The 72,089-nt window shown below is 36.2% G+C and overlaps 3 protein-coding genes across 4 annotated transcripts; 2 read left to right on the forward strand and 1 right to left on the reverse strand.

Annotated features, from left to right (window-relative positions):
• Positions 1-5,437: 5,437 nt before the first annotated feature.
• LOC133819004 (uncharacterized) lies at positions 5,438-17,070 on the forward strand. 2 transcript variants are annotated; one of them, XR_009886225.1, is made up of 5 exons: positions 5,438-5,769; positions 5,978-6,034; positions 6,281-6,357; positions 8,534-8,607; positions 8,747-8,763. XR_009886225.1 is itself a non-coding variant. In XM_062252143.1 (5 exons), the coding sequence occupies exons 4-5, from the start codon at positions 16,432-16,434 to the stop codon at positions 16,963-16,965; spliced, it is 471 nt and encodes a 156-aa protein (XP_062108127.1). In that variant the 5' UTR covers positions 9,710-9,779; positions 9,876-9,947; positions 10,390-10,487; positions 16,336-16,431; the 3' UTR covers positions 16,966-17,070. The 2 variants fall into 2 exon arrangements, 1 of the variants encoding a protein (XP_062108127.1); XM_062252143.1 differs by lacking the exons at positions 5,438-5,769; positions 5,978-6,034; positions 6,281-6,357; positions 8,534-8,607; positions 8,747-8,763 and adding exons at positions 9,710-9,779; positions 9,876-9,947; positions 10,390-10,487; positions 16,336-16,530; positions 16,594-17,070.
• Positions 17,071-30,885: 13,815 nt separating this feature from the next.
• LOC133819005 (pentatricopeptide repeat-containing protein At5g66520-like) lies at positions 30,886-33,139 on the forward strand. Its single transcript, XM_062252144.1, has one exon. The coding sequence runs from the start codon at positions 31,166-31,168 to the stop codon at positions 33,038-33,040; it is 1,875 nt and encodes a 624-aa protein (XP_062108128.1). The 5' UTR covers positions 30,886-31,165; the 3' UTR covers positions 33,041-33,139.
• A 103-nt stretch (positions 33,140-33,242) lies between these two features.
• On the reverse strand, positions 33,243-35,035 carry LOC133819006 (oil body-associated protein 1A-like). The gene is made up of 3 exons (XM_062252145.1): positions 34,676-35,035; positions 34,048-34,451; positions 33,243-33,694 (listed from the first exon to the last, which is right to left on the reverse strand). Exons 1-3 carry the CDS (start codon positions 34,798-34,800, stop codon positions 33,498-33,500), a joined length of 726 nt encoding a protein of 241 aa, XP_062108129.1. The 5' UTR covers positions 34,801-35,035; the 3' UTR covers positions 33,243-33,497.
• Positions 35,036-72,089: the final 37,054 nt, after the last annotated feature.

The following is a 72,089-nucleotide window of genomic DNA, read 5'->3' on the forward strand; positions in this document are numbered from 1 at the left end:
CATACAAAAGTTATTTTTTTATTATTTTTTATTATCCAAATTATGTACTACAAGAAATTTGTCATTAAAAAAATGATATATGGTTGATCATTAATTATCAACTACTCAATTATAATAATTAGTAGTAATATAATAAATAAAAAATTAGTATTTATTGATGTGCCAAATTTGGCACAACTTTTAACATGTGCCAAATTTGGCACACTTTTTGGAACACTTGGAATTATATTTTTTGTATGATATGCTAAATATAGCATTGCACCTACTTTTTGGCACTCCATTGAAGATGCTCTAACTCTCTTGCTTATTCAATTGGTAAATTATGCTCTCTCTTTGAACATAGATAAATGCGGTGGCCTGATGTGCATAGCCATTTAGCATCGTTCTTACACTATTTTATACTATCTTTTGGCTTTCTAGCCTTCTAATATATGATCTTCAATTCACAAAAAAAAGAAAAAAAAAAAAGCAATTGGAACACCAATCTCATTTCTCTATTAAAAAGGCGACATCATTTATTGTTATTTATTTTTAAACTGAAATTCTATAATTCATGATTATCAACTTTTTATTTAATTAACCAAATTAATTCAATGCGGAACATACAAATTGGTACAGCAAACGAGTATTCTGTAGCTACAGATCAAGCTTTTGTCACTACAAAATATCAAACTAGTGTGATAAAATAGAATTAATTGAATAATAAAATGACACACAGAGTTTTTTTATGTGGTGTCAATATCCTTTCTAATATTACTAGTCCACGGGGTCAGGCCCAAAGATAAGATTCATTAGTCAAATTTTACAAGTACAAAGTAGTTGACTTAAACAAAACTTAGACTCCCTCTAATGGTTTTGTCGCAAGCTTGATGTACTATCTCTTTCCTGAATGAACCTCCTTAAAACACCAAGGTTTGAACTCCCTTCAAATTCCTTGATGAATGCTTGTTTCCTCCCGATGCAAGACTTTGATGATCTTTCTCCCGAAGGTTGTTCTTCACATTCTTCTCTTTGAGATTTTGCTTAATACATAAGCAATTACAAGGACACACAAAATAACCAAGGAATAGCAGAAAACCTATCATTTACAAAAGAAAGACAATCTTCTAAAAATATAAGAAGTTAAGGCAAATAAGAGGTGACCTAGGGTTGATGTTTTGGTTCGTATTTATACACAAAATACTTACCCAAAGTTAGCTTTACACAATTCTAGACGCACAACACACACAAGGAAAGTTTCCAAATATAAACTTTCAATCACAATCAATCCAGCGAAAATTTTGGGAACAAACTAATTCTTTAGCTGCAAAACGGCTCGAATCTAGACTTGATCATTGTCAGATTCTCTCTTTGACTAACTTTTAGAAGTTACCCATTCTTGGTTGATTGTGAGTTGTCCAGAGATATATTCGGTTAACAATAAAACAGAGAAACAATTAGTTAAATTTGGAAAGAAAATAAGTCTAAAAAATATGTAAACAAGAAGACTTTATTTGTATAAACTTACCAAAAATACAATAACCAATAAAGGAGAATTATGAGAATTTAAAAGCAATAAAATCAAAGATAATTTCCTCAACATAGTCAACCGAAAATAAACACAATAAATAAAAAATATTTGTTAAAATTCAAATTGTCAAATGTGGATTTTACAATCTCCCCATTTGGCACTTCGAAAGAAAAAAGATATTTTTTATTTTTAAAAAATAAACAATCCTGCAAAGAGATTAAATATTAGGAAAAAACAATAGAGTATTTGAATACTCCCCCTGCAAGTAAGATCACTAACACATAAATAAACAAACATGTTAAATTTCCAATATAACCCACAACTCCCCCTGAAAATAGGGTTTAGAGTTGTAACCACACAACCAAACAAAAATAAGACTACTCCCCATTTTCATCTATCAAAGGAGCCAAGGTTTAACAAGGACCAAAATTAAAACCAAACACAAAGTTCAACCATACATAAAGTTAAACAAAAAGAAAATAAAACACTAATCACTCAGCAATGAACTTCTGGATAGAACTGATTTTATGGAGAATAGAAGCTTGGCCCTCTTCAAATTTTCCCAACCGAGTGTTAATCATGGAAACTTCTATGTGAACAAATTGGAAGGCTGGAGCTACAGAAGGTGAACCTAAATCTCCAAGAGAAGCAGAACGCACAGGTGGCAAAGATACTCCTTTAGGGCTACTTAGAAGGATCAAACTTCTCAGAAGGTTTGAAAGTCATCCCAGTCAGAGGAGGCTCTTCAGATTCAGTGTCCAAAATCAGCTCTTTCTGTGAAGACAATACCTTATAAATCAAGTTAGGAAAGAGAAAATTTAATTTCCTTCAATTCCCTTGCGCAAAGCCACAATCTGGTATAAATTCATGTCAGCCAGATCAATTGGTGCATTAGTTATTAACTTAAATTGTAAGAAAGCTAAGTCTTGTGAAACTACAACCATGTTGGAAGATGGCAACCAATTAGAAAGAGCAAACCTCATTAAAGCATCATGTTGATAGTGAGATGAGCAATATGGACGAAATCATAGGTACTCCAAGTAAATTTTTGTCAAATGATATCGGACAAAAACCACATATTTGTCAAAAGGCACTTTGGTGGATTCAACATCTACAGGATGATTAAGTGTAGCAACAATATAGTGAAAAAAATACCAATGACCTCTAACATAGACTTTCCCAAACATGCAAGAATTCTTTTCAAGAAACTCATCATTCAGATTAGCATAAAATTCTTTGATAATCCTATCAACATACCAAGTAAATCCATCTATAGTATTCATTCAACCCCTCTCTTGAATAAGATTAAGAACCTTATGAGCATCAATGTCAAAATTCTTCTCAACAATGAATTTTCGAGTAGCATAAATGTGCATGTTCCTTTCATTGTCATTAAAGCAGAAAAAATGAGAATGGGGAGAAAAATCATCGAGATTACCTGACTTTCTGACCTTTTTAGGGATAGGACTAGAGGGAGGAATTTCCATAAGTCGCTTGCCTTTAGATTTTGACTTGTCTTGAACCATGGGTTCTGGAGACACATCTTTAGGTTTTGAAGCTACAGAACGATCTTCTGAAGTATCACTTTCAACAAGGGATTCTTCTTCCTCAGAATAATTTTGAACATTCAAATCCTCACTTGGTTCAGATTCAGTTCTCGTTTTATGAGAAATTGCATCATCTTTTTCCCTCACCCTCTGATTCGGTAGATGAAACAGAAGGTGGATGCTCTTTGAGATGAACAGCCAGTGGAGTGGAGGCATCCAAACGACATTTAGAGTGTCGTTCATATTGAAGAGAAAAATGCTTCTTTAAAGTAGATGGAGGTGGAGAAGAAACTGGTGAAGAAATGGCAATTCTAGTTTTTGCTCCTTCAGAATCAGCAAAGCGAGATGAAGAAGCATCCTTAGAAGATGAAGCCTTGAGACTCGAATGCTCAGACGAAGAAGAATCAAGATGAGCACCACCACTCAGACCAGGAGTAGAAGAAGAACTAAGAGAGGCTTCACGAGATGGTCTCTCATTCAGATTGAATACATTCTTCTGTGCTTGAGCCTTTATTTTTCCTCAAAGTTTTGAAGGAGCAGGTTTCTCAATTGCAGCTTTGACAATGGGTTTAGCACGAGTAGGATGCCTGGAACCTCTAGCTTTTTTTGTCTTAGCCATTGTTTTCTTTGAGTTGAGAAACTTAAGGAACCAACAAAAAAAAATGCAAACATAGAAAGAAGAGAAACAAGAGAATCGAAAACAAATGAAAGAATGAGAGTGAAAATGGTGATTCACTACAAGAAATCTGATCTTTACCTACCAATTTATATTGGTAGGGAAAGTAATGTTTTGCCTACCAATATTTATTGGTAGATAATATTAGTAGGTAAATGCTAGTCCATTATATTATATTTTTTAACAGAGCTTTACCTACCAATAATATCAGTAGGTAATGATCTTTACCTATGTATATTATGGAGGGAAATTTTTTAACCATTCCCACTCAATTTTCCCCCCGTATTTTATTTTCATTATATTATTTTGTTATTATAAATGCTTATTTGGAAGCTTATGTGGAGTAAATAAGGTGACATTTACCTACCAATTTCTTACCTACATATATATATTGGTAGGTAAAAATATCTTTTGCCCACTAATATTTATTGGTAGCGAATATTGGTAAGTAATTATTTTTCATTAGTATATTAATTCAGAAATGTTATTTCCTACCAATATTACCTACTAATATGGAGACTTTGCCTACATTTATTTTTGAGGGAAAAATTTTACAATTCCCGCTCAATTTTTCCTCCCATTTTTGCTTACTTTTTATTTTATATTTTTATTATGTGTAAGCTGATGTGTTATAATATTGATGATGTGTTAAATTTGTTGTAATATGTGTCTGCCATCTAGCCTATTTTTGTTTTGTATCAAATTAACAAATATATTATATGTTATATATTATATTTTATAACCCTTTCACGCACCCTTTCCTGTTTCCATTCCCTGTTCTCTCACAGCATTGTTCTATCTTTGCCGTTCTGTTCCGTTCTCACAGCCGTTCCATTGGAGTCCCTGATGTTTTGATCTTCAACAACAATCGCCTCTTCCAGTTCTTCCTCAAGACCGATTCATCTGCAAGTGTTGGGTTTACCCAGCTACCGATTAATACAAGGTATCACCCACGACTATAATTAGTTTTTTCTTATTTCAAATCAAAGAAAATAGTTTAGAATTTAAAAGCAAGAACAACTTCTTGTCTGGATCTTGAATCGACAACGATCCAGCCAACAATTTCATCTGAAATCTTGCGAAATGAAAATCGCTAGTATCACTCACCTGAATTTGATTTCTCACTACTGATTCTTTAGGCCCTTGTACTACTGGCAAATCTCAACAACTCGATATCATTTTTCTTATTTTAGTTGATATTTTTTCAATGTTTTCAAATTCAATGCTTAGAAAAAAGAAAGAAAGAAAAGCAAACGCACTCTGTCCCAAAACCGTGTAATGTTGTTTTGTAGATAGTCTTACGTAAGGTTGTTTTTTGTTTTGTAGTATTTCTGTTTGAGTTCTCAGCTATAGTGCTGATGTCTCTCCATGTCGTTGTAGTGTGTTGGCCAGTTGCTTTTGTAGTTTGGTGCTCTCTAATTTTGGGGCACTTTCCATAATAAAATAACAGAAGGTCATCTTGCCACCAACTTTTTTTAATCTGATACATAACTATTTAATTGAACCAGGAACCTCCATGAACACATCCAACCTCCATGAACCCCTATATAAGAACACATCCAACCATAAATGTAATGGAAAATTGTTCCAATTAACTAACCAAACAGGCAGCCTCACCATTAAACTTTACCATTAAACTACATACACTCGGTTTGTTGCTTCTTCTATTTGCAGGTTCAACAAGCTTTTTCAAACCTGGAGAGGTCATTTCAGTGCTTTTTTGGGTACAGGAATCTTGTAAACATGCTAGTGTTATTCTTTAATGGGTGTTTAAGTTAGTTCAAACCTTCGCAGTGGAAATTACCAACATATGTAATATCTAACTAAGTTCTATATTGTATTAGTTTATAATAAAAATGGCTGCTTTAAGAAGTCATTGGCAGCCAACATATTTGATTATGCATGTATTTGTTTGCTCTTAAATTGTAGCAGTGGCATCCTTTGGCTAAAAAGTTGTTTTCTCAAACTCTTGATTCTTTGCTGCTGTTGTTGTTTACAGGGAGCGTGGTTATCTTGTTACTGATGAAGTGTTTGAGGTAACTTTTAACTTAGTTGCTTTCGATGAAAGCCAAGTTGTAATTGTATGTTGCTAGTGATTGGTGGTGGCACTTATTTGTCCAGTACTTGTAGCTACTGGTATGAAAGTTATTATTAGCTCGTGTTCTCTCTCTCACTCTCTCTTTCTCTCTCGATTTTCGTGTTGTTAATTTCCTATTCTTAATTGCTGCTAAATATTGGTCGCAGGCATTGGTAAAAATTGGATTCTCGCTGGACTCTCCTGCTTTTTACACTGTCTGTGAGGTAAATCATTTACTTGCACTTCATGGATGGATTCTAAATTTTCTTAAGAAGCAGTTGAAATGATCTATTTTTCACTTGTGGTACATGGCAAAAAGTTGATGCATGTGCAAGAATTTGGATGATTTTTTAGTGCGGATTTTCTTAAAGAGATCAGTAGATGCTATAGATTTACTTGGGATTTTCTAATGATGTTTATACATAATAAGTTTATGGCTGTCATAGCTCATTCTTTTATAATTTGTGCAGAGTTTTGATCAAAAGAAGAATGGAAGATTCAGATTAGATGATTTCATATCTCTTTGTATATTTTTGCAGTCAGCTCGGTAATTTTCTCTCGATAGAAATACACGTTTTTTCTCAGAATAAAGAACAAAAGTTTTCTGTGCTTAGAATGAATTTTATACACACAATCGATATGTCTCTCAGCATTGTATACATATTTTTTTCCACACTCTTAATCATATAAATGTAATGACCCACTAATCTAGACTAATTGGACCATTATCGAAACTATACATAAAACTTACATTTTTACGAAAATACCATAATTTATTGAGTAACTTGAAAATAAGAGTTATTTACAAATAAACAGAATACTAAGAAGGATTTTGGGATCCCATTGTCTTTAAAACAAAACAAGATTTAAAATAAAAGACATTACATAATAATGCGGAAAATACACATAAAAACCATAAAAACATAAAAGGAGACTATATCCTCGAATCGAATAACGCTCGGCCCCTTGACTCCATTCATCATCGATACACATCCTCCAAGCGTCACGAATCTTTCCACCTCTAAGCTTATTTTCCTGCACATAAACAGAAAGGAGTGAGCCTAATGCCCAGTAAGGAAAATCTAACACAAAGTCACATACATAATTTCATAAGAAAACATAAAGACTTAACATAATACATATAACATACACTTATTATAATGGCCATTATTACTTGGGGTCCCATAGACTAAACAAGCTTATGCCCATGAGATTAGTGGGGTCCTACCAGCTAAATAGGCTTATGCCCACAATCTTTTTGGGGTCTTGTTAGTCAAATAGGGCATATGCCCAAGCCTACAACATACACATCAATAACATATTCATAACATATGAAAACATAACACATAAAATAGCATAAATATAAACATATAGATTCTAGCCTATTTTCCTTACCAAAGTTACCGAGATTATGGACTGAGTTGGGATTGTTGGAACACTCCTAAAACCATAAGAAAGAGTAAGTCTAAAGAAAGGAGATGAAATGAAAGAGATGGAAAGACTAAACCATAGAAAACATACTTACCGACTTATATGCTTAAAAGCTTGGATTCCCTAACCAAAATAACAATAAGGTTAGGGGACTGAGTAGAAGGTTTTGAGAAAGGAAATAACATAAAAATACAGAAAAGAACTATAGTTTTGGGTTTACCTCAAAGATTGCAAGATCAATCTAACCTCCACCGAAATACTATAGAACTCACTTCCCAAAGTGTTTGATAAGCTTATGATGTTTAAGCTTATAGTTTTTCCCCAAACCAAGTGTTTACACTCTCACACTCACTTAACACTAGCAGCTTCTGAACTTAGAGAAAATGGTGAATAATGGCTGGGTACTAGGTCCTATTTATAGAGTTTGGGAATGAAAATATCTTGATTTTACTTGAATAAAAATAATGGCTTTTTAGGTGAAAATCATTTGAATAATCGTTCAGCAGAGGCTGAAGACTCGTTCAGAAGATGCTGGACTGTTGAAGGAGTTTGAATGGCTGAAGGGAAAAGAATTCAAATGTATTTGAAAACATGCTGGTGGAGGCGATATATCGCCCCCTATAGGCGATATATCACCTGGACCTTTGTTCCCGAGGCGACCGTGCATCGATTCGTGTTTTCCGTATCTACGTGCTACGATATATCGCCCCCTATAGCTGCGATATATCGGCATACGCTGAATATTTAAACACGAATTTACACATTTTTAGCTGAGTTTGAATGGAGTAAACAGCCTTGACTAAGCCCTCAACGTGCTCAAAGCTGCTGACTGACCCTATACATTCAAACTTTTACCCTTATTTAATTTAATCCTCAAAAATACTTAATCCTTAATTACCATTCAAAACATGTGCTTAAAATCCTATTGGTTGATGTCTAAACCTTATAATATAATAATATAATCCTTAATATCAGACACATTAATCAAACCTTAGGTTATACTTAATATTCTTAAACTATAGGTTAAACTTAGAAAATCTATAAGTACTACTATGAGTGTCCAAATAACTCCCGGTCTGAACCAAAAATCCAAAGTAACAATGATAACACTAAACATACTATAATACTACTAAACAATTAGCTAAGTAAAGTTCTTGGACTCTACAATAAAGGCGTTTGGCTTCAAGTGAAACTCTTGAACATGTATAATTTATCATCTACACAAGTTCAAAATGGTCATAAGCTCATAACGGAGGCTTACTCATTTTCTGGTGTTGTTTTGCTCGTTGCAGTAATATGTTTGATTCATTTGATACTGCTAAGCAGGGCCGGGTGACTCTTGATCTCAACCAATTTGTATATTGCAGTGAGTATTTTTTTTTTTAATCTTTTTTAACAGTATAGTCCAAATAACACATGGGATTTTATTGCTTATTTATGTTATGTGAAGAAAAAAAACGAATTGAAGATAAATCATCGTGTTGATAGCATTCTTTTCTGTTCAGCTGCCAATTGTAGGATAAAATATATTGAAAGCAAAAGATAAGGCCAAAAATAATATCATTATTTGACTTTAGGCTTTAATTAACATGTTAATGTGACTCTTGATTTAGTTATTCACTTCCCCTGTTGTCCCACATATGGAGAGCATAATTTGTTTTGGTCTGAACTCGTATCATCAAATTAATTGAATTGTATTTGCATCAACTTCTCATTAGCTAGTTTTTCTTTCTAGGTTATTAATATTTCAATGCTCAATTGCTTAGTTAGATAGTTTTAGCCGATCAAATATTCAAAATATTTCATGTTTTTTTCTGCTTGCGTGACCTCCTAAAAGTATTTTCTTTTCATCTGTGCTTTCGGTTAGTTTCTTTAATAAGTGGTTTATGTTTTCAATGATATTCTAGAAACAAAACTGAATCATCATTATTATTGCTATTACTGTATTTCAATTGTAGATATTTTTACATTTTCTTTTCTCTATTATCTTTGTCCCACTCATGAAATTAATATCTTTGCTGAATTTTCATTCATTTTTTTTTAAAATATCAAGCTAGTAATCATGCACTTTTGCTAATTGATTTTTTAATTATTAAATTATATATATTTTAAAACAGTTATTTTGTTACTTGAAAATGCTGTTTGTTGTAAATCATACTATGTATAGTGCTTTGATTCCATGATATAGTATGATGTTAGACCCCCAATCCGTTTTACCTTCTCTAGGAGGAGGACCACTTAATTTGCCCAGAAATAAATCAATAATTTTGCATAAACATTTGCGGTAGCTGTTTATTTCTCTATCGATTCCTCAAATTATGTATGTGGGACACACAATATCTCTTTTTCTAAATTTGTAAGTAAAGACATATTCTAGTTTCGTTCATAATAAGTAAATTTTCTTCTGATTTCTGTTTTTTCATTCTTAACTTTTTTTGCTTTGTTCATTTTGAAATCAAATCGCCTTCTACGCCTTTCCAGTTCTTAGAACCAAATCGGCTTTGTCTTCTTCTCTCCTGTGACTCACTCTTTTGATCTGTAAGTTACTAAGTAGAGGGCTTAATTACGCAATACATAACTTATCTCTGTAAAGGCCTTAGTTCTCCATATTTATGAGTTTTTCCTTTTGGACAGTAAGGGAACGCAAAAAAAGAAAAGAAAGAAAAACGACTCCAGCTCTTCCTTGGTGACACAATCTTGATTAAGGTTTGGTTTATTCCTTTTTCTTTTCTCTCAATGTTTTTGAATTTCTTTTTAGCTAGAATTACATTTTTTATGCTTTATGGGTTGAAAGGATTTTGGGGTTTTTGAGTTGGTTAGCCAAGCTCGACAGTGATCTTTTTCTAGAAAGATTTTGGTAAATTGCTTATAAGCTGCTTGTAGAAATATCTTGTAGAAATTATTTTGAGGTTATTTTTGGTTATATATGATTTGTCTTTTTATTTTTGCATTTTTTTATTTGATTTGATTCTTTATATTTGTTTGCAAGTTATGTTTTCTAAAAATTTTGTATAACTTTCAGATCTGATTTTATTTTAGTTTTGATTGATTTTGAATGTGTAAATATGAGCATGATTGAATTCTTGTTGTTTTTATTGTTGATCAATATTTTCAATCAGAATTTAATTTTAATATGAATTTCTTGTAGTGCATTGAGGTTTTGGGCTTGGTCTGGGTGGCTCTGTGATTTTTGAATTAGGCTTGGCGGCTTTAACACTTTTGGAATTTAGCCTTGGAAGCCTTGAGGTAACATTTTTATGATTTATAGTGATATCAAATCCTTACTAATCTGAAAGTTTGATGATGAATCATTGTCCTGTGGCACTTTTTGGTGCTTTGTTTATAGTTTTTGTGATTGGTTGTTTATGCATTTGAATTTGTCTATGCTATTTCTTTTGTATTTTGTCTTTGGTACTTTGTTTATGAGTTGTTGTTAGCGGCTTTCCCTCTGTTGTTTATGTACGAAGATTGATTAAAAGTCTAGTTTCTTTGGAAGAGACTACAAAATAATAAAATAAAAAATCAGTAAATTAACACTATTTAATAATAAGCTTACTGCCATTTTCTATTGGTACTTAGTTTAGAGTTCAGAGACAAACTATTATGGTTTATTTGCTTTGTGAAATATTAATAATTCATGTGGAAGAAGAAAAATTAAAGCCCCTTGTTTACTGGGGTGGAAAGAATCTTTAAAGCCTCCTCCTGGGCAGTAGTAGTAACCTTTGAATATGTACAAAAATATGTGCACCACATATATATACATACATATATTTCTATGTTTCTATATAATGACAATAGTTCTTTCAATTCAATATTGTTTTTTTTTTAAAAAAAAAAGAAAGAATTAATAATAAAGATGCATTCATGAATCCTTGTCAGATAGATCAAATCCCATGTTACTAAATTGAACCTCCCCAAAAAATGCAACGTCCATGAGAGGTGCTTGTCTAGCAGCAACTTCCATGATTCTCAGTTTAGCTGCCCCAAGTAGCTGAACCATAACAATTTTCATTGTTTTCCTCATCCTTTTTAGCCTCTCCATTTTCATTTCACTTCCCCCAAATCAATCTCCCACTCTCTCTTCTTTCTTATTTTCCTATTTCATTTATAATAATCTACAAAAGAGAAAAATCTTTAATATTTACCGTCCTTTCTTATTCTTTTTCTTGCTCATGTTCTCTTCTATGTTCTTTCTAGAATTTGGGTTCATCATCAGCTCTACCAACTACAACAAGGGACCCCATTTTGCTCTTGTTCTCCTCTGTGTTCTTTCTAGAATTTGGGTTCATCATCAGCCCGAGGGTAATCAGTGCCCAGGGAATTATTACCAGACGAGGAAGCTTCTTTGTGAGGTGGGCTTAGGCTATGAGAAAATTGATGTTTGTCAATACGATTGTGCATTGTTTTATGGTGAGAATGCAAATGCAGTGTCATGTCCTGTATGCAAGTCTAGTCGTTATGTACGAAATCAAATCCCACATAAACGACTTAGATGGTTCCCAATCAAGGCACGGCTTAAGAGAATGTTTAGTTCGAAGCACACTTCTAAAGATATGCGATGGCATAAAGAGGTACGAAAAAATGAAGCTGGGATTTTACGTCATCTTGCTGATGGGGATGCTTGGAAGCATTTCGACAATGTGTATCCTGACTTTGCAGCTGATTCTAGGATTGTACGAATGGGGTTGGTGTCAGATGGGTTTAACCCTTTCTCTAATATGACATCAACCTATAGTTTGTGGCCAGTGATATTAATTCTGTACAATATGCCACCTTGGGCTTCTCCTAATGGAACAAACTATCTCATGTCTTTGTTAATTCCAGGTCCTAAATCTCCTGGAAAAGATTATGATGTGTTCTTGATGCCATTAATTGAAGAGCTTAAAGAGTTATGGGATGGATTCAATGCATATGATTTGTATGGTCAATGCATGTTTAAACTTCGAGCTGCAGTCTTGTGGACAATTAGTGATTTTCCTGCTTATGCATACTTGTCTGGGTGGAGCACTGGTGGTAAATTAGCATGTCCTATTTGTCTTGAAGATACAATATCTAGAAGAATAATTGACAAACAATGTTTCATGGGACATCGATGTTATTTGAAAAGAAACCATTCTTGGAGAAAAAGTAAAGAATATGATGGATCTACTGAATTACGTGGCCCTCCTAGAACTTTTACTGGTGACGACATTTTAAAGCAATTGGATGAAATTCCTATTCATACCCCTGGTAAAGCACCAAGTAATTCTTCTATAAAACGTAAGCGTGGAGAGAAAGAGCTGAATTGGTGTAAAAGAAGTGTTTTGTTTGAATTGCCATACTGATCAAAGCTCTTGCTACGTCACAATCTTGATGTGATGCATATAGAGAAAAATGTATGTGTAACATTATTGGAACACTTTTAGACATTGAAGGTAAATCGAAAGACACTTTAAAAGCTCATAAGGATTTACAAAATCTTAATATTCGTGAAGAGCTTTGGCTGAAGAAGGACCTATCTAATAACAAGCTTGAAAAACCTTATGCTAGTTACACTTTGACGAGAGAAGAATGCAAAGATTTTTGTAAATTCATTCAAAGTGTTAGATTACCGGATGGATATGCTTCGAATATTAGTCGATGTGTAATAGATAATGACAAACTAGGAGGAATGAAAACTCATGATTGTCATGTTTTACTTCATAAGATATTACCAGCTGCATTACTTCCTTTTCTGACAGACAACATTCGTGGTACTTTGATTGAACTTTGCCAATTCTTTCAAAAAATTTGTGCAAAAACATTACAAATTTCTGACATATAATAATTGAGAGATGGAATTGTAATAATTTTGTGCAAGTTGGAAAGATATTTCCCCCATCATTTTTTACCATAATGGTTCATCTTTGTGTTCACCTACCCGATCAAGTGTTATTAGGTGGTCCAGTTGCTTCGAGATGGATGTTTGGGACAGAACGCCATATGGGTTTGTACAAGAAATATGTGAGAAACATGTCTTGACCTGATGGTTCAATAGCAGAAGCTTTTGTTGTAGATGAAGCTGTAACTTTCTTGTCAAGATATGTTTCTAATATAAAGACAAGATTCACAAGACCCGAGCGTAATTGGGATATACCTTCTCCAAATCATAAGTTAGATGTTTTCAACTCCAATGTTCGTCCATTAGGGGCATCTACTATCAAATTGCTTCAAAATTGGAGACAAGTCGTTCAATGGTATATATTGAACAATTTTGTAGATGATATCCAAGATTTTATCAAGTAAGTAACAATTTCTTTTATTCTTCTAAATTATATCTACAAAATATCATTTACTTATTCATAGAAATGAATTTGAATGTAGTGATCATATAAAGTTATTGGAAGAAAAAGGTCTTTCAGATTCAGAATTTTCCCTAGAGCACAAAGAATAATTTCCTTCTTGGTTTAAGAATAAAGTAAGAGATTATCATTAATGGTTTCTTACTAAATTCTTAAGTTGTGACATCATTCATCATAATTCAAATTCTTTCATACTACAGGTGTCTCAAATGCGAGTTCAAAAATCACCTCTTGCCAATGATGATTTGTACTCTTTATCTCAAGGTCCACTTGAACGGTACAACACCTACCAAAGTTGTATTGTAAATGGTGTTCGATTTCGATGTAAAGAGCGTGACGATACTCTTAAGACACAATGTTCTAGAATTTTCACTGAAGGTGATCATGACAATATTAATATCCTATACTATGGTGTCTTGATTGAGATTTTGCAGTTGTCATTTGTTTTAGATCGGAAGGTGTTCTTATTTCGTTGCACGGGGTATAACTCTAATCCAAAAGGTAGATCAATTGTTGTGGATCATAATTTGACTTCCATCAATACATCTACTGATTGGTATTCTAATGAACCATTTATCTTGGCAACTCAAGCACAACAAGTTTTCTATTTGCTTGATATGAAGCGTAGTTCAAATTGGCAGATTGTTCAAAAAGTAAATCATCGATCTATTTATGACATTCCTGAAATTATGGAAGAGACAGTAAATAATGATGTGTTTCAAGAAGAAGAATCATTTCAATTGCCACCTTTTCAACCAACTGAGGATTTCATTGAAAGTTCGTCTTTAGTTCGATTAGATGTTCCTTCTGTAACTCTTTCAGACCAACTTGTTGTTGATTTATTTTTAAACCAAAATCAAAATGTTGACAAGGATAGTGACTTAGATGAAGATTTTGATGAAGGAAATATATTCTCTAATAATGAAACATTTCTCTCAAGTGATGATACCAAAAGTTATACAGAATCAGAATGTGATGATGATGCAGATTCTTAATTCATAGTTAGTCATCTTGTCATTGATCAGTTAGTGCCTCGTGAAATTTGTCTACAAATGTTCTTCCCCAACTAGCCAACTAGCCAAGCACCCTGTACACAAACAGAAATACAAGTACAGAAACTAAGGTTTGCAAAAACTGAGATGAAACAAGATATCCAGATTCTTAATTCATATTTAGTTTCTTAATATTTATTTCACAGAATTTTAGTCATGGCACCTGGTCGTCGCACCACTCGATCTATTGCTCAAAGTCAACAAGTTGAACCAGTCATTGATCCTCCTGCTCCACCTTCACAAGTTGTTCGCACTACTCGGTCGAGTATAGAGAATCAACAAGTTGAACCAGTCATTGATCCTCCTCCTCCGCCTACATAAGTTATTCGCACTACTCGGTCGAGTTTAGAGAATCAACAAGTTTGTTGCACCACTCGATCTACGGTACTCAGTCAATGACCTAGAACCACCGTACAATCTAATGTAGAGAGAGAACACCCTCAAGGCTCCACACACCCTACTGTACAGGGTGAACAAGTCAATGTGACGACCCATTTTGATACCGAAGATGATAATCAATCTTCCCAAGTTCCATCAGGTAAATTTAATGTCTTTCATGTTCATTTCTTTAAATTTCTATTTATTTTAATTAAGATTATATTGTATTGTAGGACAAACATCTTCCTTTAAGCCACGTGGAGTTACTCGCGACTTGACAACTACAATTATAGCTAAGGCATCATCAACTGGAAAGTTGTCAGTGACTTTTAATGTGGAGTGTCGTTAACCAATTTGTACTAATGCTGAGAAATTTAATAATGAGATTGGATTCATTATTCGGAATCATGGTACATTTCATTATAAAGAGTGGAGAATGGTCCCAGAAGATGTGAGAGCTCCATTGCGACACTATCTTTTGGTAAGTCATTTCACAATATTACATTTATATTTGTAATATTTATAATTAATATTGTTTTATGTTATAGGAACATTTTGACATCAACTTGAATGATGCGACAACTAAAAAAATGCATTGATGAGCAAATGAGAAAAACTTGGAAGGGTCATAAGTACAAGCTGCACTTATATTTCAAAGAAATTGGAGGAGAAAATGATCTTGAGATGGCCAAGAGCAAATGTCATCCAGACTTAAAAGAAGAACATCAAGAAGATTGGATGATTTTGTGTGATCGTTGGTGTTCTCCTGAATTTAAGGTAACATTTTTTATCATAATATTGCTATTATGATAGGAAGAAGAGACCCGACATACTATTTACATATTACTATTGTTCTTAACATCTAGCTTTTTGCTATTTTTTCTGTTTTATTGAATTTATATTGTTGTATGTTTCCATGATTGTACACAAATGTCGAAATACTGCTTAATTTTGAAATATTGTATTGGCTATAGATGACCTCTTTGTTGAAATTTCTGTCTTTCTTTGACTATGATACCCAATCAGTTGTTGTGTTTATTTCATTTTGGTTGTGGGAATGAAGTTTTTTCTGACTATGTAGTTGATGTAGTTAAGGTGTTTGGTTAAATGTTTGAATGAAAAAATGAAAGCTAATGTTATTGTTTTGGCATCATCTACTCTTTCTAGTATTTGGCCCTACATAAACAACATCTACTCTTTCTAGTATTTTGTTTTGTCTTTGATTTACAGATTTTAGTGTTAAACTGTTCAATAAAGTTTGTAATAAATAGACATTGTGTTGTTCAAAAGAAAAGGTTGTGTAAAAAAATTTCTAATAAATTTTATGTGGATTTATTTCTTTAGGAAAGAGCATTAAAGAATACTACCAATCAATCAAAGAGGAAATGGGAGTCGAAAAATGGTTCAGTCTCCACACCACGACATCACATTCGACGTGGAATGGTGTTAACTTCTCCTACCGGTCAAATTGAGGCATGGCGTCTAAAGCATTATGATGCTGAGAAAGGATGGACTGGAATAGAGCTCGGGCCATTATATGTAAGTAATTTAAATTTTTATTTATTATATTTCTTACTAATAATTAATTAAATATATTATTAGGATAAAATGATAGAGTTAAGGGGTCAACATCCTCCAGAAGAACTGTCTGATAAAGAGATTATGGAGCGTGTACTTGGACGTGATTCAGTATACTTGCGAGGGTGGGGGCGGTCTCCTAGTGTCACAACTTCTACTTCACATCGTGAAAATATTGTGGGTAATCAACCAACTTATGAAGAGTTACTTGAACGACTTAATGATACAACTTCCCGCCTTAATGCTACTAACGAACAACTTAGTGTAGTTGTGGATATACTTCGTCATAACAATTTGATGGCACCGCCTCCACCACCTCCAACAGACCAAGCTTCAGATGCAAATTTAAGAGAATCGCCATCTATTTCAGTTCGGGAGTCACAAGATGATTCTTAGTTTATTTACATTAATTTACTAAGGAATGAACTTTATGAAGTTTTTTTTATTTTGGTAGGGGTAACCTTAAAATGATAACTTTATGACTTATTTTAGTATTGAACATTATAATGAATTTTAGCATTAAACATTTTATTATTGAATGGTTTTTTTCTAGTTTATTTCTAATATAGAACATTTATAAATAACTGTTATTATCTTTTACCTACACATAACCATTAAATTTGAACAAAATATAAATTGTGTAACAAACCAATAAAATAATGCTATGTGGGCTAATAAAATGATACCACGAAGGATACCACATATGATGCCACACATAATGCCACATAGGATGCCACGTATGATGCCACATATGATGCCACGTAGGATGACACGTCATCATACACGTAAAACTACAAAAACCATGTCAGCATACACGTAGGATGCCATGTCATCAAACACGTCATCTGATGACTCATCAATTGATTTATAACTTAGTGGGGTCCACTGATTCTTTTACCTACTAGTGTTAATAAGTGTAGGTAAAGACTCTTTCCCCACTAACTTTTACCTACCAATCTCTACCAATTCAATATTGGTAGGTAAACCATATTACCCACCATTATGCTAGTTTTACCTACACTTACAATTGGTAGGTAAAGACCCAATTTTCTTGTAGTGATTGTGGGTTAAGGATTTAAAAAGAAAGAAGGTGGGTAGTTACCTAAAATAAACCCAAAGAAAGGGAAACTTAAATATTTTTCAATAAAGAAAAATAAATCAAGTAACTGTCAATCAATTAATTCAAAAAATAGCTTTTAATTTTCCAAATCCCTTACAATCCATACACCCCAATTAAAAACACCAAAAACGAAACAAAAATATTCAAAAAATAACCACAAATAAAAAACATACTAGCCAAAACTATAATTTTTGTATTTCGCATTGTATTTTATTTTTTTAATTTTTAAATTTACAAATTCTTTTTATAATTTTTTTATTTTTTAAAAAACAAACTACCGATCACACAACATTGTCAACACTTGGAGCAAAATTGGAGTTCAAGAATTAAAATTGAAACAAGAACAAAATACCAATATTTTACTTATCCTCTTAAAATTCGGTCCAATTTTTTGTATTATTATTTCTATATATATATATAAACAAACTTTGTTATTTTTCCATAGAACTTATCAAGTGTATCAACCGATCTTCTTGCTTTTGTCCCTGAAGAAAAATTCAAACTCGTAAGGAAAACATAAATTATAGTAACAAGTTAATCACATATTGTATTTCTATCATAAATGTTATGGAGGATAAGAATTAACTCAGTCACATCCAAATATTTTAAGAAGATCAATCAGTGTGTAAAAGCTTTTAAAACCATTTTTTTTACTTACATTTAAAAAAAAAAATGTTTCAAGCGTTTGTGTGTGAAAGTGAAAGCAAGGAACATTGCCCAATTTTTCAAAAAGACTTTTTCTGGGAATTGTACCCAATGAAGACATTGTCACGCTACCTCAATGGTAACCCTTTTCAATGGTAGTGTATCTTCTACATAAGTGCTAATTACATAGTTCCAACTTACTCAAAGACGACTTTCACACATTGAAGCAGGTAGCTCTATTCTTTCAAAGGAGCTTAAAATATTTATTTTTCATTTTTTTTAAATGGATGCTTGAACATAACACATTGATGAGCTCAAATATTTCTAGGAGGAACTAATTAATTTTCCTAAGACTAAACATTTATAACATAGATACACTAGAGAGATTAACAAGAAACTATATTAATATGCTTTTCTTTTGAGTTTTACAGTTTCTTCTAGGACAACAACAAGACACGATTGATTTAAAACAAGCCAGGCTTGGCAAAAATAACAAGATGCAAAAATAACACAATTCAAATAAAACAAACTCCTAAGGACTTCCTTAGGGAATCAAAACGAACCGAATCAAGAGCTTTGGTAAAAATACCAGCAATTTGCTTACTTTTTTCAACATATTCTAGAACTAGAATTTTATTTTCAACAAGCTCTCTAATGAAGTGATGACGAATGTTAATGTGTTTAGTGCGTGAAAGTTGAGCGAGATTTTTAGAATTTTTAATTGCACTAGTGTTATCACAGAAAATAGTTAAAGTGTCAAGAGAAAACCCATAATCAGTCATCATCTGTTTCATCCACAATAATTCAGTGTAACAGCTTCCAGCAGCAATGTATTCAGCTTCAGCAATAGACAAAGAGATTGAATTCTGCTTTTTGCTATGCCATGAAACAAGATTGATGCCTAGGTAGAAGCATCCTCCACTTGTGCTTTTTCTATCATATGCATTACCTGCCCAATCAGCATCACTAAAGCACACAAGGTTAGAATTAATTTCATTAGAATACCAAAGACCATAATCAAAAGTCTCATGCACATAACAAATAATTGTTTTTCACAATCACTACATGAGATTCCATAGGTTTTCCTTAATACCTAGCACAGACTCCAACACTATAGCATATGTCACAATCTTTTTCAACTCTCAATTTCAAACAAATAGTTTTAAAAGAATCAAATGTATCCGATTTTTCTCTAAAAAAATCAACCCAAGTAAAACGAAAAAATTCATTAACATAAACAAAAATGTATCTCTTTCCATTAATACTTTCTACTTGGATAGGACTCATAAGATCCATGTGCAGCAATTCAAGCACCCTAGTAGTATTAATATCATAAATACTCTTAAGTTTTGTTTTCAATTGCTTACCAAGTTGGCGAGACTCACACTTACCAACTGACTATTTACCCAATCTAGGTAAACCATGAACAATACCTACAGAAGACATTTTTTTCAAGTTTTTGAAATGTATGTGGCCCAACATCTCATGCCACATGTCAGTATTATTACCTATAGTTGTATAACACATAACAGATGTCATAAGTGTATAACAATTATTATTAGATCTAAAACCTTCAAGAATACAATCACAATCAGAATCCAAAACAGAATAATTTTCTCTATCAAAGTTAACAATGTAACCTTGATTACAAATATGACTTATGCTAAGCAAGATAGCTTTAAGTCCTTCTACAAGTATAATTTCTTAAGATGTGGTAACCCTGGATAATTCAAGGTTCCCATACCAATCACATTGCCAGACACACCATTTCCAAATGTCACAAACCCATATTGCATCGGTCTGATGTTCGTGAGTATTGTTCTATCACCTGTCATGTGCCTGGAACAGCCACTATCAAAGTACCACAGATTAGACACATTAGATCTTTCTTCAAAACTAGCAAAACACACATTCTTTTTTACCCAAACTTATTTAACAGTGGATTGTCTCTTCTCAAGTCTTTTAAATTTCTCAAAATATTTGAGATTAAACATGTTTTGCAAGGTAAATCATTTGGGACGTATAGGACCTTTAATACCACAAAAATGACAGAAAGGTATAATTTTTTTTACACTTTCATAGGCCTGGAAATTTTTACCTGAAGGTCTCATTTCTGTTTATCCAAGAGACCTTTTTGTAGCATCAGACACCTGCAAAACAGCATCAGAATAACCAGTAGAAAATTTCCCAGTGTTAACAAATTAAGTTTTCTCATTCGTTTGAGATCTAGTGTATCCCAAACCAGCATGACTCCTCTGACCAATGTTCTGAATATCCTCAAAAACCGAAGAACCTAGATTTAACATTTTTACATTTCTTTTTATGCTTTCAATTTCTTTTTTCAATTGGTTATTTTCTTCTTTTTCAATCACAAGACTAGACTCAAACATTTTGTTACTAATTTCAAGCTCATTATTCTTTTCAATTAAATTTTTCATAGTCTTGGTCATTGATCAATTTTCAGAACATACATCCAACCAATTACCATACATTTCGTTGAACGTTTTAGCCAAGGAATCTTCATCAAATTCTGATTCATTAGAATCAAACTTTGCTTCAATAGAAAGCTCCTTTTTCAGATCATTATTTCTTACTTCCTTCCTTCCCTGTAAAAATATTGGCATACTAGAAATAGTAGAAGTTGTTGATGATGAGAACTCATCAATGATGTTAGGTTGGAAAACTCAATGGTAAGCATGGAGATAGCTAGATCAGAACTTAGAATAGACTTAAGGAAAAATAAATGCAAATCACCAATGGAGTAAACATTCGTATATTGCTTAATAGCATGAGTATACAATGAATTTTCCAACCCCCTATTCTGAGGAGTGAAGGTTTATTTATAGTTGGGCTCTAATGGCCCTTTATACATGGTGGTCCTTGGGGACAAAATAGTACACGGGTACATCATTAGAGTAGTAGCGCATGTGATAGTGGTGTCGAGGGAGTGATGGTCAACTTTAGTACGTGTCAGGGGTCTGCAAAAGTACTCCTGCCTTGGTACCATATTACACCTCCACTACTTGTCGGGTACGGACCTCATAAGCATGTTGAGGGAGTCCTTACCATGTACCCCTCTATTACTGCCACTACTTTTCTGGTGTTGACATCGTGTCCTTACTCTAACTCATCTTGGTTTATAAATGTATTTTGTACCTTTCCTGACTTTATACCGAATCATTGTGAGGCCTTCCCTAACCTTCCTTGAACACATGTTTAAGAGGTCCTTGACTCTACATCTCATGAGACCCACAGGGAAAGAGGTGTGTAGTTGGTGGCACTTATCTCAGGGAGAGAGATAAGGCCTCTTCAACGAGGCTTGTTGCGTATGCGATGAGACATGGTGCCCATGTGTGAGATAAGAGTCTCACTTTGCGAGACCATTTCCCTGCAGCCCCCATGCGCGAGACCCTCTTGGCACGAGGCCCCTTTGAGATGCGAGACACCCTCTAGGGGCGAGGCGCTAGCACGGCCGCACGAGGCGCTGGAATCACGGCATGGAGGCACCTAGGCGAGGCGAGGTACGCCTCACTATGCGAGGCCTCAACGTCTCGCGAGATGCTGGCATGGGCGCACAAGGCACTGGCATCACAGCATGGAGGCACCTAGGTGGGCCGAGGTGTTGGCGCGCGACACTAGTACGCGACACCACGACATGGAGGCTCCTGGGCGAGGCGAGGTGCGCCTCTCTATGCGAGGCCTCAACATCTCATGAGGTGCTGGGCGGCCGAGGTATGGATACGCGAGGCGCTGACATGTGTGGCGGGACCGTGGTGCGAGGCCTTTGGCGCAGGGCCCTTGATGAGATACTCTGGTGTTCAGCAAGGCGCAAGGGTGCGTGGCACCTGGGTGCAAGGAAATTTGATCTTCATCGAGGCAGAGGCCTCATGAGCTGCATGGGAGAAAGACTCCTAAGAGCTTGGCACTCGGTTCTTCAACCAAGCAAGGGTCTTGTGAGGCACATGGACGCCTGACACCTAGGCGTGAGGCGGGGGCCACGCAAGGCCTAGGGGCACAAGACACACAAGGTTGTCGTGAGCCTTCGAATCTTCAGAGACCTGTGGGGCACTTGGGAGTGTTGGCTAGAATGTGGTCTCGTGGGACCTTTAGGCCTGAGCCCGATAGCAGGACTAAGTGACCCATAGCCATGTATTTCAACCAGGGAACAAAGATTTTTTCCTTGATAGATTTTTTGCATCCACACTTGCCCCCCAGTCTATAAGGAGTTCTTTAGGCATCCTTGTAGACTCGTTATAATGCTACGCTTACTATGCTCTGGTGGTACTGCTGTGTGATTTCTTTTAAACCAAGTTGTTGACGGTGAGAATTCATCAACGAAGTTTGTGATGCTAGTGACAATGGTGGCACACTCTGGGCTGTCATGGTCGCGTGAGCGGAAAGATAGCTAATCGATATCCAGGCATGCATTACCTCCACGGAGGAGTTGTTGAGCATCATGGCGCATTATTATTATTTCGTGAGATCTCTTAGGATGACTAAGTATAGATGAAATCGTATGGCACTCAAGAACAGGATTTGGAGGGCATGATCAAGTGCTGGATGAAAAGTACTAAGCATTGTCATGCGAGGCCACAAACCAACTTATTCGAAGGCATCAGACCAAGGGTGACCTTCCTTCTTGCCTTTGAGTCTTCAACCTTCATCGGTCAACATGTGAAGGCCTTTGTTTGTCATCTTTTCCATGACTGCGATGCTTGCATTATACTTGGAGGCATATAAGGCATCAAAATATGTCATTTAGCACTATTGGTTGATGAAGACCTCGCTATGCAAGATGGTCTCGCACAGCGAGACCCTCTCACTTGGTGAGGCTTGCCTCTTTCTCTCATTGGTGTGAGACTTTAAGAAGCCATTATTATTTTTTTTTTTTTGTATGAGGAGCTTTTGCAAGTCCTCATGGTAAAAAAACTTTATGTTGAAAGGGTTCCCTTTGGGACCCCTCTACTGCGTGTGATTCGTGTCTGTTGGTGCACCTTGATTACTTGTAAGGATATGTTGACCATTTAGGTTCTCGCTATCCTTTTATATATTTTTTTGCGCGCACTTTATTTTGTGCGAGAAGCGTCCTTCTCGTCATTAGGCATAGTACTATTTTTTCGAGCGTCTTCTTTGAGACCATTTTTGAAAGCGTCTTCTTTGAGACCCTTTTCATAAGTATCTTCTTTGAGACCCTTTTTTGGTTTTTTGGGGTGATCTCCCCTCGAGTCAAGACCTTTATAGGGGGGTGGTCCTTGTGAAACTTCTTGAACACCTATTTTCAAGGCCCTTTTTCCCTTAGCAAGGCGACTCAGTCGATCTAGACTTGGGGATCTCCTTGAGCTCCCCTTTTGTCTTCTACGACATGGTCCCTTTGTAGGATGGGTTTGTTCGTGAAGAGGTCATATTTTAGGGACCTTTTGAATTTTTTAGATTCTATAAGGGTAGCTAGTCCTTATAAATTCAAATGTCGTCTCATAAGGTTCACCACTTTCACATATATGTATCATAAGTACTTTTATATAATATGTCACAAGGCCAGATGCCTGTTTTGCACTTGGCCAAGTATCTATTGAGGCTCATGAGGCTAGGCGCCTATTTTGCACATGGCTAGGTGCTTGTTGATGCTCACAAGGTTGGGCACCCATTTCGCACATGGCCAGGTGCCTGTTGAGGTCGGGTATAATACCTCCTAAGTGGTTTGTGGGATCTTCTTGCCAAGTACTTTGTTCTTCGTTCTCTCCGATATGCCTTGACATTTCTAGATCTTTGGAATCAGCTGGGCGACTTCTTTGGATCTTTATGGGGGTCGATCGCGATGATTTGATGAATACTACAAGCTTCTTCTTTGAAGCCTCTTTGTAGACTTCATCCAATTTTCAACTTGATCGGCGACTCCTTTCTCACTACATTATCTTCTACACGGGATCTTTAGATGTATTGGTAGAAGGGTGATTGGAAGAAGGTTTGCTTCCCTCAACACGCAAGTTCTTATGGCCCTCTTCCACGCGTATATACTTCTGCGCTCTTTCGAAGAAGTCATCTAGGTTTGTAACCTCTCTCTTGAGCATGTTACCCCATAACTTGCTTCCTGGATGAACTCTGGCTGTAACAGCCATCTCGAGCTTCACTTTAGTTGTACTTCCCAACTTTTTTGCTTCCATATTGAACCTATAGATATAGCTCTTCAGACTTTCATTCTCGCCTTGTTTTATGTTAGCAAGGCTGGTAATGGGCATAACGTAATCACGAACTGCATGGTGTTGCTGAAGAAATTCGTCAGAGAATTGCTGCCATGAATTTATTGTTCCTGGCTTTAACTTCTTGAATCACTTGTACAAAACTCCTTTAAGTGTCATGACAAAGCAGTGGCACTTTGCTCTGTTGTTGACCCCCTTTAACCTCATCAAGTTATTTAAGGAGTCTAAGTGATACTTTGGGTCTGTAGTACCATCGTACGGAGTCATGCAAGGCTCTTTGAAGCTAGTGGGGAGTTGTTCAACCTAGATCTCCTTGTGAAGGGTGACTCGTAGTCGAACTCTTCATCGATAATGTGCCCCCTAGACGTTGTGACGATCTTGCTTTTTCGAAGACTCCTCATCTCGGTGTCCAGCTCCTGTCGCCTCCTATTCCAAGAGTCTCTCAGCTTAGTAGGGTTTGCCTTTCTCTTCTCTTTGCCCCTTAAAGGGGCTATAGGAGGTGTCGTCCTTACTTCTGACCTCTTCCCATTGAGCTTTTCTCTTAGTCCAGGGGGCACCTCTTTTGAGGTGACTTCGGCTTCATTCTTACGATCATCGTCGTCCCTTTGCCTTTGCTCATGGCGGTACTTCACCGGCCTAGGTCCCTCATGGTACTTTGTCTGGGGAGTGTTGCTGGTGGAAAGTCGGATTCTTCCATCGTCTATGGGGACAGTGGTTTCCCCTCTTTCACGTTCTTTCTCTTTATGCTTCAGAAGGGGTAGGCTTGACTGGAAGGCCATTTAAAACCTCCTACATGTTCTCTAACGTGGTTTCCAGCCTTTGATTTTTTTCATGTAACTCGCGAATCTTTTCTTCATAGAAGCAAGTCCTTGAGCTGGAACTCACCGAGTGTACTCGGGGACTCTTGCCTGGCCTGTGTGCCGAGGGACCCGGGTCTAGGTGGCCAGAGCGTGGTGTCACTAAGGGCCAAGGACGTGGGTGCGCTGGCGGCTCTGAATGACCTTCGTCAGGCTGGACAGCCGGGGACGATGCTTCATTCTCCTCCCTCCGAGGAGGACGTTCCTCTGCTTAGGCGGAGGAGGGTCTTTCCTAGAAGCTCTCAGTTGTTCTCCGACCAGGTGAACCTCAATATCTTGTAGTTGTCGTAAGCGTTTTGAATGCCTTGGCATTTTTCCTTGCTGGAAGTGATGAAAGAACATTGGCTTGATGCTTGTTCTTCCCATAGACAGCGCCAAACTGTTGACGATGAGAACTCGTCAACATTGTTAGGTCGGAAAACTCAAAGGTGAGTATGGAGATAGCTAGATCAGAACTTAGAATAGACTTAAGGCAAAATAAACGCAGATCAACAATGGAGTAAACATTCGTATATGGCTTAATAGCCTGAGTATACAATGAATTTTCCAACCCCCTATTCTGAAGAGTGAAGGTTTATTTATAGTTGGGATCTAATGGACCCTTATACATGGTGGTCCTTGGGGACAAAATAGTACACGAGTACACTGTCAGAGTAGTAGCGCAGGTGATAGTGGTGTTGGGGGAGTGGTGGTCAGCTTTAGTACGTGTCAGGGATCTGCAAAAGTACTCCTGCCTTGGTACAATATTATTCCTCCACTACTTGTCGGGTACGGACCTCATAAGCGTGTTGAAGGAGTCCTTACCATGTACCCCTCTATTACTGCCACTACTTATCTGGCATGGACATCGTGTCCGTACTCTAACTCCTCTTGGTTTATAAATGTATTCCGTACCTTTCCTGACATTATTCTGAATCATTGTGAGGCCTTCCCTAACCTTCCTTGAACGCATGTGTCAAGAGGTTCTTGACTCTACATCTCATGAGACCCACAGGGAAAGAGGTGCCTCGTTGGTGGCACTTATCTCAAAAAAAGAGATAAGGCCTCTTCAACGAGGCTTGTTCGTATGCGATGAGACATGGTGCCCATGTGTGAGATGAGAGTCTCACTTTGCGAGACCATTTCCATGCAGCCCCCATTCGTGAGATCCATTTGGCATGAGGCCCCTCCGAGATGCAGGACACCCTCCAGGGGTGAGGCGCGAGGTGCTGGCATCACGGCATGGAGGCACCTGGGCGAAGCAAGGTGCTAGCGCGCGACACGGGCACACGACACGGGCACACGACACCATGGCACGGAGGCTCCTGGGTGAGGTGAGGTGCGACTTGCTATGCGAGGCCTCAATGTCTGCGAGGTGCTAGCATGGGCGTGCGAGGTGCTAGCATGGGCGTGCGAGGCGCTGCCATCACGGCATGGAAGCACCTAGGCGAGGGGAGGTGCTAGCACGAGGCACTGGCACACGACACCACGGCACGGAGGATCCTGGGTGAGGCGAGGTGCGCCTCGCAATGCGAGGCCTCAACGTCTGCGAGGTGCTGGCATGGGCGCACAAGGCGCTGACATCACGGCATGGAGGCACCTGGGCGAGGCGAGGTGTGTTGCGCGTGACACAGGTATGCGAAACCATAGCACGGAGGCTCCTGGGTGAGGCAAGGTGCGCCTCGCTACGCAAGGCCTCAACATCTCGTGAGGTGCTGGGCGACCAAGGTATGGATACACGAGGCGCTGGCATCGGCGCGCGGGACCGTGGTGCGAGGCCTTTTGCGTGGGGCCCTTGATGAGACGCTTTGGTGTTCAGTGAGGCGCAAAGGTGCGTGGCACCTGGGTGCAAGGTGATTTGGTCTTCAGCGAGGTGGAGGCCGCGTGAGCCTCATGGGAGCAACAGCCCTAAGAGCTTGGCACTCGGGTCTTCAACCAGGCAAGGGTCTCGCGAGGCACATGGACGCCCAACACCTGGGGACGAGGCGAAGGCCTCACAAGGCCCAGGGGCGCGAGACACACAAGGGTGTCGTGAGCCTTCGAATCTTCAGAGACCTGCGGGGCATTTGGGAGAGTTGGCTAGAACGTGGTCTCGTGGGACCTTTAGGCCTGAGCCCGATAGCAGGACTAAGTGACCCTTAGCCATGTATTTCAACTAGGGATTAGAGATTTTTTCCTTGGTGGATTTTCGACATCCACAGAAGTAAATCAACATTTGACAATTCATTATCACTACTATCTGAATCATCATCACTCCAAGTCACATTCAAACCATTTTTGTTCTTTTGCAAAGTATTAGCACATTTGGATTGAATATGTCCAAAACCCTCACACTCCCTACATTGAATACTATTTTTATTGCTAGAAACAAATGATTATGAAGAAGTATTCCCTTTAGGAAATTTGGAAAAAATTATTTTTATTTTTATTGCTCACATTTTTCATGAATTTTGGAAAATTCCTAAATAACAAAGTCATTCCATCTTCTTCTTCACTGTCAGAACATTCTTTTTTAGAAATCTTAAAAGCAATACATTTATTTTTATCAGTTGGTGGTTTCGGCTTGTCCTTTTGTTTGATTTGTTGATTCAATTCAAACGTTCTCAAAGAACCCATCAATTCTTCAACCTTCATCTTACCAAAGTCTTTTACTTCTTCCATCGCCAAAAGCTTTGTATCAAACCTATCAGGAAGGACCAGCACAATTTTTCTAACCAACACAGATTCATCAAGTTTCTCACCGAATGCAAAAAATTCATTAGCAATGTCAGAAAATTTTTCATAAAATTCAGAGAGAGTTTCTGATTCTAACATCCTAAGTTCATCAAATTTAGTTTGAAGCATTGTAACCCGAGTTCGCTTGACATCAGCAGTTTCTGTTAGGAAAATATGTATTTTTCCTCAATGGAAATAATAATGAATTACAAATCTATGCAATATATTACAAATAAATAATTATTGATTAAAAGAGTTACAACTCTATAACTGAAAAATTACAAATAAACAAAGAAAATGAAGAAGATGATGAAGAAGAAGAGATTAGTAAAATACAACTCTAAGCAAAAGGTTATAAATAAAGTAAAGTGTTTGAAACAAAAGAAAAGAAAAGATTACAACTCTTGAACAAGAAATACAAGTAAATAGAGAAGAACAATATAAAGATGAAAAGCAATAGAATGAACGAAAGGAACAAGAAACAAAGGATAAACAACTCTCACTCACACTACCAAAGTGAAGTGTGTTGGGGATCACCAACTTGAACAAGGTTTGAAACATTTGTCCAAAAGCTTATTTCCCCCTAACTCAAGCACTAAGGGATCTCTCACAGATTATAGGAAATGTTTTATGGAATTATCAAGCCTCAAGGTGTTTCTAGCCAAGTGCTCTAATGGATAGAAAAATTGTGTCTTACAAGTGAGCTATAGACTCCTATTTATAGAGTTTAGAGACACCCTTTGAATTTCAAATTCCACCAACCCCCATGGCTGTTACCAATGGTTAATTGGATTAATATGGAATTAAAAATGAGATTTGGGAGTTATTTGGGATTTTTGAGCCGTTCAACAAAGATTGAAAAAACTGAAGAAAAAAAATTGTCTGTTTTTAGCCTGTGGTCGCTGCCAGAGACATTAGTGGCCGCGGCCACTAGCCTCTATCCCACAGGTCGCGGCCACTGACCATTTTCAGCACTAAAAAATGTGCTGCTTTTTCCAAACGGTTCCAAACCCTCCCTAATAATTTTGTAACTCTCAAAACACATTATTGGGGTTAAAATCATATCTCTAACAGCCATATCACATATGGTTTTATGAAATTCATCTCAATATTGTGTAACAACAAATTTACACAATAAAGGATAATATTTGGAAGTTACAAATTTGTAACACCAAATATGTTACATTATTTGGATATATATCATATATCTAAATATTGTAACTCTCTATTATATGTTACAATATGTGACACTCTTTGTCACATTTATTTAATCTAAAACATTATATTATAATATAATATAATATTACATTATATTATAAAATAATATAACAGTTCCTTCAAACTAAGTTTGAAGAATTAGCCAAGCTTCTTTTGATGAATCACATGAAGAAATTAGTTTGATAAAACATTCACCAACACCATTAAAAATAGCATGTAAGGCCTTTTTATTATATCCAGACAACTTCTCGTCCTCAGTGGACCATTCAAGTTCATATTTTACCTTGGTATTACCTTCCTTATATTTTTCGACCGGTGGAGACTAACCAGATAAAATAGATCTCCATGCTCTTTCATCTAGAGACTCGATGAAAGGCCTCATCCTCACTTTCCAATAAGGATACTTAGAGTCATTGAGTAGGGGTGGTTAGGTTATGGAGCTTCATTCTATGAAAAATGACATATTGCGCGAAACAGATTAAATGGAAAAATAATCACAAGATCTCACTAAGGGTTTAGTGACATTCTGATACCAATTGAAATTCCGTAATTTATGATTACCAACTTTTTATTTAATTAACCAAATTAATTAAATGCGAAACAAACAAGTTGGTACAGCAAACCAGTATTCTGTAGCTACAGATCAAGTTCTTGTCACTACAGAATATCAAACTAGTGTGATGAAATAAAATTAATTGAATAATAAAATGACATACTGAGTTTTTTTACATAGTGTCAATATCCTTTCGAATATTACTAGTCCACGGGGCCACGCACAGAGATAAGATTTATTAATCAAATTTCACAAATACAAAGTAATTGACTTAAACAAAACTTAGACTCTCTCTAATGGTTTTGTCGCAAGCTTGATGTACTCTCTCTTTGCTGAATGAATCTCCTTAAGACACCAAGGTTTGAACTCCATTCAAATTTCTTGATGAATGCTTGCTTCCTCTTGATGCAAGACTTTGATGAACCTTCTCCCGAAGGAATAGCAGAACAACTATCATTTACAAAAGAAAGACACTATTCTAAAATAAGAAGTAAAGGCAAATAATAGGTGACCTAGGGTTGATGTTTTGGCTCGTATTTATACACAAAATACTTGTCCAAAGTCAAGTTTACACAATTATAGACGCACAACACACACAAGGATAGTTTCCCAAAATAAAATTTCAATCACAATTAATGCAGCCAAAATTGTAGGATCAGACAGAGATTTTATAGTTGCTAAACGACTCGAATGTGGACTTGATCATTGTCTGATTTTCTCTTTGACTAACTTAAAAAAATTATCAATTCTTGGCTGATTGTGAATTGTCTAGAGATATATTTGGTTAATAATAAAACAAAGAAACAATTAGTTAAATTTGGATTATCATAATTTAAAAGTAATAAAATCAAAGATAATTTCATTAATATATTCAACCGAAAATAAACAAAATAAATAAAAAAATATTTGTCAAAATACGTAAAATATGAATTTTACATAAACAAACAAAAATGAAGTGGTTAGTTTTTTTTTTCTTTCGATACATTGGTATTTCAACTCCACCCCTCTCATTCACTCAAACAACCAACCGCACCCAACCATTATAACCCCAAATGGCTACAAAAGTGAAGGGTCGAGGCTTTTTGAAGTTTTAAAGATGAGGCATGCAATTATGTTTGTTTATTTTAGAAAAGCCTCTGTTCAATGGAATGAGTCTTCGTGGTTATAAGGAATTTATGGCACCTTGAGCTTCGTCCATGGAAGAATGCTCAACCACAAGACTTGAGCACCGGAAAGACCGACATATTCGTTGAACTCAGCAACGAGCGAGAGTACCTTCGCTATCAGAGAGTCAGACCATGCGAATTTCCATATGTTTTCTTATAAACCGAAGCCACAATCCGTGCTCTCTCTTTCATCCAAGACAATTTATCATTCTTCTCCTCCAACCACTATATTTCGATCTGCCAACCAAACCAAGCAATCCCATGCGCGCATCATTGTCTCTGGCCTCGCCGGCGATGCCAAACTCATGGCTCATCTCCTTCTTTCACTCGCTCTTTCCTCCGCTCCCCCGCTTCAATATTCTCTCTCCATTTATCAAAATTTCAAGTACCCTTCTGTCTTCGCCACCAATAACTTGATACGTTGCTTTGCCAAGAGCGACTCTCCTTGTCGCTCTGTTTTTTTGTACTCATCCGTGTTGCGAAAGCATGCAAAACCCAATAACCATACTTTTACATTTTTGTTCCAAGCTTGTAGCGAGGCTTTGGGTATGGAAGAAGGAGCTCAAATTCATGCTCACGTTGTGAAATTTGGCCTTGCTGATGATTTGTTTATTCGAAATGCTTTGATCAACTTCTATTCTGCTTGTTCTAGATTAGAGTGTTCGGTAAAGGTGTTTGAGGAGAGTTTGAGTAGCCGAGATTTGGTTACTTGGAATACAACGTTGGCGTGTTTTGTGAGAGATGGACAAATTGGTCTTGCGGAGGAACTGTTCGATGAAATGCCTGAAAGAGATGTTATCTCTTGGAGCACCATAATAGCGGGTTATGTACAAATTGGGCATCTAGAACAAGCATTGAAGCTCTTTAGAGACGTAAGAGAAAAAGGATTAAGGGTCAATGAGGCCATGTTGGTTTCGGTTCTTTCAGCAGCAGCTCAATTAGGTTTGCTTGAACATGGTAAATTAGTTCATTCCGTTGCCAAATCGTTGAAATTTCCTATGACTACCTCCCTTGGGACATCGTTAATTGACATGTATGCAAAATGTGGATGCATTGAACAGTCTAAACTTTTGTTTAGCAATATGCCACAGAAAGATAGCTGGACATGGAATGTTCTGATCTGTGGCTTGGCCACGCATGGACTTGCCAAAGAAGCGCTTGCACTCTTCGGAAGCTTCATAAACGAAGGGTTTGCTCCAGCCACTGTGACTTTCATTGGGGTTTTGAGTGCCTGCAGCAGAGCTGGTTTGGTGGAGAAGGGAAGGCATTATTTTAAGTTAATGACTGAGAATTATGGGATTGAACCAGAGATGGAGCATTATGGATGCATGGTTGATCTTTTGGGTAGAGCTGGTTTTGTAAATGAAGCTGTTGAATTGATTGACAAGATGCAAGTTACACCAGACCCTGTTTTGTGGGCAACATTGCTAGGTGCTTGCAAGATTCATGGATATGCAGAGTTGGGTGAAAAGATTGGTCATAAGTTGATCAAATTGGATCCAAGCCATGGTGGGCATTATGTGCAGTTATCTACTATATATGCCAAGGTAAACAAATGGGAAGAGGTTATTAGAGTTAGGAGATTAATGATTGAGAGGAACACCAATAAAGCTGCTGGTTGGAGCTTGATAGAAGCACATGGGAGAGTTCACAAGTTTGTTGCCGGTGATAGAGAACATGAGCGTTTTATGGAAATTCGTAAAATGCTTGAAACAATAGGAACACGAATAGCAGAAGCCGGTTACTCACCAAACATCTCTTCTGTGTTGCATGACATTGGGGACGAAGAAAAAGAGATTGTGCTAAAAGAACACAGTGAAAGGCTAGCGATTGCTTTAGGATTGTTGGTAACTCCAGATGGGGAATGCATTCGAGTTGTGAAGAATTTAAGAGTTTGTGAGGATTGTCATGAGGTCAGCAAGATTATCTCAAAAGTTTTCGTAAGAGAGATTATAGTGAGAGATGGGAGCAGATTTCATCATTTTAAAGATGGCACTTGCTCTTGTGGTGATTTTTGGTGAGTAGGCTTTGGGAAAAATCTACTACATCCTCTTTAATCAAGTTTTTGACATTGTTTCCCATTTTTTTTCACTGAATAAAATTGTTTAGAATCTGAATAATGAGTTTGGGACAACCATTATTAAAAGAACTAAAAGGTAATGATTATTCTATTATGATGACCAGGAAGAGGCAAAATTAACAATCAACAGATGCTAAACGATATATAGAACCAAATAGAAAATCATGGATTCATCCTGCAATAATCCAGTATATTGATACATTACACCAAGCTAGTCCATTATATAGAACTATGTATATAATAAGATTGACATGCGACAGCACATACATATACGTACATTGTATTATTTACTACGCACATTAATACGCCCAAAATACATGTAATAAGTACTTCACCAGAGAACTAACATAACATATATGTAATATGTTGTAATAAGTAACCAGCAGAGAGAGAATGAGTCAAACGAAGACCCTTGGAACAGATGTATCGTGGTCATCTGGGCCTGTAGCAGGCCTGCAGTTGGTCTCCCTGATAACCGTCTTATGGCCTTTTCCTCCTCCATTTGCTTTTGGATGTATCCCATGATCAGGCCCTTTCATATAAGCCCTCTTCTCTCTCTCTTCGTCAAAGCTTACTCCGAAATGTTTCTCAACATCTGAGATATGAAATATTATTTTGTTATTTATCAGGGAAATGATCAGTTTTACCATTATAAACAGATTTTTTAACGGTTACTATCCAGTAATTTGGTATGGTACCAAATTACCAACAGACATTAATTTTAAATTTAATTTTTTTTCCATAATTAAGATTGTTTCTTGAGAGACACTAATTGACACTAAAAAATAAAAAAAATTATAATATAATTTATAATATTATATTTTCATAATAAATGAAATATTAATTAACAATTATAAATATAAATTATTCATTTTAATCGAATAATTAATATTAAAATAACCATGCGTACGCAATTATATTAAAAACAATTAGTATTTACATACGTACGTTTGGCAAGGTGATCATGAAGCTGGCCATCTCCAGTGAAGGACATCATGAGCTGAGGGATGCCAAGAGGAAGGGCATCACCCCGGTCGGTCTGCCAAAAATGGTATGTCTTCCCATAAGTCTTGGCAACCTTCTCCAAGTCCTTCCGCTCAATGGGGCCAGGGATCCGCGGCATGAACAGGATCCCGCTCTTCACCTCATACTCGTGGGAGTGCCACAATTGCTTCTCCGCGTCCGGCAGCGTCATGAAGAGGACCTCCGAGAGAAGGTATTCGACACCTATAAGCCGGGCGTCCGCCGCTGGGCTGTCGTAGATCAGGCACTGCCGCATCTCCTCATTTTGGTGTGCGCAGAAGTGGTGCGCCTCTACTTGCCTAGTCATGTCATCGCCGTAGTAGTGGAATCTAGCATATAATTGATAATATAGTATCCGTACTGAGTTTAATCGATTGTAACATACATATATAATATATAAGATCATGTACTTTGTTAATAATTATTCTTATTTTTTTACCAATTTGGGAGAAAGTACCATGCATATTTTATTGCATAGTATTATTAATTTTGTCAAACACATAATAATAAAGGTTGTAAGTTAGGATTCCATTAATAAATATTATATACTTACGCGCAGAGATGCTGGTGAATTTGATTGATGGGGCCGAAACCCTGGATGGCGGCAGTGGCAGTTTCGAGGAGGGCAGTACCGGTCTGAGTTGGCTGTCCGGCAACAACTGGGTGGGGGCACGACATATTTGGCCAAATTAAAAAACCAAAATAGCTTGGTAGACAAGAAGCCTGATACGTGATTCTAGTTTTTGAATTGATATACTTAATATTTGTGATGTGATGAAGCTCGTAGAATTGCTAGGCCTCATGAAGAAGCAAAGATGTGTTGCATGCAAGCTTACGCGTGGAAGTAAACTTAGAAGACGTCGATCAATGCACCTGTCACGTGGCTGCTCTTTAGAAATCATCTGTCTCTACGTAGACATTTTTTTCTTCCCGGATATATATAGATAGGAGCAGGGCCGGCCCTGACAACTTAGAGGGTTAGAAAATTTTAATTTGGGATTTTTACACAATTCCTTATAATTTTTTTTAATCATTATATTAATACCAATCAATATAGTTTCATTTATATATACAAATCTTAACAGATTTTTTATTTTAATTACTAAAATTTTATTTATTGTTTTTTATATTAATTTTGCCTACTTAAATTAATTGTGTGATTTAAGATATATATTTAAAACTTTCATTTTCAAAATATTTTCTCATTTTGTTTTATTCAAAAACTTTTCTAATCATATGTCATAATTAGTCAACTATATACCATCAGCTATTTACGTTATCCCAATCTCAACTTTTTTCCTCAATTTCAAAAACAAAAACTCAAACATTTTCCTATTTCCATTCGCAACCGAAAACCCATACACTTATACCCATTTTTTTTCATCTTCCATTCCGATGGTCTCAACGAGTAACGCCGGTAACACTTTGTCCATTGATTCGACGGAGAAGGAAGAAGTGATGGAGGATGAGTCTGAAACCGAGGCCACCGACGATGAAAGAGAGACACCCCCGAGTGTGAAGATGCATGCTTCTAATAATAAGAAGAAAACTAGATCGCCCCCCTCTGTTAAATGGCGAACTAACAAGAAGATGAAAATCGTGTTGGGGTTTTATGCCCTAATTAAAACTCAAATTCTTTGTAATCTCATTTTGTTATCAATAAGAGAATAGAAATTTTTTTTTGACTTGGTTAATCACTTTGCTCACATGTTTTATTTTCATGATTATTTGTTTAATATAAACTTCTATTAAATCCCGAGCATATAGTTAATCTTATTTATAGTGACGTAATCATAGTGGAATATAAATATGATTATATGTTCAAAATAAGTTAGTCCTAATATTAGTCAGTGCACAGGATTTACACTGACTTACCAATCTACGATATGATCTACTTACACATTACAGTGTTATATTCTTTCTAGAACATTAGCAAAATAGATACGATCGGATGTATTTGTTACATCGGACTGGACCGATATTGACAGTAAATAAGATAAGTAAACATACCATTATTATCTATTCTAGTCATATCATATAGTTGACCATAGGTCAATTCAATCTCAATTCTGAGTGGTTAGTATTCTAACTGATTGCATTATTTGAGTTCTTTGACTTGTTTACCAGCTTACCCTACGGACTAGCCCATACTTACATCTTGGGAACTCGGTAGTATAATTGAGTGGGAGTGTTAATCATAGATATGAACATCTATAGCTTCTGATGAAGAAGTGAAACGATGGTTTCCTTTTAGTTTGGTTCAAGGTGTTAAATGATAGAGATCTCATTTCAATAATTAAATTAGTTTACTGAAATATCATTTACAAAGAACTAAGTGTACTTTTAAGGATAAAATACAATGAGGGGTAAAACGGTATTTTAGTCCTATCTCATTGTAGACCATCTATAGAGGATTGAGTGACAATTGTGGTTGTAACAATGGATAATTAATAGCGTATCTATATTTGTTATAGAGCGTTCTATGAATTCAAGAGTTCAATTTCTTACTATAGTGGAGTCACGAGGAATTAATAAGTTAGTAAATTTATTTGTTAGATTTATGATAACTTATTGGAGCTTGATTTCATAGGCCGATGATCCTCATTGTACCTTGGATAAAATCATCTAAATAGTCTCAATTAATTGATTTAATCATCAATTATAATTATCAAAGTTGACTAGGTCAATTTTGGATAGTTTCATAGAGTTATGTAATTTAGAGAAGAAAAAGATAAATTATGGCATATTTATTAATTAAGATAAATTGGTATTTAAATTAATAAATAACTTTAAATCAAGGTTCAAATTATAAATAATCAAATTGATAAAGGATTTAAATGATTATTCAATTAATTAAATCAATAGAAAATAATACATGCCTTGATTTTAAGTCCAATGGGCTTATAATCAAATGAGAAATTTCACGAGCCTAAAGCCCATGATAATTTCGACCTAGGGCTTCGAAATTGATATTATTTTATTAATTTTTTAATTAAATTAAATGGCCTAATTGAGTCTATAAAAGGAGTGCTTAGAGAGAAGTCATTAGTTTAGATTTCTGAGATGACAGATAAGTTTAATCAGTGGTTTTCTGATAGTTTTATATTCTCTCTAAACACAAGTCTTTTTCTAAGCTCCTTTGTTATTTTCTCTTTTTCTCTCTATATCTATCTCATGTGTTGAGAATTTCCCACACTAGTCTAGGTGATTCTAAGGATACATTGGAAGACTGTAAAGAAAATAGAATATCGGTTCAATTTCTTGATAATACTCTACTACAGAGAGGATACAAGAGTTAGAGAAACTGAAGGAATGACTATTTCATTCTGCTGCGTATACTGTAAGTATTCTTGTCTTTGTTTATCTTTGAATTCAATTTTAGAAACATGTTCTAGGTTATCTCATATTAATTTGTTTAATATTAAATCTACATGAAAATAAATAAAGATCCTGTACAATTTTCCAAACAAATCGTTGATGAGACCGAGCTTGTTCAAGACTCGGTGTCTGATTCCGACCCAATCCCCGAATCCCCATTGATAAAGGTTTGCTTTTTTTTTTTTTATATAGCTTTTATTTGTTTTTCTAAAATAAACACCTTAGACTTTTCTTCAGAATTTCTATTATGTTTATTTGTTTTAGTTTTTGAACAACTAATTATTATTTCTGTTTTTTTCCTTTATTTAAGAATTTGATGATCATAGAAAGAGATAGTGTTGAAAAAAAAAAAAAATCTCTTGCCGCTATTAATACTGGTTTCAGTCATATTGTTGGTATTTTTTTGGTATAGTTCTTACATACGGTTTTGTTTTGTATTTTTTTTTACATTTGTTTATTATTTCATTTTTTTGCATTTGTTTATTATTTCATTTCTTAAAAATTTTTGTTTATTTTTTAATATTTATCTTTTGATTTAGTTTTATTTTTATTTTTTGGGTTTTTAAATGTTGTTCATAGCAACCTTTTTTTATTAAATCATCTTTTTATGTTTTGTTTTATTTCTGAAATGTTTTTTTTTCTTATTTGTTCTATGGCTTATTTTTTACAGGATTTGGAACTTTTTTTCAAGCTCGAGAATAGACCGGGTGGAAGGTTACCTCAAAATCTTTATAAGTACAACGATTTTCCCAAATATCATTGTAGTAAATGTAAACAGTTGTCATATTTGTGTATCCTATTTTCATAAAATAAACAGTAAGACATATTGTTGACCTAGATTTTGGACAACTGACACGGAGTCAAAATATGCTTGATGTGAATGAATGCGTTGAAAAGAATCGAATGACAAAAATAATAAGAACACGATGTTTTATAGTGGTTCGGCCCCAGAATCTGGTAATAACCTACGTCCACTTAGATTGTTATTGATGTGAGAATCAAAGGAGTGATCAAAGAACAAGGGTTCGATGAGTTTCACTAACCTCTAAAAAACAATACAATATTTCGGGTAGAATTACTCTAGTATCAAATAATTCGAAAGCCAAAAGTCCCTTCCTTGAGCCATCTTTCTCTATTTATAGGCTCAATGGAGATTACACGAGATTGTTACAGATATTCTCTCCTGAATAATCGGATACTCAGGAGATTGTGTGAGTTAATTTCGGGATTTACAAAGATCTTTATTGTAACATAATGTACCTTCTGGTCGATACACTAACATAATATCTCTTTAATAACTGACCGATTTCATTCTCTTTCATCATGATATCGAAAATAAACAAAAGTTTTTAATTTACACTGATGTGTTATAATTTCACATATTCTTTTTTTTTTTTTAAAAAACATCTCCAAATAAATAAATTAAAATGAAAACATATCAATAGCAGGTTATAGTTATATAAATTTAAAAAATTTTGTTAATTGTTTGTTCAAAGAGTCCTTTTATATTTAATAATTTTATGTTAAGATTTACAATAGCACTGTTTATTTTCTTTCTACATCATTGTTTATTTTCTATTGTGTTTTGTTTAAATTTTTTTTAAGTTCATATATTTATTCCTAACAATGCAACAAAACATAATTGTTTGTTCATTTGTCTCACAAAATAAACATATCAGTGTATTTTTTAAAACGAATTAAATTGATAATTATATCTAAATGTGCTGATTGTACTCATTATTATTCAAACATTTCAGTTTTAAACATAGTCGATTCTATAACAAAAATACATAAACATATGTTATGCACATCACAATGTTAAATCAAATATATATATATATATATTTATATACACTTTAAAACAAAAATGAGATATAAATCTTGTGAAAAGCTTACCTTGCTGGAAAAAACGGTATCTCAAAATGGTAGATTCATCTATCAAATTATAAACATTATACTTTAGATCAACACCCTCAATTCCTCTATCAAATTATAAACATATTTATTTTCCTTTTAGCTTACATTTTTTTTTTACATTACTAACCACATTGTCAACAAATGCAAATTTGTTGAAGATATATATTAAAAAAAATTGACAATGACGCCTGGTTATATATTATGATTAATTATTTCACATATTTATTGTGTATATTACTTTTTAATGGTTTGATTTGTTCATTTATTTCTAAAAATACGTTTATGTTTATGTCTTTTATTTATGGAAAGTTACAAATTTTAAAACTCAAACATATAAAGAAAGTGGCTGAAGTTATGAGATTGCATTTTTATAATTTTATATATTAAAATGGTATAGATTTTATATATTTCTGTAAATAGTTTAAGTAATGTTATTACAGTAATACTTTCACTTTTGTTGAATATAAGTAAAAAAATTTGGGCCCCTAATTTTTATATTTATATTAAGATATATATATTAATCTGATTGCTAAAATAAGTTTATTAATAAAAACTGATTGGGCTGCATTTTGTAATTGGGTCTGGTGATTAGTTCATTTAGCTTCAAAGAAAAAACGAAAATGCAAAAAGGCTAAACAATTAGTCAATAGATTCATATGTATTTATAGTTTTGGGGGCCTGGGCTTTGGGGGCATTGTTGGGTTTTGATAACAACACCTGTAGTGCCCGAGTACTAAACTAAACGACGGCAGTAATTTAAATAAAATAAGAATATTCAAATAAACCAAATATGCAAGTCACTTATGCGAGCATCCAAATAATGCTAAATTTTAATAAGGCTGTTATTTGGTATTTTAAGGTGCATAATATCATAGTGATTCTTATAGCGGTAAGGTCCGCCGCTAATTAGATCAGTGTCTACCGGTAATTGAAATTAGCGGCGGGGTTCCGCCGCTACTGCCCCGCTGCTAATTAATGGCCGCTAATAAGTATTATTAGCGGCAAATAGTAGCGGCGGAACTTGTCGCTAATACATGTGTCAGAGACGAAGTTATTAGCCGCGGGGTCCGCCGCTAATAATTTTTTTATTATACTTTTTAATATTAATTTAAAATAAATCAATATTTATTAAATTTAAATATTTTTAAAAATAATTCATAATAAATTTTAATAAAATATATAATTAATTAATTTAAACATAACTAACATTAAAATTAATATACTTTTAATATTTATCAAACTAACTAATACTGTTATTGTCATTAAAAATAAATACACTGTTAATTTAATCAAAATACATAAACTAATAACTACATATAATCATTAAGGTCAATTTGGTAATTATCCTCATCTTCAACATTTTGTTGTGGCGGTAGCAATGGCTGTGTCTGTGGCGGTGAAGGAAAATAAGGCTGATGTAAAGATCGTCCAAGTGTGAGGTCCTCAAACTGATCCCGAGGCTGTGGCTATATCAGAATGGATAAAAAAAAGGTTGCTCATGTTGCTGCGACCCGCTCCCAAACTCACCATATCTAACAAATGGTTGCTACTACAAGGAACCCCCAAGTTCACCATACTGAGAAAATGGTTGTTGCTGCGATGAACCTTTTACCTCACTATACCTAATATTAGGTTGCGGATGCTGCATCGATCCTCCTTGAAAGTCGGTAAAGTTCAAATATAGTGGAGGAGACTGGGAAGAGCATCTAAACATGTACTAATTTTGATACTACGGAGGTTGTTGCGACGACATATATGACGGATACTGTGGAGGAGGTTGGTACTGTTGTTGTGGCGGTGTATGAAGGCCAGGATGGGCGGTGTTACTATAAGAAGACATACCACCTTCAAATTGTAATGGCAAATACATTTGCAGAAAGCTGTCAAACCGTGGGTTATACAGATTACTGGGTTGCTGAGGTGTCACCATTTGAATCATCCCACACATTGCCTTCATCATCAGAGCCATAGTAATCATATCTTCATTAAGCGTAGGAGCAGTATGTGCTTGGGACTAACTTTGATTTGTAGACCTGAAGCTTGACTTTCTCACTTTCCCTTTCACCCTATAACTCACTCCTCTTTGGTACTTAATATCTCGTATTGATCGACCGGGGACGAATCAACGCCAGATTTATTACCAGACCCCTCACTTTAATGTTGAGACTGCCTATCAAGCTGTTACCTCTGAAGCTCCGCCGCCATTTTTCTTTTATTCATGGTCAAATTTATTTAAATTTATCTCATGTTATTTTATGATAACTTATGTTATTTTGTAATGACTTCCTTTTTTCGCAAATTATTTATGATAATTTATTGTACAACCTTTTTAATAAATATATTTTATCTTTATTCTAAAATTAAATTATTTTTCTATTTATAATTATTAAATTAATAAATATAATTTAATAATTGTAAAATAAATTAAATTTATTTATAATAATTACATTTATATTAAACAACCATAATTTATTTATTTTTAATAATTTTAATAAATACCAACATTTTATTTAATATTATTATAGTAAAGCACTCTATTACATTTTATGGTAACTAGTAAACCGTACAAACCTTTAATAGTAATTTCGGTGGTTATCATTTAAAAATAAATAAGCAGTGGTTATAACTTTTGATATTATTTAAACAGAGCGAAACTATGTCGTGTGCATTGGAGGAACCTTAACATATAACAAATGAAATTCTTTCAAAATAATTTTAATAAAACTGGTAAACTTTACAAATCTAAGAAATGATACAAAACTCATACTTAGCAACAAGTGAGCAAGAGTGTGTGTATTAATATATTTTGCGACAGGAAACAAAATTATTATGCTGACTAACATTAAATAAAATATTTTCACAAAGTGTAAATTATTATGCTGACTAACAATAAATTAATATATTTTAAATAAATTTTTATACTAAAAATATGTTAGTATTCATCATTACTCAAAATAAATTAGGGACACTATTGTGGGGGAGTATTATTAATATAAACACATATTAAGACCAAGAAAATGACTCATTTTTTCCTATCTTCTTCCATTCTTTGTGAAATTATTACTAGTACATGCCCCGGACATAAATCCCACAAAGAATAATCAGGCATATATATATGTGTGTGCTTAGCTCTGACTTACATGTTGATATAAAGTCAGCAAACAAGTTTCTTTTTTAAAGACAAATTAATATTTATCTTTTCCTGACTAATTTAACTATATTAAGTAGAATCATTGCCACAAAAAAAAAGTATATTAAGTGATATATTAACTTGCCAAAATTACAAATCAAGATACTAATATGAACAAGATACTAATTAAAGGACTTGGCACTCAAATAATGCACACTCAACTAATATAAAATAAAATTTTCAGAAAAATATGTAGTTACTATAATCCAAACTTGTGAAGAGGAGTTGTTGTCATAGGTGTGCTGCTGTCTTGTTAAGCCGCCGATAAAGAAAAAATTCAAACAAAAAAATATTGTAATTGTAATGTCCTACGTCATTATGGTTGCTTCCTGGAATAACGACTGCCCCTACAAACCAACACAAGTCTTTCCAGCGTGCTTTGTCCTCACTCGCACGCTTCCTGGGAAAACTTCCCAAGAGGTCATCCATCATAGGATTGCTCCAGGTCAAGCATGCTTAACTTTGGAGTTCTCAAGGGATGAGTTACCGAAAAGAAGATGCATCTTGTTGGCATAGGTAGTACCCATCAATCCATTTAAGCCATCTTCAACTGTGTAGTCTCATACCTACACAGTCTTAGAATTATCCCCAGGCGATGTGAGATTGCACAACTTTACCCAGTCTTCCCCCCTATGGATCACGGGATATTAACTGTCACAATCACCCTCCCTTAGGGGTCTGACGTCCCCGTCGGCTACACTTCCGGTTGGGTCAAGGCTAACGTCCTGCGTTTTCGGGTACCTTGAAACGACTCGGGTCAGGATTGTTTTCCCCGAGCCAAGAATATTATTTTAAATAATATTTTATTTTGTTTGGAATTTATTTCCATGAGTTGTTGCTAGCCAAATTATGAATTTTGTGTTTAAAAGTCAAGATAAGACTTTCAGTCTTAGACCGACACAAAAACCCTGATCGGATAAAAATCTCGGAAAATAAAATGAAAAACTATGGCAAATATATTTTGGGCATAAAATACATTCATAAAAACTAAAGTTTAGTCAAAAAATAATAAACCTAAGAGAAAATGGAAATTTTAGGGCATTTTGTGTTAAATGCATAATTTTGCCGAATTGGGGAATTTTATTTCATAAATGGACCTTAGGTTAAATTTTATTGTGATTAATTAAATTAAATGTGAGAGACATTTAATTTAATTATTATATGTTAAGTTTTGTGTTTAAAACTTAATAAGGGTGAAAAAGGTTATAGGAAGTCAAATTGTATTTTTTTCTTCTTAGGAAATATTTATCAACCCTAATATCAAAAAAAAAATTGTAACAGTCAGTATCCCGTGATCCGTAGGGGGAAAGACCGGATAAAGATGTGCAATCCCACATCGCTTGGGATGATTCTAAAACTGTGTAGGTATGGGACTACACAGTTGAATATGGCTTAAATGGATTGATGGGTACTACCTATGCCAACAAGATGCATCTTCTTTTCGGTAGCCCATCACTTGAGAACTCCAAAGTTAAGCGTGCTTGACCTGGAGCAATCTTATGATGGGTGACCTCCTAGGAAGTTTTCCCAGGAAGCATGCGAGTGAGGACAAAGCACGCTGGAAAGACTTGTGTTGGTTTGTAGGGCCAGTCGTTATTCCAGGAAGCAACCATAGTGACGTGGGGCGTTACAGTTGGCATCACAGCTCGAGTTGAGCCAGTCGTTATTTCAGGAAGCAACCATAGTGATGTGGGGCGTTACAGTTGGCATCACAGCTCGAGTTGAGCCGGTTCTATAGACAACCCACATGTACATTTCGCAAAGATAGATCGACACTCACTGTAAGTACTGTCTTTTTATATATGTTTCCTTTGCCTTCTTTTATTTACCTCAATTCTATAAACTGTAGGTTATGGCCAATATACTTGAGATAGGATACCTTGTGATAGAAAAACCTACCCATAATCCCTACGCTTAGGATCAATTACTATAGACTCCTTAATGATGAGAATCCTCGACGCTTCAAGAACGATCAACGACATCGGCGTGTCATTTGGAAATGGGTGCATTACATGACAGAAGTCTCAGATAGGGCCAACACACCCGAGCGACGGAGAGTGTAATATGCCAACACTTGTCTGAGATGCTCGGCACAGACATGGTTTCGTCATAGGCGTTGGCGGCTAGTTCACAACACGTGGGGTGACTTGTTAGGAGTATGTCGTAAAAGCATGTAAAAGACATTTATTATTTCGATGAATAAATAAATACAATGGTTTATTATTGTTATATTTAGATTATTAAATTATTGTTTGAATAATTTTGTAAATATCAGAAAAATTCCATATTCATTATTGAGGATGTGATCTTGTATTAGTATGAGAGAATTATGATCACATGAATGAATAAAAATAGTCAACAACAACAAATTGAATGCTGTCTAGAAGGCAAAATGACCAAGAGACCTTTCTCTGCTAAAGGTTCAAGAGCCACAAAACCACTTCAGCTAGTACATACGGATGTTTGTGGTCCATTTAATGTACAAGAAAGAGGAGGTTATGAATATCTCGTCACTTTAATTGAATATCATTCAAGATATGGTTACCTATATTTGATGCAAAGAAAATCTGAAACTTTTGGAAAGTTCAAAGAATTTCAAGCAAAAGCTGAAAAGCAATTAGGTAAATCACTAAAAGCACTTCGATCTGATCGAGGAGGAGAGTACTTGGAATTTGAATTGGAGGACCATCTACGTGAGCATGACATTCAATCCCAACTCACAGCACCTGGAACGCCACAACAAAATAGTGTTTCAGAAAAATAAAATAGAACGTTATTATATATGGTTATATCAATGATGAGTTTCTCATCATTACAACTGTCATTCTGAGGCTATGCGATTCAATGTGTTATATACATATTGAATGATGTTCCATCTAAGTCTATCCAAAAGACACCCATAGAATTATGGAATGGTTGTAAACCTAGTTTACACCATTTTCGAATTTGGGGGTGTCCTGCACGCGTGATTAAAGGAAAGACCGGGAAGTTGGAATCACGCTATGAAGTGTGCATGTTTGTGGGATATTCCAGAGAGACTGGAGGTGGAATTTTCTATAGTCCAAAAGAAAATAAAAGATTTGTATCGACAAATGCAACTTTTCTTGAATATGACTATGTTAATAACCACAAACCTCGTAGAAAGGTTTTTCTGGAGGAGATGATCTCGAATGAAATTGCAAAGTCACCAGCAATAACCAATGAAAAACGACAAGAGGAAACTGATAGTTCTAGTCAGAATAGTAGAGAACCTCGTCGTAGTGGGAGGGTTAGTAAGCAACCCACACGCTATGAACACGAAGTTCAAATGCTTGTGTCTGACACAAACAAAGACGATCCATAGACATTTAAAGATGCAATGAATGATTCTGACAAGGAAAAAATGGCAAGAAGCCATGAACCAAGAAATGGAATCGAAGAATTCCAATTCTGTCTGGGTTCTTGATGATCCACCTGAGAATATCAAACCCATTGGTTGCAAGTGGATATTCAAGAAGAAAAGAGGAGTAGATAGGAAAGTAGAGACTTTCAAAGCAAGGCCTGTAGCCAAAGGTTACACACAGAAAGAAGGGGTTGACTATGAAGAAACCTTTTCTCCTGTAGCCATGCTAAAATCCATTTGTATACTCTTGTCCATAGCTGTGTGCATGGATTACGAGATCTGACAAATGGATGTCAAAACACCTTTTCTGAATGGCTACCTTGACGAAACCATTTTCATGTCTCAAGCAGAAGGGTTCAAATTAAAAAGGTCAAGAGCAAAAGTTTTGCGAGCATCTTAGGTCCATTCATGGACTCAAACAAGCTTCTAGATCTTGAAATCTTAGATTTGATGACACAAGTAAAACATTTGGTTTTTGAACAAAATATTGACGAATCTTGTGTCTATAAACAAATCAAAGATGGTATAGTAGTATTCCTCGTTCTTTACGTTGATGATATATTACTGATCGGAAATGACATAACATCATTATCAAAGGTAAAGAACTGGTTAGTTGAACAATTCCAAATGTAAGATTTGGGAGAAGCCAAGTATGTTCTGGGCATTAAGATTCTTAGAGAGAGACAGAACAAAAACTTTGGCACTATCTCAAGCAACTTATATTGATAAGGTGCTAGAACGCTTTAATATGCAAAACTTCAAAAAGGGTGATATGCCAACCCGTTCTAGAGTATTCCTTTCCAAGGAGTAGTGTCCCAAAACACCTCAAGTTGAGGAAGACATGAGACAGTATCCCTATGCCTTAGCAGTAGGCAGTCTGATGTATGCCATGTTGTGTACAAGACCTGACATTTGTTATGTAGTAGGGATAGTTAGCCGTTATCAATCCAATCCTAGATTGATTCATTGGATTGCAGTGAAGAATATTCTCAAGTATCTTAGAAATACTAGAGATTATATGCTTGTATATTCAGGTGGAGACCTAAACCCCACTGGTTACACTGATTCTGATTTTCAATCAGGCAGAGACAATCGAAAATCGACTTCTTGATCAATGTTCACTCTTGGTGGTGGAGCAGTTGTCTGGAGAAGCATTAAGCAATCCAGTATAGCGGATTCAACCATGGAAGTTGAATACATAGCAGCTTGTGAAGCAGCTAAAGAGGCAGTTTTGCTCAAAAATTTCTACTCCGATCTGGAAGTTATACAAGAAGTAAAGAAACCACTTGTTCTTTACTGTGAAAACAGTGTAGCAGTAGCTAATTCTAAAGAACCAATAAGCCTTAGTTAGAGAAATCATACAAAGAGGAGATGTGTCCATTCTGAAAATCGCATCAGAACATAACTTGGCAGACCTGTTTACAAAGACGCTTCCTGAAAGCAATTCGAGGGTCATGTACGTAATATGGGATTGAGAGAAATGCCCTACTTGCTTTAAGTACAAGTGGGAGATTGTTAAGAGTATGTCATAAAAGCATGTAAAAGACATTTATTATTTCGATGAATAAATAAATACAATGGTTTATTATTGTTATATTTAGATTATTAAATTATTGTTTGAATAATTTTGTAAATATTAGAAAAATTCCATATTCGTTATTGAGGATGTGATCTTGTATTAGTACGAGAGAATTATGATCACATGAATGAATAAAAATAGCCAACAACAAAAAATTGAAGTTATGGAATTCTTTAATTAGGGTTGTAAGTACAGTTTGTTGAGTATCATGTTGATACAAATAATTTAGATTCAGATTATTGATGTGGTAAGACATCTCGGTAAATGTGCTTTATATAATATGATTATGTATAACTTGAACCGATATGAATAAAAGTCTTTATCCAAAAACCATTTAATAATAAAGACTTGTAATTCATATCATAACTGATGATCATTTATAGATCAACCTAAATCTTGAGTGTTCATGAACTCTTGTTCATGTTTATTAAATCTTTTGATTCATTCGTTAAGGTCTCTTCATAGAATGAGGCTAATGACTTTTGTTTTGGAGATTTAATATCATGGATGGCTGGGAACATATATCAACAATATGAAATCTAATCTTTCCTAACGGATCATATATTGGTTCCCATACGGGTTAATTCTGGAACTGAATGATTTTGAGCTCAAATCTATAATTAGATTATAGATTAATTATTCACTAGTGAATTAATGTTACTTAAGGAATAATATGTAATTTATGAACTAATTAATTAGAGGGTTGAACTATTGTAGGATGGTTATATTAATGGACGACTTAAAGGAAGATTTCTATAAAAGTATATCTATAACATAAAGAGTTCAATTATGAATTTATAGTGTAGAAATATCAGAATTAATAAATTAACTATTATAATTAAAGAGTTTAATTATTTAGTTTAAATTTATTGGAGTTTAATGTTATATGTCTATGGTTCCCGAAATGGCTCAAACAAACACTGACAAAGATAAATACAAAAATGGGCGAAATGACTTATTTGATAAATAAAATATGTTTCTATGCACTAAACATAATTATTGTATAATTATATGTAATTAATTAATTATTTGATTTAACAAAAATATAATTAATTTATTTTTGGGATTCCTGGTATTTAAATAATAAGAAAATTTGAGAAAAATCACATGCCCTTCTTGGCATGTGGTACACGTGTAGCACAATGCACAATCACTGTGCTACACACACAAGAAGCTTCTAGAAGTTTTTTGTTCCACAATTTTAGTTATTTAAATATTAAATAAATAATGAGATATTGTAATATGATTAAAATATTATTATTTAAACAAAATCTGATAACTGATTAGTTATTTTCAAATTGTTTAAAATAACTTATATTTTATTTTTAATATATTGGATATATTAAATATAGGAGATCAGTTTTTCAGAACGATACTTTTTAGTGATAGAAAATATATTGTGAAATCTCCCTGAAAGAAATAGAACAATGATACAAGCATATGTCACTGTTCTTCACAAACTTAGGTCCAAACTTTATCAGATCTCATGTGTTGAGAACATCTGATAAATAGATTTTGCCTATTATTTTGTATAGCGAGCACACACTCGTTATTTGTGTGTTGAGAATATTTTGGAAGATCTTGGTGTGAGATCTTAAGGATTTTTGCCGTACAAAAAGATACCAGCAAGGAAGAACTTGAGGTAATTTTCTATTCATCTCTTTGATTCAATATATATATATGTATGTGAAGAAGTAGATCTAGAAATCTTGTGGGGTTAAATTAATAATTTTTATTGTTGTTTCATTGCGTATAATATTTGATTTGATCTATAAAAATAAACAAATGGTACCAGAGCCATCTTCACACATATATATATATATATATATTTATATTGAATCTTTGTGGGTTTAGTTTTATGCATTTATTTATTTTTGATAAATGAAATGATGGCTTAATATGATTGAATGCATGGGAATGTTGAATCGTTAATTAATTGTATGGTGTTTTTGGGTTAGGATTTGTTTATGATTAGATCATTGTGTAAGCCATTAAAGGGGCATAGGATTTATGTAATTTTATTTGGTTTTTGACACCATAAAATTGTAATTCTGATCACACAAAGTGAAAACAGAGCCCGGAATTCAGAATTCAGCCACCGTTCCTCTAAGGTCACCCTCCGAGCCGCTGCCGGGGACATCCATACGGATCCGTACGGTTCCGTACAAATGGGTCCCTGCAGGATTTTTTGATGCCACGTGTCCCCGTCTTACTGGTCCATAATTTTTTTATTTTTCTGAAATTAATCTGTTATTTTTTAAAAAAAAATTAATATTAAATATCTTATTTATTAAAAATTTGATATTTAAATAATGAAATAATTTTGTTATCCTAACAAACTTTTTTGAATATATTATTTAATTTTTTTTAAAATAACAGATTTTAATTAAATTTAATTTCTGTTTTTAATTAGAAGAAACATAAAATAATGATTATTTAAAATTTTTGTTTTAATTAATCAAGATAATTAGAAAATTGTTTTCTTATTATTATTCTGGACCAACGACACATATCATACCGAAAGTAAAGTAAAGAAGCCCGATGGAGATCAATGCATTTTTTTTTAATTTTATAAAGAGCTTGTAAAATTAGAATTAACCAAAAGCACCTGTATCAACATTTATTGTTTATTTATTCATTTATTTAAATAATTATTTTCACGTGATTGATAATTGTTCATACATTTTGTGCCATACATAAAAAAAACTCACACAGTCATTATCATGCATCTCATTGGTAGAAACATGATTATTATAATTGTCCTATATGTTTATATGAGTTGTTTTGCGAAAACCAATTGCATATAAATTACTTAGTTTTATTCTTTGAAAACTTGGTAAAATATCACACCGTTTTTAAGTCTTTATGACTTAATTTCTTTAAACCAACTTTATTTTAAAATTGTTTTTTAGTAAAGTTTAGATGAACATAATTGGTAATTTAAAATTGGATATGGACCTAGAAACTTGCTTTCTTACCAATTTTAATTATGTTCATAAATTTTAAAGAATCTATAATTAATTTGGAATTAATTAGGTTAAAAACACTTATTTCAAAATAGTGAGTGGGAGAGGGTTGATAATTCAACATAACCCACGGTCTCCATAATTAATATAACACCGTGAGATATGAATAGCGCCTCGCAAGGGCTTTGTTTTCGTCCTCCTAAGGAAGGTGTCTAGACATGTCAATAGCAAGGTTATATTTCTTACAAAGATAGGAACTAATGATGTATTTTAGGTTTGACCGACCCTAAGGCGGCATGTCCTAAGTTAAGTCATGAACTCCGAAATAATGGGTTACACTCACAAAGTTATGATTAAGCTTTTGCAGTGAATAACTTGACCAAACTAAGCGGTACTTTAATGTTTAAAAGAGAAAATAATGAGTTATTTTAAGTTTTAAACAATAAAGATAAGAACGTCTTATAAATTCTCTAAGATTAATTTGACCGACCCTAAGGCGGCACTTTAATTGTTAGAAAGTTTTATCGTGGAAATTAAACTTTATTTTATGTGTTTTAGTTGTGCTCATGCATCACGTTTAATTTCTGAAACTTTGATATTTATTTTTCTATATATAATAAATATTTGTATTTATTTATTTATTCCCAGCAAAAATGTCTATTGGTGAATTACACACCGATGCTTTTCTCAAATCCTTGGTTTTTGAACCTGAAAATATGCAACACTGGTTTCGAGGCATGTTGTCTATTTTTTCTTATAAAAAGATGATGTCAAGAGTCTTTGAAAAACCTCCAACAGAACCACCTTTGGCTACTAGCTATGACAGAGAAGAAAAATATGCAAATTGGATGAAATCCGATCGCTTGGAACGTTATTGCATGCCTTCAACCATGTTTGACAAAACAGAGAAAAAATATATACATTATGACTCAGCACATGAGATGTGGCAAGCAATGACAGAGGAAGTCTTTGCTGAGTGTCATCGTTTATATCAAATGAAAAAGGTAAATAAGATTTACATATATTTTTTCAACTTTGAATAGTAGATTCAAATACTATGAATATCATATTCAAATTTTTGGATAGTAGATTCAAAATATATGCCACTAATCTATTTTTCTTTTGTTTTTTCTTTCGCAGAATCAGAACCCTGAAAAGGAGGAAGAGACTGATGAGGATTTTGATAGCGAGTAAAGAGCTGGAGGAGTTGGAGAGTAGTTTTATTTAGTAATTTTATTGTTAGTTGAATAATTTAAATTTCTTTATTTTGTTTTAGAAATTTTAGATTTCTTTAAACAAAAAAAACTACAGTCTAGAAATTTAGTTTATTGTTAGTAATTTTGATTATTCATGTTTGGAAACTTATTTCTATTTTTTGCATAACATTTATTTCTTTTATTGATAAAGTAGTTAATATTTAAAAAAAAATGATCTATTTACTTGTTATGCAAATGCTTTGGGATAAACAAAATTTGCATACTTACAATGAATGAATGACAATTTTTTTTTTATAATTCTGAATTATTTAAAACAGCTAATCCTAGATCTATTAAACTAATTCCAATAGTGAGACATACATATTGGTCTAGACAAAATAAATAGGCTTCTAAAAGATGGTCCTTTAAGAGAACTATCTATTGGATCTCTCCCTGTTTGTGAATCCTGTCTAGAAGGCAAAATGACCAAGTGACCTTTCTCTGCTAAAGATTCAAGAGCCACAGAACCACTTCAGCTAGTACATACGGATGTTTGTGGTCCATTTAATGTACAAGAAAAAGGAGGTTATGAATATCTCGTCACTTTAATTGAATATCATTCAAGATATGGTTACCTATATTTGATGCAAAGAAAATCTGAAACTTTTGGAAAGTTCATTGAATTTCAAGCAAAAGCTGAAAAGCAATTAGGTAAATCACTAAAAGCACTTCGATCTGATCGAGGAGGAGAGTACTTGGAATTTGAATTGGAGGACCATCTACGTGAGCATGACATTCAATCCCAACTCACAGCACCTGGAACGCCACAACAAAATAGTGTTTCAGAAAAATAGAATAGAATGTTATTAGATATGGTTATATCAATGATGAGTTTCTCATCATTACAACTGTCATTCTGAGGCTATGCGATTCAATGTGTTATATACATATTGAATGATGTTCCATCTAAGTCTATCCAAAAGACACCCATAGAATTATGGAATGGTTGTAAACCTAGTTTACACCATTTTCGAATTTGGGGGTGTCCTGCACGCGTGATTAAAGGAAAGATCGGGACGTTGGAATCACGCTATGAAGTGTGCATGTTTGTGGGATATTCCAGAGAGACTGGAGATGGAATTTTCTATAGTCCAAAAGAAAATAAAAGATTTGTATCGACAAATGCAACTTTTCTTGAATATGACTATGTTAATAACCACAAACCTCGCAGAAAGGTTGTTCTGGAGGAGATGATCTCGAATGAAGTTGCAAAGTCACCAGCAACAACCAATGAAAAACGACAAGAGGAAACTGATAGTTCTAGTCAGAATAGTAGAGAACCTCGTCGTAGTGGGAGGGTTAGTAAGCAACCCACACGCTATGAACACGAAGTTTAAATGCTTGTGTCTGACACAAACAAAGACGATCCATTGACATTTAAAGATGCAATGAATGATTCTGACAAGGAAAAAATGGCAAGAAGCCATGAACCAAGATATGGAATCGAAGAATTCCAATTCTGTCTGCGTTCTTGCTGATCCACCTGAGAATATCAAACCCATTGGTTGCAAGTGGATATTCAAGAAGAAAAGAGGAGCAGATGGGAAAGTAGAGACTTTCAAAGCAAGGCCTGTAGCCAAAGGTTACACACAGAAAGAAGGGTGAAGAAACCTTTTCTCCTGTAGCCATGCTAAAATCCATTCGTATACTCTTGTCCATAGCTGTGTGCATTGATTACGAGATCTGACAAATGGATGTCAAAATACCTTTTCTGAATGGCTACCTTGACGAAACAATTTTCATGTCTCAAGCAGAAGGGTTCAAATTAAAAAGGTCAAGAGCAAAAGTTTTGCGAGCTTCTTAGGTCCATTCATGGACTCAAACAAGCTTCTAGATCTTGAAATCTTAGATTTGATGACACAAGTAAAACATTTGGTTTTTGAACAAAATATTGACGAATCTTGTGTCTATAAACAAATCAAAGATGGTATAGTTGTATTCCTCATTCTTTAAGTTGATGATATATTACTGATCGGAAATGACATAACATCATTATCAAAGGTAAAGAACTGGTTAGTTGAACAATTCCAAATGTAAGATTTGGGAGAAGCCAAGTATGTTCTGGGCATTAAGATTCTTAGAGAGTGACAGAACAAAAACTTTGGCACTGTCTCAAGCAACTTATATTGATAAGGTGCTAGAACGCTTTAATATGCAAAACTTCAAAAAGGGTGATATGCCAACCCGTTCTAGAGTATTCCTTTCCAAGGAGTAGTGTCCCAAAACACCTCAAGTTGAGGAAGACATGAGACAGTATCCCTATGCCTTAGCAGTAGGCAGTCTGATGTACGCCATGTTGTGTACAAGACCTGACATTTGTTATGTAGTAGGGATAGTCAATCGTTATCAATCCAATCCTGGATTGAGTCATTGGATTGCAGTGAAGAATATTCTCAAGTATCTTAGAAATAATAGAGATTATATGCTTGTATATTCAGGTGGAGACTTGAACCCCACTGGTTACACTAATTCTGATTTTCAATCAGGCAGAGACAATCGAAAATCGACTTCTTGATCAATGTTCACTCTTGGTGGTGGAGCAGTTGTCTGGAGAAGCATTAAGCAATCCAGTATAGCTGATTCAACCATGGAAGTTGAATACATAGCAGCTTGTGAAGCAACTAAAGAGGCAGTTTTGCTCAAAAAGTTCTACTCCGATCTGGAAGTTATACAAGAAGTAAAGAAACCACTTGTTCTTTACTGTGAAAACAGTGGAGCAGTAGCTAATTCTAAAGAACCAAGAAGCCACAAGAAGGGACAACGTATAGAGCGCAAATACCACTTAGTTAGAGAAATCATACAAAGAGGAGATATGTCCATTCTGAAAATCACATCAGAACACAACTTGGCAGATCCGTTTACGAAGACGCTTCCTGCAAAGCAATTCGAGGGTCATGTACGTAATATGGGATTGAGAGAAATGCCCTACTTGCTTTAAGTACAAGTGGGAGATTATTAGGAGTATGTCATAAAAGCATGTAAAAGACATTTATTATTTCGATGAATAAATAAATACAATGGTTTATTATTGTTATATTTAGATTATTAAATTATTGTTTGAATAATTTTGTAAATATTAGAAAAATTCCATATTCGTTATTGAGGATGTGATCTTGTATTAGTACGAGAGAATTATGATCACATGAATGAATAAAAATAGCCAACAACAACAAATTGAATTTATGGAATTCTTTAATTAGGGTTGTAAGTACAGTTTGTTGAGTATCATGTTGATACAAATAATTTAGATTCAGATTATTGATGTGGTAAGACATCTCGGTAAATGTGCTTTATATAATATGATTATGTATAACTTGAACCGATATGAATAAAAGTCTTTATCCAAAAACCATTTAATAATAAAGACTTGTAATTCATATCATAACTGATGATCATTTATAGATCAACCTAAATCCTGAGTGTTCATGAACTCTTGTTCATGTTTATTAAATCTTTTGATTCATTCGTTAAGGTCTCTTCATAGAATGAGGCTAATGACTTTTGTTTTGGAGATTTAATATCATGGATGGCTGGGAACATGTATCATCAATACGAAATCTAATATTTCCTAACAGATCATATATTGGTTCCCTTAATGGTTAATTCTGGAACTGAATAATTTTGAGCTCAAATCTATAATTAGATTATAGATTAATTATTCGCTAGTAAATTAATGGTACTTAAGGAATAAGAAGTAAATTAGAAAGGTACAATGGTAATTCTTCCAGTCTAATTTATGAACTAATTAATTAGAGGGTTGAACTATTGTAAGATGGTTATATCAATGGATGAATTAAAATAAGATTTCTATAAAAGTATATCTATAACATAAAGAGTTCAATTCTGAATTTATAGTGGAGAAATATCAGAATTAATAAATTAACTATTATAATTAAAGAGGTTAATTATTTAGTTTCAATTTATTGGAGCTTAGTGTTATAGGTCCATGTTCCCCAAAATGGCTCAAACAAACACTGACAAAGATAAATACAAAAATGGGCAAAAGAACTTATTTGATAAGTAAAATATTTTTCTATGCACTAAACATAATTATTGTATAATTATGTGTAATTAATTAATTATTTGATTTAACAAAAATATAATTAATTTTGATTTAATTTATTTTTGGGATTCTTGGTATTTAAATAATATGAAAAATTAGGAAAAATCTCATGCCTTCCTTGGCATGTGGTACACATGTAGCATAGTGCACAGTCACTGTGCTACACACACAAGAAGCTTCTAGAAGTTTCTTTGTTCCACAATTTTCGTTATTTAAATATTAAATAAATAATGAGATATTGTAATATGATTAAAATATTATTATTTAAACAAAATCTAATAACTGATTAGTTATTTTCAAATTATTTAAAATAACTAATATTTTATTTTTAATATATTGGATATATTAAATATAGGAGATCAGTTTTTCAGAACGATATTTTTCAGTGATAGAAAATATATCATGAAATTTCCCTGAAAGAAATAGAACAGTGATACAAGCATAGGTCACTGTTCTTCACAAACTTAGGTCCAAACTTTATCAAATCTCATGTGGTGAGAACATCTGATAAATAGATTTTTCCTATTATTTTGTATAGCGAGCCCACACTCGTTCTTTGTGTGTTGAGAACATTTTGGAAGATCCTGGTGTGAGATCTCAAGGATTTTTTCTGTACAAAAAGATAGTAGCAAGGAATGACTTGAGGTAATTTTCTATTCATCTCTTTGATTTAATATATATTTGTATGTGAAGAAGTAGATCTAGAAATCTTGTGGGGTTAAATTAACAATTTTGATTGTTGTTCCACTGCGTATAATCTCTGATTTGATCTATACAAACAAACATGACTTCTGTATGCAGATCGAGCTAGCATTGGGGCCATGGATTAGCCTATCTCCATGGTTGATAGCATACCTCGAGGCAAGGCAGTAGAGCTAGAGGAGGATCCCGAGCAGTCGGACGAGGATACCGACATAAAGCTAGATATGTTGATGGATATCTTAGATTAGGTTATTCTGTGAGGGTCTTGTTGATACTTTTGTAAAGACCTTGCAAACATACTAGGTTGTAGGACTTTGGTGTAGTTGTAGCAGGCAGATGTGTAGTTAGGGTTCTCTTTTTAGATTTATCGTCCTGCTAACTAAAATCCTATGGCATGATCTTTCATGATCATTTTTTTTTGCTAGGTTATATCCCTAAATATTATGACTACCTGTTTTGAGTTGAATCATTATGGTTCTTCTTTCTTGTTTATGAGCAAAATTGGTATGCTCATTTATTGATATGTTAGTATTCTTCCCTACTATACATTGTGGTCTAAATACTTGTAATGGTGCCTAACACTCGAGCCAGGGGAGATCGAGATGTTAATTAACCAGACCCAAACGAGAGAGCGACCGTTGACCAAGATGCAGGTCGTGGCCTAGCCAGAGGAAGGGTCGAGGCCGAGGACAAAGAGTATAGCCAGAACCAAATCTGGAAACTCAGATAAAGGATCTTTGACTTTATGGCAGCTACCAAAAGGGAAAAGGTAATCTGCGTTGGTGTATTAACTTCTCGTCCCTATGCGCTTAGGAGCTTTTTGATTTTAACTAAAAAAAAAATGGCAAGGACAAGAGCTCAGAGAGGAATGGGTGTTGCTGGCCGGGTTCAGGCCGCACCTGCTGTTAGAGTTCAGAATGTACCTACTGCTAGAGCTCCCAACCTAAGCTGCTAGAATTCATGAGAGAGCTGATCATATGAATAATCTACAAAGGCTAGTGGAGACGTAGAGAGCCCAAATTGAAAGAGGGAAAAAGAGACAGGAGGACTCTGATGCCCTCCAAGCTGAAAGGTTTAATACCCTTGTTGGGACGAATCCCCATGCCACTCAATAATGCTCATAACAACGAAATACCACCTGAAAACAATGAAGAATAGAACCTTGACCCACGGGTTGTCGTTGAACAACCTGTACCGCCAGTAGAAGCACCAAGAGCTGCCCGAGCGAAACCTATATCATAAAGGTTCGGAAACCAGAATCCACCTATGTTTGAGGGGACCACTGACCCATCAGTGGTAGAAGAATGGATCAATATCTTGGAAAGGATCTTCGACTTCATTGGAACTACCGAGAGAGAGAATGTAGTTTGTACGACCTATATGCTGAGAAAAGATGCCTGCATCTGGTGGGACGAACCAAGAAAGGGCATAACGTTGCCGAGATGGAATTCCTAGAGTTCTTGACCTTGTTCAATGGCAAGTACTTTAGTAAGGTAGTGATCAAGCAAAAAGTGAATGAGTTCACTAATCTAAAGCAGGGAACATCAAGTGTGCAGGACTACGTTCGAAAATTTGACTAGCTGTCTAGATTCGTGAAGAACCAGGTGAACACTGAAGAGAATAAGACCTAGAGTTTTATGAAGGGCCTACGCAGAGACATGGCCAGGTGTGTAGACGCTGGTAGAACTGGCCCTAAGACATATGCCGAAGCTGTGGAACGGGCTCTTCTCCAAGAGTCTGTGTCAGACAAGCCAAAGCCACAGAAGAACGAAGACAGGAGGTACACTCCCAATAACCCCGGACAGTTTCAGGCCAATCAGAATGGCCCAAGGGGAATGTTCAACCGAGGTTCGGCCAGAACTGGGGGCGAACAAACAATCCAAGAGGCACAAGGCCAATTTTTGGGGGAAATAACAAAAGAAAAGGGGGACCTCCCAATCATGCAATGGCTAGTCCCAACAAACAACTGAGACGTGAGTTTGAACAATGGACACTGTGCAACAAGTGTAACCGACGCCATCAGAGCAAGTGTGGGGTATGTTTTAACTGTGGAAATCCAGGGCACTTTGCTAAAGAGTGCCGAATACGAGCCAAGGGCAACGAAAATGACCATCAGAGACAAATTGGAGCTCCGCCTTGAGTTTATGCGCTTACGCAAAGTGACAAAGGAGCTGGATCATCTGATATGGTGTCAGGTCAGATTTCTATCGCCCAAACCTCGACATATGCATTAATGGATACTGGTGCATCGCATTCTTTTGTATATGCATCCTTTTTGGAAAAATTAAATAGAATGCCTGAACCTATGCCTGTTATTTGTGGGGTATCCTTGCCTTTGGGAGAGGATATGCTGGTGCGAACATGGGTTAGAGTCGTACCACTTTGGGTTGAAGGTTGTGAGCTGATGGTGGATCTGTTAGTCTTGGACCTACATGAATACGGCGTCATATTTGGGATGGATTGGTTAACCAGATATGGAGCCTTTATCAATTGCAAGCGCAGAAAAGTAGTCTTCACCCAAGCGGGAGAAAAACCATTCGAGTTCAAGGGTACGTCAAGAGAAAAGAAGTGTCCCATGATTTCTGCGATGAAGGCGAGAAAAATGTTGAGTGACGGATGCATTGGTTTTCTGACAAACATAGTGGATAAGGATAAAGGACGGGCCAACAACCTTCTAATGTACCGGTTGTGTGCAAGTTTCCCAACATATTTTCTGAAGATCTCCCATGGATTCCACCAGACCGAGTGATTGTGTTTGAGAAAGAGCTAATTCCGGGAACTGCGCCGATCTCAAAGACTCCTTATAGGATGGCGCCAGTTGAACTCAAGGAGTTGCATTCGCAACTGCAAGAGTTACTGGACAAGAAGTTCATAAGGGCAAGCCATTCTCTGTGGGGAGCCCCGATCTTATTCATGAAGAAGAAAGATGGCTCGATGAGAATGTGCATTGACTATTGGGAGCTGAACAAAGTGATGATCAAGAATCGATATCCATTGCCCAGGATTGGCGATCTTTTTTATCAATTACAAGGAGCATCAGTATTTTCCAAAATAGACCTGCAATCAGGCTATCATCAGCTCAAGGCTAAGGAGATAGATATACCAAAGACGGCCTTCAGAACACGCTACAGTCACTATGAGTTCTTAGTGATGTCCTTTGGACTAACAAATGCGCCTACAACATTCATGGATCTCAAGAATCGCGTATTTTGCGAGTATTTGGATAAGTTCATCATCGTGTTCATAGACGATATTCTAATATACTCAAAAAGCCAGGAAGAGCATGCAACACATCTGGAACTGGTCCTCTAGAGTCTCCAAGATGAAAAGCTTTACGCTAAGTCTTCGAAGTGCGAATTCTGGCTAGAGAAAGTTAGTTTTCTGGGGCACATAGTGTCAGGAGATGGAATTTCAGTAGATCTCGCCAAGAAAGAAGTTGTGTAAGCAGTGGAAACCTCCGAAAAAATTCTCATGAGGTTAGAAGTTTTCTTGGGTTAGTGGGATATTACCAGCAATTTGTGGAAGGATTTTCAAAAATAGCTGCACCAATGACTGCCCTCACTCGCAAAAACATCAAGTATGAATGGACCGATAACTGTTAGAAGAGTTTTCAGGAGTTAAAAACAAGATTGATGATTGCCTTAGTGCTGAAAATTCCTAATGGCACAGAGGGATATACTGTTTATAGTATTGCCTCAAGCCAAGGGTTGGGAGCAGTGCTGATGCAACACGAAAAAGTAATTTCTTATGCTTCTCGACAGCTAAAGAATTATGAGAAGAACTATCCACTCATGATCTGGAGCTGGCATAAGTGGTTTTTGCATTGAAAATTGGGAGGCACTACCTTTATGGGATACATTGCGACATCTACATTGATCACAAAAGCCTGAAGTATTTCTTCACTCAGAAGGAGTTGAATATGAGAAAGTGTTGATGGTTGGAGCTGTTCAATGACTACGACTGTGACATTCTGTACCACCCGGGAAAAGCAAACAAGGTGGCAGATGCATTGAGCCGACAACCAAGTGCTTATGTGATGAAATTGAAAGAGATTTTGCCGCAGTTACGTGCCGACCTTGCTACCTTGGATTTAGAGATAGTAGTCAGTCAATTGGCTAACCTCTCTATCGAGCCTACCATTATGGAAGCTATAAAAGGAGGGCAGTTAGTCGATCCTTGGGTACAAAGACTGATGTACGAAGTGAGGAACGAGGGGCGACCAAGATTCCATATCTCTGAAGATGGAGTATTGGGGTTCAAGGGTAGAATATGTGTTCCGGACAATGGCGAGATCAAGAAGCAGATCTTTTTTTAGGGACATAATGCTCCTTATGCATGCATCCGGGTACCACGAAAAATGTACCAAGACTTGAAAAAGTACTTTTGGTGGCCTGGGATGAAAAAGGAGACGACGGAATATGTGGCACACTGCTTGACTTGTCAGCAGACAAAGACCGAGCATCAACGGCCAGCCGGATTGTTGCAACCCTTAGAAATTCTGGAATGGAAGTGGGAGATGGTAACTATGGACTTTGTCACAGGTCTACCAACCACTCCCAAGGGGCACGATGCCATTTGGATTATCGTAGATAGGCTGACTAAGTCTGCTCATTTCTTGTCGATCAAGGTAACTTATGGGGCACATAAGTTAGCAGATATTTACATTGCAGAAATAATGAGACTGCATGGTGTACCCAACTCCATCGTATCAGATCACGACGAATGTTTTACCTCGACATTCTGGAATAGAATCCAAACAAGGTTGGGTACTAAACTGAAGTTCTGCACTTCTTTCCACCCGCAAACAGACAGTCAAAGTGAACGAACAATTCAGACCCTAGAAGATATGCTAAGAGCCTGCGTACTCGACTTTCAAGGGTCATGGAATGAGAAGCTTCCACTGAAAATGTTCGCTTACAATAATAGTTATCATGATTCCATCAAGTTGGCTCCGTATGAGGCTTTGTATGGAAGGAAATGTCGATCACCGATTCATTGGCATGAGACCGGTGAAAGAAAGTTTCTCGGATCGGATGAGGTTTAACAGATTACTGAGGACATCCGACAGATAAGGCAATGCTTGCAAACTTCGATTGATTGACAATGCAAATATGCCAACCGACATAGAAGACCCCTGGTGTTTGAGGTTGGCGATAATGTGCTACTTAAGGTAGCTCTGCTATGAGGGGCTATGCGCTTCGGGAAGAAAGGAAAGCTTAGTCCAAGGTTCGTTGGACCTTTCGAAATCATAGAAAGGATCGGGGAAGTAGCTTATCGTTTAGCTCTTCCGCCCGCCTTGTCTAAGGTGCATGACGTTTTTCATGTATCCTTGTTGAGAAAATACATGCACGATCCCTCACATGTACTCAGCTATGAGCAGCTGAGAATTGATCCTCAACTCGTCTATGAGGAGAAGCCGATGATGATTCTAGACCGAAAGGAAAAAGTGTTGAGGAACAAGACGGTGTTGTTGGTAAAGGTGCAGTGGTGTAACCATGACATTGAAGAGGCGACCTGGGAAACAGAAGACAAGATGAGGGAGCTGTATCCTCATTTGTTTTAAGTTTCAAGGACGAAACCTCTATAAATTGTAGGTATTGTAACGTCTTGCGTTTTCAGGTACCTTGAAACGACTCGGGTCGGGATTGTTTTCCCCGAGTTAAGAATATTATTTTAAATAATATTATATTTTGTTTGGAATTTATTTCCATGAGTTATTGCTAGCCAAATTATGAATTTTGTGTTTAAAAGTTAAGATAAGACTTTCGGTCTTAGACCGACACAAAAACCCTGATCGGGTAAAAATCTCGAAAAATAAAATGAAAAACTATGGAAAATATATTTTGGGCATAAAATACATTCATAAAAATTAAAGTTTGGTAAAAAAATAATAAACCTAAGAGAAAATGGAAATTTTATGGCATTTTGTGTTAAATGCTTAATTTTGCCAAATTGGGGAATTTTATTCCATAAATGGACCTTAGGTTAAATTTTATTGTGATTAATTAAATTAAATGTGAGATACATTTAATTTAATTATTATGTGTTAAGTTTTGTGTTTAAAACTTAATAAGGGTGAAAAAGGTTACAGGAAGTCAAATTGGATTTTTTTTCTTCTTAGGAAATATTTATTAACCTTTATATAAAATATATATATATATGATTACATATGTAACAAAAGGGGTGGCCGGCCATGTGATATAGTTAAATTTGGTGGACCAAATTTATTAAGTTTAATCCCATTTTAAATTTAGGGTAAATAGTCAAGTGGGTAGTAAAACACTTGAGTGTTTTAGGATATTTTTTAGAGTTGTATAAACTCTTCTAACCCCCCCCCCCCCCCCCCCCCCCAAAACCGACCCTATACTCTCACAAACACTCTCATCTTTTTTTTTTTTTTTTGAAAACTCTCTCAAGTTTTCTCTCCATCTTCAACCTCAAGAACACTAAGGGGCTTGGAAGCATTAAGCTTTGATCTAGGAAGGGTTTTTCCCTAAGGTAAAGTTTCAATAAACTAGACTTTTGTAAAGTTTTAACCATAGATTGTTCATTAGCTAATTATCTATGTTGTTGGGGGGGAGTTTGTTAAGGTTTTGAAAGGGTTTTGAAGGAGCCAAAGCTAATAGGAAGATCTAAACCTTAAGCAAGAACAACAAGAGGTAAAAAGTTTACTTTTTATGGTTGTTATTGTATGGTTTTTATTTTTAAGCATTATTTTGTATATTTAATGCTTAAAGTTTCTTATTGGCGATGTAATAAAGTTATGATAGTTGTTTTATAATTTTTATGATGCTTGTGTGCTGATTTTTGAAAATAGGGACCTAAACCCCCAAGGGTTTTGTTGGAAACTCTAAAACAAAATATATGTTTTGAGCTGTGACTTCCAAGGGGTCAAGCATCTACTGTATATTGATTTTGTAAAATTTAATTATACTGCAATATTGTTGAGGTTGAGTACATAAAAAAGAGCTTTTGAAACACTCAAAAATGTTTAAAAATGAGTGAGTTATGCTATTTCAAAGTGTAGGCAAAAAGCTGTTTTTTCGTATTCTTAATTTTGGGACCAAGTTTGGACAACCACTGTATAGGGAAAATAAACCCAGTTTTTTTCTAAAATTTTATGGATATAATCTTGGCATAATCTAGTATTCCACTGTAATTTGGTAACAAAATACTCAACGGCTTGAAAGTTATTAAGTGCCAAAGTTTGGAAAAAATTAAGGACTTGAAAATAAGGTCATTTTTACCTCATTGATGGAAAATAATTTCACCAATAAAAAATGCTCCTTTTGACCTAAGATTTTACAAAAACCAAAATGGCATACCAAAAATAGAATTGGGAAATTTTGGTAACAATTGGGTAAGTAAAGTTCAAGTTATGACCTAACAAAGTATGTAGTTAAAAATGTGAAAAATAAAGTTTTCACACTTAGTGTAAAAATGAGATTTTGGAACTTAAGGTAAAAAGTAAAATTTTGCTTATTGCAAGATAAAAACATGGTAAATCTTGAAAACATATTTTGACCTAAAATACCACTTTGAGTTTAGTGAGAATTATTTTTATTAAAGAATTTTTATTCTTTCTAAAAATAAAAGAATTAATTTATTAATAAGTTAATAAATTAAAAGAGGGTTTAAAACCCTATATTTTGAGAAAATAATTTAAGTAAATTATTCTTCTAGTAAGTAAACTTGATTAATTGATTTCAAAAAATTAACTAGTCAATATGGGAAACTTTTAACGTTTTTCCTAATTAAGATAAATTATGCTATTTTCTTAAAACGATTTTTAAAGATTAAAACCTTAAGAAAAATAAAAGGAAAATTAAGAGTTATTTTCTTGAAAAATAATAATTAAGGAATTTAATTAGTATTTTCTGGATATAATACTAGCTAAAATCTTCTATATATTTAACTGACTTGTTGAAAGTACATGTTAATATCATTACCTTTAAAGAATAAGATTTTTAGCGGATTGTGGGACAATACTATTTGTGATACCGAGCCCAGGTATCAAGACCATAGGATAGGTCTCCTCGAGACTTAGGGTTTAGTCTCAAGTATTTTTCTATGAATTTCCTTAATGAGTTTAAAACCAAATAAGGATCATTAATCCTTACAAATGATTTTTATAATGACCAAACTGCCCAAAATAATAATAATGAATTATGAAGCGCCATAATTATTCCAAGTATACTGTATGGATAATTACAGTATTGGCTAAAGCATAACTGGACTATATATTGGAGGGTAAAATCTTGCTAAGAGCTAAGGACTCCAAGTAAGTCAACTTATATTGTGTGGCTGCAACATGAAACGACTATTGTATTGTATGATAGTATAGGGACACGTGCACATATATACACTGTCGTAGAAATTTGCTTAGAGACGTTAGTCTAGTGAGTGCTGATTTAGAAAATATGAACGGTAGATATCCGTCATATCCTAGACGGCTCATCCCCGTCACACTGCTTGATTTTATTATGTCTGGTTCATTACCGTGATGAGTGGCCAAGAGGTGGGGATTGCTGGTTTAAACCTATGGGCGCCAAAATGAATGGGACCTAGGGGCCCTCATGCTTACTTAATCAGTGAACGGTTAGAACCCGAGCAAGTGCTCTGATAAGTTATTCTCGGATAGTAGCCATGAATATTGGCCATTCAGTGAGAGTGCCTAGAGATAATAGGGGTTGCCAAGTCTGAGTGAGGATGAACACCCTAGGGGCAACTGCTCACTAGCACCACTGATTAACATAGAAGTCTCTGTAAAACCGTGTAACTTTGATTACACTCTTGGATAAGTAGTGATGCCCTAGGTAACTTGATGGTTACCCTTGTGAGGGATTTACTCTTTGATAAGTAGCGATGCCCTAGGTAATACGATAGTTACCCTTGATGGGGATATTTATTGGCTAGATCTTAGTGTTGAGACTCGATTCTCTCTTACAGATTAACATTTATGCCGGAGGGTGTGTTATGCCCGAATTGTTGGAAGTTGTCGAGCGTTGGTCTTGAATTATATTATGATATATCCTACTTGCTCTGGGATTTTCTGAGTGCAAGGATTTATTTGTTGATAAGAAATAGTTGTGATATAATATATCTGCTTGTTCTGGGATTTTCTGAGTGCAGGAATTTATCTGTTTATATAAAATAATTTTTCATTGGTTATCAGGCATGACCATAAGTTTTGCAGGATGCTTTTGCATTCTTGAAATTTATTGTGTAGGGTTTGGATGGATCCGAAACCCTAATTCTCTACATGCTTTTATTTTAAAGTTGAACTTACTAAGCGTTTTCGCTTACCTAGTTGTTGCATGTTGTAGGTAAGAATAAATGCAAGGCAGAGCAGTGAGTGCTGGAGTCTACCTTGCAAATGTACATGTGGCCGACCTTTTGGGAAGCCATTTTATTTTTGGAAATGCTGTGTAATTTTCCTAAACTAGGCTCACTCTACTCTTTATAAAATATGTTTGTAATTAAATGTTAAGTATGGCCATGCGACTTTTAAAAAAAAAATTTATACGGGTTTTTGAGACATTTTGTTAAATGAATACATTTATATTTTCGCATTATCGTGTCTTGAAAATCTGGGTCGTTACAGTAATGAAGACCAAAAGATACTAAAGCTACCCGAAAAAATCGAAACCAAAATAATAGAAAGCTAACCAAAATGAGAAGTGTGGCCATTTTGCCTTGCGCTTGAGAGAAGAGAAGAGAAGATGCGAGAGAGCCACGCATGAGGGGAAACGAAGAGATGAGAAGAAGGAAACTGTGAGAATGGAAGACCCTGACGAGGGTTGTGAAAATTTTAAACTGTGAGAGTATGAGTGGCAGACTACCTGCCGCTAAAAAAAATGATCACCCGCCGCTAATACTATTAGCAATGAATAGTCTGCCTCTAACAAAGGAGATTATCCACTGCTAATAAATCTTAAAAAAAAAACCCTCATCACTATCCCGAGCATTTTATTTGGTATATTAGCGGCGGACTATCTGCGCGCTAATAATGTTTAAGTCCTCCGCTAATAGATATTATTATATATTTTTTTAGCGCGCGGACACCCTAGTCCGCCACTAATAACATGTACAATACAAGCGGACTAGGTCCGCCGCTAATTGTTACGTCACAAATGGCATTATTGTAGTGTCTGCATTTCTCAAATTTTATTTGGTTAGAAGAAGAGAGAGGTTGGAGGCAAAGAGAGAGAGGAAGAAAGGACATATTATTAGTATTAGGTGGTATTTTCCTTATTTTCTAACTGGATTATATATATATAAACTAGGTAGAAGCAGCGTGCAATGCACATTTGCTTAGTTTTAAAGTTGTAAACAATGTCTATAATTTTAATAAAAACTGGTTGATGGGTGTCGTATGCCGTATCAAATTTTAATATATTTATTCCTTATCACTCATTAAATTATTAGTAAAGTGGTAGTAAGGGTCGAACCCACAAGGACTATTATTCAATTTATCATTCAAAATAAAAACAAGAATTAAATAAGAGATTTTGTTTCAAGATTTAATAACAAAAAATAATGTAATAAACAAAGAACAATGGATAATGGATAATACAATTTTAAAGAAACAGTTAAGAATTATTCTCCACATTCGACAATCAATCTATCAACAATGACAAATAATATTCCCTACTCCCAATTAAACTATTAACCCCGCAGATAACACTTAAGCAGTCAATTATCCCAGTTTCCCTAATAAAATTAATTAAAGCTAAGCGCTCTTAATTACTCTTTTTTACCAAGCAATAAACCCATTAAGCATGCGATCTATTTAACTCAGGAAAATCATTACATTCAATGGAAACAAGTTAATCTAGGCAATAAATTCATTAAGCATGCAATTCATTTAACTTGGGTTCTATTCTTCATCACAATTAAAATACCTGTCACAATACTCTAATTGCAATTTATCACTCTACTTAGAATCCTAAACTGTACGCCTTGATTTTCCCACGGGCTGATTAGCGAGCTGAGATACGGCCTAATCATGACTACCACATGGACATCCCCAAGACCAGAGCTGCCGTCATAAGGTCCTGCCTCCTTAGCTCGAGATAACCTAAGGGTTCGCCAAGATTGCTTAAGGACTGGGCCTGGGCTCTGAGGACCACAGGTCAAGGGAAGCATCCAGCTCGTTGTACGAGCTGGAGTTGGAGGTTGTGACCTTTTATAAAGTCAATCACGCAAGATAAACGTGCATATATCAGACATCACGTGTCTGATATACCCCTGACTTCTCGGACACGCAGCAGGAACGTTCGTATTCACACATCCACGACTGGTTTGGGCCGTGCGGCCCATTATCCCCTTACCTATTGATTTGATCACACTTATGTGTCAGGTTTAGGAATTAATCATGAATGTCACAGAGTTGACATGATAGGTAAGAAGGTCACGGGATGACATTCTTACCAACTCCCAAGTGCCTACTCCTATAAATATGGGGACCCTGGGAGTTATAAGGGGATGGATTCTATATTGTAAGAAATACCCTGTAATCAAATACCCAGTATACAGCAATAATACTGACTAGTGGAGTAGAAGGATTTTCACCTTTGAACCACTTACAAAAACGTATTTTGAGTCACCATTTCATTTCTAAGATCATTCATCTATTTCGGTTCAACCTAAGCACTAATCCCTTTCTCTTATTTTATTAATTACCTGTTGGCGAAGAACCACGTCAACAGTTTGGTGCTTTCATTGAGAGCAAGTTCGATTAGTGCTGTCGCAAACATCCAACTATGGTGACTACTCGATCCAGACACGGTAACGAGACGGAACAGCATGATGGGCAGGAGGCTCATCATATTGCCATCCCTGGTGAACAAATTCCTGAAGTCCAACAGCGGCCAGGCAAACAGCCGGCGGGCCAAGACGACACTGGAAGTTCGGCGCCCCGGCCACCTAATCCGAACCCATGTTATTACACTGTGGTGGAGATGGAGAATGCTTAGCTGTGGAGCCAGCTAGCAATAGCTAACCAGAAGATCAAGGATGTGCTGACCCGACTACCCCCTCTCACAACCAACGCTAACGTCGGAGAGAGGCAAGGCGAGGCTCCTAAGTCTCGCCGGGGTAATCGGTCTAGGCATAGCCGCTCGGACAGACTTTCGACAGCCAACTCCACTCCCTCGTCGCACCGTCGAGAGGAAAACTTCGGAGAAATGCCTAGAGTCGAACAACAGCAATATAGCCGTTCGGTCAGAACTTTAACTCCCAGCTCCCAACCAGCCTCGAGCGTGCCCAGGAGAGCTCGAGGAAATTCCAGAAGGAGATCCGGGGAGGGCTCGTAGCATCAGCCCGTCCCCAACATCCGTCCTGCGCCTCGTCCTGATTACCAGGCGCGGGACCCGCAGGTTGGCAGGGCCGAGAAGGCCCCACCTAACCTCATCCGTCCTGACAGAACCAGGATCGCCTCTCCGGTCAGACATCCTCCCTCTCCAATAAGATATCCATCTCCTCCTCAGCTTATCTGAGATATTCCGGCCTATGGAAGTAGCAGGAGAGACCCGCCTTCTGCAGGGCCCTCCCGACGAAGCAGGGCACCGAGAGAAAGCCCAGATCCTCACCGCCAAAGACGGACTCTGAGCCGCTCTAACGGGAGCTACTGGACCGGCAGTCGCCGGAGCGACCTCTCTGGCGGAGACCTGCGCCAGTGCTTAAGCTCGGCACAATGTCCTCGAGCCACCCAAGGGGGCGACCTGCGAGATCGCCTTAACTCTCACAAAGGAGAGCCATTTGGAGGTGGTAGCCATGCTCGTTCAGGGGGAGCCCTGTCCGAAGTACGTAACGGCGGGAATGCCCCAAATAACCTATCTCAAGATAGGAGGGGCAATAACCCACCAAATATGTACAATGGATCCGAAGCTGTTGAACAGCCCCGAAATAACCAAGGAAATCAGGACCAAACCCTCGAGCGCCTGGCCCAGATGGAGGAGCTGATGAGGAAGCTCCTATCGGAGAAAGAAAAAGATGAATATGATTCAGGGGACGAGATGGAGCTCTTCGCCCCCAGCATAGCAGCAACGGCTTACCCACCTGGTTTTCGTATGCCGCACCTGTCTAAATTCAATGGAGACGGAGATCCATCGGACCATCTGGGGATGTTCAACACCCTGATGATGGCCCACAACATTGGCCCCGAGCTGAGGTGTTTAATCTTTCCTTCCACACTGACTGGACCAGCCAAGCAGTGGTTCAAGCAAGGAAAAAGATAGTCAATCTTCTCCTGGTAAACTATCTCGGCTGACTTCAAAAGGGCATTCCGAGCCTCCCAGACTGCCCGCGTCCAGGCCGACTCTCTGGCTATCGTGAGGCAGCAGCCCGGCGAAACTCTGAAGGCCTACCTGAGCAGATTTGCGAACGTCACTGCTCGGGTCAGAGACGCGGATGATAGCTCCAAGCTCATGGCCATGAGAATTGGAATCCTTGTCGGAGGGGAACTCTGGAAAGATATACAAAGAAAGGGAGTTAGCTCGGTTAACGAATTCCTTAACAGGGCCCAGGAATGGATCAACTTGGAGGAAGTCGAAGCCTCAGCTACAGGAACTAGCCAGGTCCCTGATCAGCCCGCTGGAGTAGGGACGGAGGTCATGGTAGCGACCCAAAATGTCACACAGAACAACCAGCTCGGCGGAGTCAAAAGAAAGGGGAATGGCGAAAACAGCCAGCACGGCCCAAAGAAAAATAAGTCCGTAGACAAGTTCAAGCCCGTCTACACGACTTATACAGAGCTCATCCAGTCTAGGGAGAATATTTTCCTGGCTAACTCTACTCGCCTCCCCTGGAAGAGGCGGGAGCCTTTGAAGCACCAAAAGGGGAAGAGAGACACCTCCAAGTTTTGCCGTTTTCACAACGATGTTGGCCGCAATACTGATGATTGCAGGCATTTTAAAGATGAGATCGAGACTCTCATCCGAGCCGGCTCCTTGGTCCAGTACGCGTGGAACAGGGTTCCAGCAAGTCGACCTGCTCCAGAAGTCCCGGTCAGTCAGCCCGGGTCTCGGGTAGATCAGGACGTCCCTCCTCCCGTGATAGGAGGGGAGATATCCACCATCTCTAGAGGTCCACATATGGCTGGCATGAGCAGGGGTGCCCAGAAGAGGTACGTGAACGAACTTAAGGCGCACAATGGAGTAGAGTTCGTCCCGGAGCAGCGCCTGCCAAAGCAGCAATGATTGGAGAAGCAACCGATCATTTTTACAGAAGAAGATGTGGGCCATGTCCAGTTCCCGCACAATGACTCTCTGGTCGCAGTAGTTCAGCTCGCTAATCAGAGGGTTAGGAGGGTGCTGATCGACAATGGGAGCTCGGTGAACCTCCTATTCCGGTCCACATTAGAGAAGAAGGGTTTGACTGTTGCCGAGCTGAAGGCGACCTCCATGATGTTATATGGTTTTTTGGGAGAAGGATCAGCGACTATAAGGACTATCGAGCTGGTGATCACCCTGGGGGAAGGATCTCGGACAGTCTCCAAACTGCTCGAGTTCGTGGTCATCGACTCCGCTGCGTACAACGCAATTTTGGGACGGCCCACGCTCATAGCCTTTGAGGCCGCCACGTCCATTCGCCACCTTGCGATGAAGTTTCCTACCTCCACGGGAGTATGCACTATCCGTGGCGATCAGCTCGCTGCCAGGGAATGCTACAACATTTCCATGAAGGGAAAATCGAAACTCGGGCAGCTGCAATGGCCATCCAAAGTGGTGAAGAGGAATCTCGAGACCCCTTGTCTGGTCCTGAGATTGAAAAACCTCAAAGAGCCGAAGGGGAAAATATCGTCTTAAGTGAGGATATTGACCCCCAAATAGGCGAGGATAGATCCGAGCTCCAAGCTATTGAGGAGCTGGAGGAAGTAAACATTGATCCGCAGAAACCATCACGGATAGTCAAGCTCGGAAAAAACCTCTGCAGCGAGAGGAAGGTGGAGCTGATCAGATTTCTGCGGGATAACCTGGATGTGTTTGCGTGGTCACACGAGGACATGGTGGGAATCAGCCCGAGTGTCATCATGCACACACTTCATCTGGATAAAAGCGTTCCTGCAAAGTCCCAGAAGCAGAGACGCCTAAGAACAACCCGGGCTGAAGCCTTAGAGGAAAAAGTAGCCCGGCTCAAAAAATGCGGCTTTATCCGTGAAGCCAAGTTTCCAATTTGGGTCGCCAACCCCGTGCTGGTCCCGAAACCTAACGGGAAATGGCAGACCTGCATCGACTTCTTCGACCTGAATAAAGCCTGCCCCAAGGATTGTTTTCCATTGCCGAGGATTGACCAGTTGATGGATGCCACGGCGGGGCACGAGCTCATGTCCTTTATGGACGCGTACTCAGGCTACAATTAGATCGCCATGAATCCGGCGGACCAGGAGCACACCAGTTTCATGACCCCGACTAATGTTTATTGTTACAAGGTCATGCCCTTCGGGCTGAAGAACGCCAGAGCTACGTATCAAAGGTTATTGAATAGAATGTTCGCAGACCAGATCGGAAAAAACATGGAAGTGTACGTTGA

Source organism: Humulus lupulus, chromosome 2 (genome assembly GCF_963169125.1).
Source record: "Humulus lupulus chromosome 2, drHumLupu1.1, whole genome shotgun sequence".
NCBI lineage: Eukaryota > Viridiplantae > Streptophyta > Magnoliopsida > Rosales > Cannabaceae > Humulus > Humulus lupulus.

Coding starts and splice junctions, on each gene's coding strand:
- LOC133819004 (XM_062252143.1), top strand. CDS start 16,432: ATGGTGTTAACTTCTCCTACCGGTCAAATTGAGGCATGGCGTCTAAAG. Junction 16,531..16,593: donor TAGAGCTCGGGCCATTATAT/GTAAGTAATTTA, acceptor ATATATTATTAG/GATAAAATGATAGAGTTAAG.
- LOC133819005 (XM_062252144.1), top strand. CDS start 31,166: ATGTTTTCTTATAAACCGAAGCCACAATCCGTGCTCTCTCTTTCATCC.
- LOC133819006 (XM_062252145.1), bottom strand. CDS start 34,800: ATGTCGTGCCCCCACCCAGTTGTTGCCGGACAGCCAACTCAGACCGGT. Junction 34,452..34,675: donor ATTCACCAGCATCTCTGCGC/GTAAGTATATAA, acceptor ATTATATGCTAG/ATTCCACTACTACGGCGATG. Junction 33,695..34,047: donor TCATGATCACCTTGCCAAAC/GTACGTATGTAA, acceptor TTCATATCTCAG/ATGTTGAGAAACATTTCGGA.